Source organism: Peromyscus leucopus, chromosome 2 (assembly GCF_004664715.2).
Source record: "Peromyscus leucopus breed LL Stock chromosome 2, UCI_PerLeu_2.1, whole genome shotgun sequence".
Lineage (NCBI taxonomy): Eukaryota > Metazoa > Chordata > Mammalia > Rodentia > Cricetidae > Peromyscus > Peromyscus leucopus.
This window is the reverse complement of record NC_051064.1, coordinates 127734371-127806459: the sequence shown is the minus strand read 5'-3', so window position 1 is coordinate 127806459 and position 72089 is coordinate 127734371. Positions and strand designations below refer to the sequence as shown.

General features: G+C 43.1%; 2 protein-coding genes across 9 annotated transcripts; both read right to left on the bottom strand.

Annotated features, from left to right (window-relative positions):
- Positions 1-19111: 19111 nt before the first annotated feature.
- On the bottom strand, positions 19112-22338 carry Tmem35b (transmembrane protein 35B). The gene is made up of 3 exons (XM_028861628.2): positions 22184-22338; positions 20618-20798; positions 19112-19595 (listed from the first exon to the last, which is right to left on the bottom strand). Exons 1-3 carry the CDS (start codon positions 22286-22288, stop codon positions 19417-19419), a joined length of 465 nt encoding a protein of 154 aa, XP_028717461.1. The 5' UTR covers positions 22289-22338; the 3' UTR covers positions 19112-19416.
- Positions 22339-24305: 1967 nt separating this feature from the next.
- Positions 24306-71572, bottom strand: Zmym6 (zinc finger MYM-type containing 6). 8 transcript variants are annotated; one of them, XM_028861619.2, is made up of 15 exons: positions 71486-71572; positions 70118-70274; positions 53472-53538; positions 52410-52611; positions 49021-49198; positions 45245-45395; positions 43778-43893; positions 42114-42392; positions 41410-41560; positions 40131-40303; positions 38918-39062; positions 36870-37037; positions 35662-35699; positions 29256-29400; positions 24306-26310 (listed from the first exon to the last, which is right to left on the bottom strand). In XM_028861619.2, exons 2-15 carry the CDS (start codon positions 70205-70207, stop codon positions 24482-24484), a joined length of 3732 nt encoding a protein of 1243 aa, XP_028717452.1. In that variant the 5' UTR covers positions 70208-70274; positions 71486-71572; the 3' UTR covers positions 24306-24481. The 8 variants fall into 8 exon arrangements, with proteins under 8 accessions (XP_028717452.1, XP_028717450.1, XP_037058833.1 ...); XM_028861617.2 differs by lacking the exon at positions 71486-71572 and adding an exon at positions 71102-71297; XM_037202938.1 differs by lacking the exon at positions 71486-71572 and adding an exon at positions 71102-71297 and having other exon boundaries at positions 41479-41560.
- Positions 71573-72089: the final 517 nt, after the last annotated feature.

The window sequence follows — 72089 nt, the reverse complement described above, 5'->3', positions numbered from 1 at the left end:
ATAACTGTCTGTAACCCCAGTTCCAGGGGATCCGATACCCCCACACAGACATACAGGCAGGGAAAATGCCAGTGCACATAAAATAAATAAATCATTTAAAAAAAAAAAAGAAAGAAAGAAAGAAATAGAATTTGCAGCATAACCCAGGCTGGCTTCAAACTTTGGATCCTGCTGCCTCAGCCTCTCAATTGCTGAGATGACAGCCTTGTACAGCAGTGCTCTGCTGCTGCTACTTGCTTCTTTCTCTTCTCCTCGTCTACTCTTCTCTCTCTCTCTCTCTCTCTCTCTCTCTCTCTCTCTCTCTCTCTCTCTCTCTCTCTCTGAACTTAGAGGAAGTTTTGTTACACCTTTGTCCATCCCACACAGCTTGGTCCTGGAAACCTGACTAGGTGCTATGGGCAAATGATGAAAAGACAGACAAACAGACACATGCGCAGAAAAGCTGGACTCAGGCTGTGTACGCTCTGATGGAGCCCCACCTACTCCCACAACAACCCAATCAGCACCTCAGCATCTTTATTATGTACAACAGAGCAGGAGGAGTTGGCTAGTGTGGATAGGAGGGCTCTGGAAGGAGCAGTCTCAGTCTGTAAACATTCTGGGGTGAGGGGCAGCCATGGTTGCTAGTTCTCGAAGACATTTCCCATATTCCCACTTGGACAAAAGGAAGGATATGCCACCAAGAGCCTTGATCCTTGACATGGCCATGACCATGTCAGACAAGGCACGTTCACTCAGGACTTCATTTGCTTTTTATACCTTCACTCGAGGTCTGTTTCCCCTTTCTGTCCCTACAGGTGGCTTCTGGGTCTGTCTGTCTGTCTGTGGGATAGATGATGAGAGCCAATCTCTTTCTCTCTCTCTCTCTCTCTCTCTCTCTCTCTCTCTCTCTCTCTCTCTCTCTCTCTCTCGGGTTCAAGACAGGGTTTCTCTGTGTAGTTTTGGGGCCTGGAACTCACTCTGTAGACCAGGCTGGCCTTGAACTCAGAGATCCACTTGCCTCTGCCTCCTGAGTGCTGGGATTAAAGGCGTGCGCCACCACTGCCTGGTCAAACCTGTCTTTTTAACATGGGTTCTGGTGATCTAACAACTCAGGGCCCTGTACTTGTCAGGTACGATGTAGCAGGAATCTTAAAAGTTCTTATTAATAAAATCAAACCAAGGCCAGTTATTGGGGTCAATGCTGGTAGATTAGAGAGACAGAACAAGCCACAGCTATCTCACCTTGCCAGTTCCTCAGCTGGTCCTGTTTCCTCAGACTGGAAGCTTCTGTGTCCTCATCCCAATGGCTCTCAGCTGAACTGCTGCTTAAAAGCCTGAATGCTTAACCAGCCAAATCCTTAACCAGCCAAATGCTTCTAGTTTCTGGTCCTCACACCTTAGATACCTTTCTCTTTTCTACCATCACTCTCTGGGATTAAAGGCTCGCTTTCTGAGATTAAAGGTATGTGTCACCATGCCTGGCTGTTTCCAGTGTGGCCTTGAACTCAGAGATCCCAGATGGATTTCTGCCTCTGGAATGCTAGGATTAAAGGCGTGTGCTACCACTGCCTAACTAGTGGCTTTTCTGTTCTCTGACCCCAGATAAGCTTATTAAGGTACACAATATTTTGGGGAACACAATACCACCACATTTCCTCTCTTTTTGTCTAAAATTAAAGAAAGCTTATAACTAATACAAGAAAAACTATCCAATAAGTATATACAGCCACAAATTACATTAATGATGTCTAGTCCATTAACATTTGACAGATTCAGATAAAAACTCCATTATATATATTAACAATGTCCAGTCCAGTAACATCTGATAAACTCAGACCAAAAATTTTTCATTACTTATCTTATTTAAAACAAGTAGTTCCTTTTTAAAAGTAGGTCATCTTTCCAGCATCACCCCACTTTTTTTTCATGTTGGGAATCAAATTCAGGGTCTCACACACACTCAGAGAGTACTCTACCACTGAACAACATATCCAGCCCTGGACCCTCCTTTTAAAAATATTCTGTTCTTCCCATGGAAATCCAGACACTCCTGTTAGGGAAGAATATCATCTGGTAGTCCTGTTTGTTTGGACCTGTCTCATTGTATGTTGACAACAGGCTTTTCAGAACAGCCATTCCCCTGAAGCGGCTTGAGGAAGATTTTTTTTTTCTTTAGCACAGCCTTTTGTTTTAGTTAAAATTCATAATGCACAAGATAAATCACAGTGCAGAATCTCAAATGTCTCCACTTCTGACATTTGTGCTGATAATTAGTTTCTCCTTTTTGTTACATTCCATTGTCTCTGTTTCGCTTGGGGGAAAATATATATATATAAATGTAAATACATCTTCCCTACCCAGATTCCCATGTCAGTATCCTGATATATAATCTCATGCCTGTCTTGAGCCTGTAACCAGGGCTTAGCTGTCATATTCTATACCTTGTCATCACACATTTTATTCTTACATCACTGTAGTAACAAATCTTCCAGAAGATTAAAAATTAAAAAGCAGATCTTCAGGATAATGAGCATTTGACCTTCAAACATCAGTCCATCACAGCTGTCAGGTTTCCCCAGTAGATGCCCTGATACACCCAAGCACCATTTGAGAGGCCTGATGGATGCTATCTCTCCTGCAGCTAAGAAAACTGGACTTGTGATGAGGCAAGCTTTGTAAAGGGCTCCATGGGGACACAATGGAGCTGTGAGTTTCACCCCAGGTCTCTTACTTCTCAATGCTGTACTTTTTCCCATATGTGTTCCAGGCTTTTACCATAATTTAATTTTCCAGAAGAACTTGGCACTCTAAACCAAAAAAAAAAAAAAACTAAATAGAATATTAGACTTCATATTTTTTCTAATCGTATTGCTATATATATTTTTTTCCTTCGCTGAAGTTTTACAGTTAGTTTTCTGCTATGGCTTGCTCCTGACCTATGAAACAGCAACTGTTCTTTGAACTGAATTTTAAGGGAGCCTATTCTAGCTCTGATTTTTCTCTAACACTCCAGGACAGAACACTGGCAGTCTACCGTACCGCTGAGGAAGGCATTGAACCACTCAGACTGCTGGTCACTGAGCTAGTACAATATCTGAGACTTAAAAAAATGTTTTGTTTCTATCAGTGTTGAATGCTAATGATTCCTTCTTCCCAGATACCTTAGATAAACATTTATAATAAAACCAAGCATGGTAGTGCACACATTTAATCCCAGCACTTGGCAGAAGCAGGAGGATCTCTGTGAGTTTGAGGCCAGCCTGGTCTACAGAGCGAGCTCCAGGGCAGCCAGGACAACATAGAGAGACCCTATCTCAAAAAAAAATTTTTTTAATTTTTATAATGAGGGCTGGAGAGATGGCTCAGTGGTTAAGAGCACTGACTGCTCTTCCAGAGGACCTGGGTTCAATTCCCAGCACCCACATGGCAGCTCACAACTGTCTGTAACTCCAGAATCCAACACCCTCACACAGATACACGTGCAGGCAAAACACCAATGCACACAAAATTAAAAAAATAAAAATAAAAATAAATTTTTGTAATAAAACACAAAGTATCCATGTTTGCTGATTAATAGATTTGCCTCTAGCAAGAGGTTAGTTAATTTGTTATAAATTATTATTAATATTATTATTATTTTGGTTTTTAAACTTTATTTTTACATTATTTGTGTGTGTGTCTGAGAGAGAATGTGTGTGTGTGTGTGTGTGTGTGTGTGTGTGTGTGTGTGTATGCGCGCATGCGTGCTAACGCCCATACATGCACAAGGGCAGAGGACACCTTAGTGGAATTGGTTCTTTCCTTTTACTATGTGGATCACAGAGATCAAACTCAAGTCATCAGGCTTGATAGCATGTGCTTTTACCCGCTGAGCCATCTTGTCAACCCTCTTTTGTCTTTTGAGACAGGCTCTCTTGTAGCCCAGGCTGAAGCAGCAGGTGGTTCTGCAGTGGCAGGGACCTGAGAAGGAGGACCGGGGTTGAGAAGTAAAGACAGGAAAGTTTAGGACCAGGAGGGCTTGCACAAGCTGATGGGTCGTGCAAGCAAGTTTACCAAGAAGTACAGCATCTTATATACAGTTTTCAGGGGAAATGGGACAGGATCAGGAGAAAGCTACCATACAAAGGGACAAGGTCAGCAGGAAGCTAGTCAAGCAGTGTTGAACAAGGGAACAGAGATATCTCAAATGTGTCACAGACTGAGAACCACAGACAGCCCTTTGGGGAGAAGAGTTGGGTTCACAGATGTGAAGTCACAGCTTCCCCAAGGCCCTGGCCCCAGGCCATTACTGGCCCTGTCAAGTATGCTCCTGGCTTTGGACAAGGAGCTTTGTTCCTTCTCCATACATCAGGGGAAGCCTTGGGTCGCCTGGCTCCCCCTAGTCTTCAAACCCTTTAAGTAACCAATGATGACATTGAACTTCCGATGCTCCTGCTTCCACCTCCTAAGTGCCAGGGTATAGACATGCGTCTCTATCCCAGAAAAGTTAATTGATTCATTTGCTCATTCTTTCTTTCTCTTTCCCTCCCTCCCTCCTTCCTCCACTCATCACAGTGAGGACTGACTGCAGGCTTTGTACAGACTAGGCAAGTGCTCTGTCACTGAGCTGTATCCTCACACTTGCTAATTTCAATACATAGGGTTTGGACTAGGAGAAATTATGTAAGAGTTAATTCTATTTATTGCCTATTACCCTGCTGTAAAAGAATCCTGCCAAACTTACATTCTCTGTAGCTCTCAGGTAATTTGAATCCCTTTCATGAATTTTGATTCTCTGTTAAAGGTATTTATTTTCATTCATTTGTCCATATTTTTTTTATCATTTTAATTAATTATAGTTATTTAGAGCCTGTGTCTTATTACTCCAGTAACAGCATCATTGCTGGGTCTGTTTATGTTGTCAATTATACCTTTGATCAGCAGCACCATTTTCCTACTTGTTTGTACACCTAGAGACTCTGATCTCTGTTCTATAGCATAAACACTTGTAGAATAAATTTTAAAATCCATACACATCTCTATATAAAAGACATTCAGGGACTGAAGAGATCACTTGATGCAGGGCTGGTTCTGCAAGCAAGAAGCCCTGAGTTCAGATCCCCAGCACCTATAAAGAAAGCCTTATGTGGGGCTGGAGAGATGACTCAGAGGTTAAAAACACTGACTGCTCTTCCAGAGGTCCTGAGTTCAATTCCCAGCAACCACATGGTGGCTTACAACCATTTGTAATGAGATCTGGTGCCCTCTTCTAGCCTGCAGTCATACATGCTGTATACATAATAAATAAATAAATAAATAAATAAATAAATAAATAAATAAATCTTTTTTTTTTTTTTTTAAAGAAAGCCATGTGTGTCCAGCAGTGGTGGCGCACGCCTTTAATCCCAGCACTTCGGAGGCAGAGGCAGATGGGTCTCTGTGAGTTTGAGACCAGCATGGACTACAGAGCGAGTTCCAGGACAGTCAGGGCTACACAGAGAAACCCTGTCTCCAAACAAACAAAAATACTTGAGCTTTCTCCCATCTCTCTTTGACTGCAGCTTCAAACTGGCGATTGAGGTGATTCCTGTGGCTCAAGTTTTCCTGGTTCTGTTCAGCTCCTGCAGCCATGCAGCCAGCCTCTTGGACCCAAGTAAACACACAGACGCTTATATTATTTAAACTGTTTGGCCTAATGGCTCAGGCATCTTGCTAGCTAGCTCTTATATCTTAAATTAACCCATTTCTATTAATCTATAAGTTGTCACATGGCTTGTGGCTTCCCGGTACCTCACATCTTGCTTCTCATGGTGGTAGCTGGCAGCGTTTCCTGACTCAGCCTTCCACCTCCCAGAATTCTCCACTCTCCTTATTCTGCCTACACTATTCTTCCTGCCTGGCCACTGGCCAACCTGTGTTTTATTTATCAATCAATCAGAGCAACACATTCACAACAGCATCCCCAGAAGATTCCGTCTTTCCATCAGGCCTCACTTCATCCCACTCTGTGTCTAAGCATCTTACGGCTTCAGAAGATCTCCACCTGCTTTTTGTGGTTGTTGCTGTTTTGTATTACCTTTTGCTTTCTTTTTTCATTTGAAATGGGGTCTCATGTAGCCTAGGATGGCCTTGAACTATGCGCTCAAGGATAATCACAAACTTCGGATCTTTCTGGCTCTGCCTCAAAAGTGCAAGGCTCACAACCACATAGCTGGAGGTCAAGCCCGGGCCTTTATCCTTGCTAGACAAGTATTCTACCAAGTCTTCTCCCAACGTTTGGACGCCCAAAGCTTGAGAGCCAGTGAGCCCGGCATACAGACACAGCTACAAACAGACCCTGTCTCAAATGAAGAGGTAGGTAAGAACCAACGCTGGATGCTGCCCTCCGACCTGTACATGTGCTTCATGGCACATGTGTGTGCTTGAACTCCACCAAGACGTAATTCATGGATGAACATTTGAAAACGTACACACCAAAATTTTTAAAAGAAAAGAATATCCAACCAAATTGTTACTTCAATAAACTATAAGGCAATTAGAACAAAGGGAAAATATTTATATGATAATGAGTAAAACTCACAAGTAGGCCAGGCTTGGCAGCACAGGCCATTAATTCTTGCACTTGGGAAGCTGGGTGTGTGTGTGTGTGTGTGTGTGTGTGTGTGTGTGTGTGTGTGATGATATCTCTGTGAGTTCAAGGCCAGCCAGGATTTCATAGTGAGACCCGGTCTCAAAAGACAAAAGTGGAAACAGCAAACTCACAGCAGATGATCTCATGTTAATTTTTTCTTTTTTCATTTTAAAGACAAGGTATCCTATCTATTGACCCCAAACTCACAATCCAGCCGATAATGACTTCAAATCCCTGGTCCTCCTGCTTCCAGCACTCCAGCATTGAGATCACAGGAAAATGCTGCCACACCAAGCTTATTTGGTGTGTACCCAGGATAGAAGCCGTGGCTTCACACACTCTACCAACTGAACATTCCCAACCCTCAAACTGGTTTCTATAGAGACTATAGATTGAGGTGTAATCTTGATTAAAGAGAGATCTGAACAATTTAGTAGTTAACTGTCATTTGCTGATATATATAAAAGAGTTCATTGTTAAAATTTAAAAGAATGATCTGGAGACATTCTTTGTATGAATATAAATGTGGCTTGAAAGAATGGCTTAAAAACTCACATTATGAATGATGGTGAATTACATAATGAAATTAAAATATGTTATACTTTCTGTGATAATAATTTACCATGTGACCCACATACAACACTTAAACACAACATGCAAAATTGAATTCAGTCATCCTTGATAATTTGCTGTCTTTCAGCCTGAAAACCACAGCTTTACCCATATTGTTCTATTTTGTTATTACTAAGGTGTATTTGTCAAGGCAGGAATATGGCATACATTTTAATTAACAATGTGTCAGCTTAGTTCATAGCTTTTAAGTGCCTTGTGAGCCTCCATTTGTACTCTTGCCAAGGGCCCATGAGCACTAAGGACTAACCCGAGTGCAGCACCCAGCCACAAGTACATTCCAGAACCAGGCATCTGGTAAGAACTGTCCACAAGGAAGAAAGGCTCAACGACAGTAACCTGTTAGAACTAGGTGATGGACACAGATGCTACAGGACAGCCAGCTAGGGTGAGTGCTAGGAACGAGGGTTCTGGATAGGAGGTCATAACCCCCAGACCTGGGATGTAGTCCCAGGAGGTGGCCTCAGGGTCAGGACAGGACAGTTGTAGTTACAGGTTTGCAGGATTCAGGCCGGAAAAGAGGGAGACAGGTGTCAATGAATCAGCTGCAGCACACGCGAGTGCCCACCTTTAATGCCAGCATTCAGGATGCAGAGGCAAGCAGATCTCCGGGAGTTCAAGGCCACTACATGGTAAAGTTCCAGGACAGCTAGGGCTACATAATAGAGAGACCCTGTCTCAATAAAATAAAATAGAACAAGCTGCAAGGGGAGAGCCGTGGGGCCTAAATGACAAAGGGAGAAGACCAAACAGGTCTCTACAGAGGCCAAAGAAGTAGGTGGAACCTGAGCTGGAGAGGAGAGACTCTAGAAGGGGCGGGCAGGGTCACGGAGGATGCCTCACTGGCACACACAGGCCCAGGGAATCATATGTAAGCAGGTGCTGGCAAAGGGCAAGAGTAGTGTTGGGGACTGGTAGGATGGCTCAGTGGATAAAGTGCTTGATTTACTCCGCCTGTGTGCCCTGATGTGTGCACCTGCACGCACACATCACACCCAGACATAATTCTTTTAATTTAAAGAAGGAATAGTGTTGGGCTGGGTTTCAGACACTTGGGCTGTGATTGAGCTGAAGGAGAGCAGGTCAGTAGACAGGAGGATCCTCATTCTCTCTGAATGAAACGAGGACGTGGCCGCTCCTAGGGATGGTTGAGGAGAAGGTCTTTATTGTAGATATGAGAGAGACAACAGCCAGAGGCATCCAGAAGAGTCCAGACTGAACATGGCCAGCAGAACAGACCAGGTCACGGGGGTTGTGGGGCAGCGGGGAGAAGAAGAGGAAAGGGACAAAAGAGGGGACCCGGAGAGGGAGAAGAACCGAGAGGACAAAGAGAGGAACAAACGAATGGACGGCCAAAATGGCTGGGTTATATAGGAATCAGAAGCTGGGGGGAAAGAAGCAAAGCTCGGGGTCTGGAGAGGTTTAGGAAGCAGGGGGGGGTGTGGTATGTGTGAGAAGTGCTAAGAAGAGCCAGAACTCTGTGATGGGTACTTGCAATGCTGAGAGACCCGGACAGCCAATGTCTGCTTTGATGTGTTTGTTTTGGCTTTGTTTTTTTGTTGTTGTTGCTTATTTGTTTGTTTTTTGTTTTCCGAGACAGGGTTTCTCTGTGCAGCCCTGGCTGTCCTGGAACTCACTCTTGGTAAACCAGGATGGCCTCGAACTCACAGAGCTCTGCCTGCCTCTGCCTCCTGAGTGCTGGGATTAAAGACGTGCGCACCACACCCAGCTCCACTTTGGTATGGTTAATAGGCACCTCAGTCAGCCACTTGTTCCAGGTGTCTTTGGTACCTAACACTCTCTATGCCAGGAGCAGCTTATCCACACCATGTCCACTCCTACAGTGGACAGCAGCCTGGGTAGGCAAAGGGAGGGACTGAACATTCCTGACTCTTCAAAGGAGCAGGAGATCTAACTGGCAGCTACTAAAGACATGGGCAGGTGAGTTTTCCCCTGAATTCTGGGAGAAGGAGTGTCCAGCCTCAAATCAAACAGCAACTTTGACTCCATTCTTCTCCTTTAACTGAAGGAGGGTCTTGGGTCAAATTTTTGAAAGTTTGGGAAAAGTCTGGGGACTAAGTCCCAAAGGACTGATAGTGCACCGTGGTGCAGTCTGTCATCTTCTCTCGGGTGCTTGCCTCTGGGTATTCACCCCATTCCCTCTTTCCTGGGCTGACCTGGAGGGAGGAGGGGATCCACACACACGGTAATTCTAGCCAGAGGATTTCTTTCCATTGCGTCTGACCTCCCAGAGGCAACTGACTCTCAAGTTCTCTTTCCTCCCCAGGCCAGACACAGCAGCGTAAGTTGGACATTTCCCAGTGGAAACTGACTACATTGCTGGGGGAAATGTTACATCAAAAGCATGAGAGTACAAGACCACAGGGACGGACGAGGCCAACGGGAATCATCTTTTATTCGGACAGAATTGAATTCAGCCTCAGGAGATTCAGCTGGCCCTGGCGTGGATGCCAGGTCATTTCTCAGAGACCCAGCCTTGCGTGGCCTGTGGGGCTGAGCAATTCATCGGGGCGTGAGCAAATGAATTCAGGATGTTGGGGGAATCAGCTGTCTCTTGGCCTTGGGCTGAGATGCTGGCATGAGCCAGCTTGATTCCCAAGGAAGGGTTGAGAACTGACGATACTAATTTTGTCTAATGGTATACTTCTGGACTCTCATTTAATTCTCCCAACAAGCAGGAGAGGCTAAGTGTTGGCTGATGTGAGGGGCACCGATGAGATCTTTCCTCTTCCCACTCACCAGGTTCCAAATACATATCAAAGAGTCTGAGACATCCTCAAGGAAAGAGAAGTAAAAACAGTTAACTCACCGGGTGGTGTGGGCACACGCCTTTAATGCCAGCACTTGGGAGGCAGAGGCAGGCAGATCTCTGTGGTTCGATGCCAGCCTGGTCTACAGAATGAGTTCCAGGACAGCCAAGGATACACAGAGAAATCCTGTCTTGAAAATCAAAAAAAAAGAAAAAAAAGAAAAAAAAAAAAAAGAAGCCAGTTAACTCTGTTCATAGCTGGGGGGCAGATGTACTCAGATCTGTGTAGAAGAATGAGGCAGTGCTACAGTTTGGACCTGAAATGTCCCTCCAAGACCCTAGCAATGGCTAATCTTGGTGGTTAACTTGACACACCTAGGAAGAAGGAACCTCAGTTGAGGAATTACCAACATCAGATTGGCCTGTAGGCACAAGTCTATGAGCATTTTGTCCATTGGTCACTAGTGTGGGGAGCCTTGCCCACTGTAGGCAGCACTATCCCTAGGCAGGGCCCGGTGCTACTGTATAAGACAGCCAGCAGAGGGCGGCCGAGTTAGCTCAGTAGCTAAATGTGCTCATTGCTCTCTCAACACCCACAACAGCCACTCCACAGGATCTGATCCCTTCTGATGTCTTCAAGCTCCTACACACATGGTGCACATACACGCACGCACGCATGCACGCACATAAGTAATTCTTTTAAAGGGATGGAGAGTTGACTAAGCAGTTAAGAGCATGTATGACACAATCATCTCTAACTCTAGGTCCTGGCAATCCAAGGGCTTTGTGGGCACCAGGCATGCATGTGTTGTACATGCAGGCAAAATACTCATATGTATCAAATAAATCTTAAAAATATAAAAGAAAGCTAGCAGAAAGAGCCTAGGACGTCAAGCCATTGAGCAGCCTTGCTCCATGTCCCTGCTTTGGAATCCATCCCTTGATGATGGATTCTAACCTGTAAGCTGAAATAAACTCTTTGTTCCTTAAGTTCCTTTTGGTCATGGCATTTGTCCCAGCAATGGAAAGTAAACTAGAACAGCCCTGTGTTGAAGGTTTGCTGCCCCGTGTGGCAACACTGGGAGAGACTGTGGTTTGTATCTAAGATATCTCCCAAGGGCTCATGTTTTAAAGATGAGGGCTCCAGCATAGTGCCCTCGGAGAATGATGGAAACCTTAGGAGGTGGGGCCGAGTCAGAGGTTTATGATGTCGGGGATCCCTTCAAAGAGGATCGTGGCGTTCCACCCCATCCTCCCTCATGAACTGTGCATGGGGGAAGGGTTTTTCCTAGCTCTGCTTTTCCTGCCCTAGACCTGCCCATCATCACATGCTGTCTTGCCACAGACCCAAAAGCAAGAGGCCCACCAAGCCGTGGACCAAAATCTCCAAACTGTGAGCCAAAAGAAACCTTTCCGTTTGGAAGTGAAGTCACTCAAGGATTTTGATCCAGGAAAGGGAAGCTGACTCACACACAAGATGGGGTCTGTGTGAGTTTTAAGAGATGGGGCCTGATTCAAGGTCTTGACGTTGTTGGCAACATGCCCTTGAAGGGGACTTGAGACCCTGATGTCTGTCTTCCTGTTTCTGTTTGGCTTCCTGGCCATGAAGTGAGTGGTTTTACTCCATGACATACTACCTGACCCCAGCACCAAGTGCAAGGGAGCCTAATCAGTCACGGGACGAAGTTAAGTGTTTTCTCTTTGTAAGTCAATTATCTCGAATACTTGAGATTTTCGTTTATTTCTTTTTGTTTCGTTTGCTGTCCCAGGGGCGGAACCTAGACCCTTGGGCATCCTAGGCAAGTGTGCTCTACCACTCAGTTCTATCTCCAGCCCCGGGTGTCTGATGTAGTAACAGGAAGCACAGCAGGACGAAAGCACAGATTGGAGAAGGCGGGTGACGTCACCTAGTGCTCGTGAGGGCATGGCAAGGCAGGGAGTGTTACGTACTGTTGGTGAGGGTGTGATTGTGAGTGCATTTTTTTTGGAGGACAGTGTATTAGATATTAATAATATTTAGATGTTATTAAACAACTAAATTGCACACACATACTCTGTGACACAGCAATTTCACTGCCAGGAATTCGTTCTATAAATTTGCAAACACGCAGAGGTTTGTGAGCAAGGGCATTCATGCAGCATTGTTTGTAACATAAAATTGTGGAAACAAATGTCCACCTACCAGGGCCAACTGAGCGGTAAAATACAGATAACGTGATAAAAAGAACGAGTTCTGCGCGTGCAGGTATGGGGAGCTGCACAAGATAAACTGAAAGCAAATTACGGAAGAGTCTTGTGGTACGATCCTGTTTGTGGCTTTCTGATAAAAACTGCTCCTGTGCCTTTGATCGAAACATCTGGAATGATGCATGCACACACATAAACTACCAACCCTGGCTACCGCTGAGGGACCTTCACTCTGTAATTTTTACATTTTTCTCTGTTGCTCTGAATGTACTTTCATGAACATGTGTTACTTTTAAAACATAAAGAAACAAGTTAAAGAAGGAATAAGGGGCCAACGCGGGGGCAATTTATCAAAAGGGAAGAAGGAATTACTGAATTTATCACTAGGAGGCAAACTCAGCGAGAGGGCCAGGAGGCTGCAGGGAGTCGGGGAGGAGCTGATAGACTTTGGCAACATGGGCTTGCTGCTCTCGCCTGCTAAGCTGGAACTCCCTGGGACTTAAACAGTTCTGCTGTAGGACTTCCAGCAACATGGCGAAGAGCAGAGGGTGGTTTCCTTCCCCACTAAGAGCAGATGGCTCAGCTGTCCAAGCACAGACGGAGGAAATGCATTATAGCCAGAGCCACTGGCAGGGATGTGCACCCTGAGAAAGTCTCGGATCAGCTGAAACGGAGTGCAGTTAGCTTCGCCAACCTCCGTCCAGCTAATGGCAGGACGGAGCTCTAGCTTGATTTCCACCAAGTCCTGGCACAAGAGTCCTGGAACAGTGGAGATGATGGCAGCGCTACAGGCATCCTGCTGGAGTGGGAGGAAGGAATCATAACTCTGAGTCAGGAATGCACCAGGCAAGGACAAGCTTGTAGAATCCCAGAATATTCGAGGAGAAGTTACTAGACACCAGGACATCTGAGTCCTTAAGTTTTAAATTAATGATATCCAGATTTCATTCACTCACCTGAAAATGAGTTCTTCCTGTGTGCAAGACACAGGAAACGATAATACACCAAGCAAGATAAACACGGAATTTATTAGGTTGAATTAAATGAAGATACAATAGTTAATATCCAATATTTGGGAGCCCACAAAAAAAAATGGCAATTTCTTCTGGATTGGTGTAAATACATTCTGACAGAGAAAAAGAAAAAAAAATCGGTTGCCCAGGTAATAGCTTAATTACAGTTGTGAGAAAGAAGAGCAACAGAGCGATCAAATTGGATCCAGTGTGTGTGGTGTGTGTGTGTGTGTGTGTGTGTGTGTGTGTGTGTGTGTACACGTGCACCTGCATGTTGGCAGTCAAGAAAGATTTTCCTTTAAGAGTCAATTCTCAGGGAATAAGGATGGGGAGATTTAGTGAAGGAGACAGATTATTTCAGACCAATTCAGGTGCAAAAGTACTGGAAGGGTAGGAATCTGGAATGTTCCAGAGACTAAGACAAGAAAGGAAACGCAGCCAGCAGAGGAGGTAAAGAGGTCCCAGGGGAACAGGAGCCAGATCAAGCAGGGCCTTGTAGGCCACATTAAGGATTTGGGGTTTTATCCCGAGAGGTATCCAAGACAACTGGCACACAACTTACATCTCAAAGCTGGTAAACTCCAGGGACCATGCAGGACTCAAACAATGTTCCATCCCCGTGAGGGCCTGCTTTTTGGTCCTGTTGGGGTTTTGTTGCTTTACATATATCGTGTGTGTGTGTGTGTGCGTGGTGTGTGTGTGTGTGTGTGTGTGTGTGTGCGCGTGTGCGTGTGTTCAGAGGACCACCTGAGGAAGTCCGTTCTTTCCTCCCCCAAGGAAGGTTTGTGCTGAGGTGCCCGCCATGCTCGGCAGTAAGTACTCTCACTTACTAGCTATCTCCACGGCCCTGGCGTTGATGTTGTTAATGGAGCCAGGCTCTAACACTGTAGCCCAGGCTGGCCTTGAACTCTCAGCAATTCTCCTGTCTCTGCCTCCCGAGTGCTTTCACCACCACAACCAGACTCTCACCCCACTGTTTGTGCCCCACATTCATGGCCACACAACTACACCGACAGTCAGGGTCACTTAAGAATTGACATTTAAGCAGGGAATGGTGGTGCACACTTTAACCCCAGCATTTGGGAGGCAGAGGCAGGTGGATCTCTGTGAGTTCGAAACCAGCCTGGCCTACATAGTGAGTTTCAGGACAACCGGGGATATGTAGAAAAACCCTGTCTTCCAAAAACAAAAATAAAACCACAACAAAATAAGACAAACAAAAACCAAGAGTTGGAATCTATGCCCTTCCACCCTGAATCCTAGCAGGATAATGGCAGTAGGGCCGTGGCAGGCAGTAGGCCAGGGCTTTCCTAGATAGGAGACTGAGGAGGTGGAGGTGGCCCAGGTCTCCAACCAGTAGCACCACGAAGCCGTAGACTGACCACGTGCGGGCTGAGCATCTGCAGGACATCCACCGTGGAGCCAAAGCAGCACAGCTACTGAGCTATGGAGGAATACCGGCCAATGTGAGCCAGTTCATTCGAGGGGAAGCTGCCAACACCAACATCCCTTAAACCGAGGAAGAGGTCACAGGAGGCCTAGCCACCAAAAGTCCTCCCTCACATTCCTTCCCACGTCAGTCCCCTCTCCCTCTGTCCTTTCTAGGAAGGAACTCTGGAGGCAAGGCCGTCTGTAAGAGAAGGCACCTGCTGCTGAGGACATGAAGGACAGGGTGGGTTCCAGAGTTCTTGCTGACAAGCTGTGGGAAATGAGAAAGAGGCAGAAGTCCCAGAGAACATAGCTATTTCTGATCTTGGTGACTGGGAGGAGGGAGGACCCTCACAGGGAGACTACAGGTCAGACATGTCGAGGCACAGCTATGTGATGGAAGACCACTCTGACAAAAGCCTTTCAGCCCTTCCCAGAAGATCAGTGGCAAGAAGGCAAGGCAGAGGTGGGAGAATGGTGCTGTGCTGTAGGGACTCTAGACAGGCCTATGCACGGTGACCTTGCGTCTGCTCTGGTGACATCTTCTCTGGGTGTACTCCAAAACTACCTGAAGCACCTTTGGGAGGACTGAAAAAGCTTCCCAGCCTTCAGACCTCCGAGGAAGTTCTGTGTCAGACTCAGAACTTCGGATAAGAAGCAAGAAGGACACAGGTCTGGGAATCACACACATTTATTTGCCATGAGGTCCTGGGCTAATTTCTCAGCCTGGCCGTGATTGTCTTTGCTGCTGTAAAATGGAGGTTTAACTACCCCATGGGGATATTTGAGGAGAGAACAAGTAAAACTCTGAGTCTTGTGGCTGACACTGGGAAGAGACTTCATACCTTACCCTCTGTCCCTTCGAGGCAACACACGGATAAATGCACAACACCCACACAAGCACTCCACACACAGCACAAAAATATCTAGGTGGCGCCTCACCCTCTTCCTAAGGGGTGTGTGCACCTAAGCCAAGGTCCTCTTGCCGTTTCCGACACATACACATCCTCTCAGCTCCTGAACTCAATCTCTTTTAGTGTCAAAATCTGCATGTCTGCCCTTGAGCCTGCCTGCCTTGGCTCTGGTCACTAGAAGTCCCCCGCCCCAAACCTCTCGCTGTCATGCCGCGTTATTCCTTTTCCTCACGGCTCTCGTTGCTCCAGCTTGCTCTGGGATCCTGGCTTTAGGAACCTGAAGCTGAGCCAGATCCCCTGCCTCACATACACCAGCCTCTCCTATGTCAGTCCCACAATGTGACGTGAAGAACGGGCCCGACAGCTAGCCAGGGAAGGACTCGCATGTGGTAGCTGCATGCTGGGTTTGTAGGGGCACTGCGAGGACCCCAGGATCTGGGAGTGCCTTCCGGGGACAAGAGGAGGCCAACCGACTGGAAGTTGTCCTGAGCTCTTAGACTTCTGCTATGGCCTCCTGAAGCTTGGCTCCTTGGGCTCCTCAAGGCACTGCTGGGGCTCAAGATGCTTCAGCTGCTGTCAATCAAACTGCTTCTCGACACCAGGTGGCTTATCCATTCTTCCAGTACCCTGCCTCTCCCACAGGTGCTGGGCCAGCCCCACAGCCATGCTTTGGAGTCCATAATTACTAATCTGCCTGGGAAAACAGGATCCCTCAATGCCAGCTGCAAGAGGGGAGGTAAAGCATGCGGCTGGAGCTCCTGGCGTATGTATCCGCTTTCAAAGGCTCTAAAATGTTCACACACACTGCCAGTTCTGGAAAGTAAGGAAGAGTTGATCACGCTGGATAGGTCATCCCAGGTCTTGTGCCTGTAAATTTTCATCTTGGCAGCTGAAGCACTGAAAAAAAAAAAAAAAAAAAAAACCCTGAGTTCTGCACTCAATCAGGCCTGAGTTCTAGTCTCCACATAGGCACAGTCTTTCCAGACCCATATTCTCATTAGAACAAACAGAGATTGAATAATAGCATTTGATGAGCACTTAGTATGCACCAGGCTGTGTTTTCTGCCATTTTCCATATTCTGTAAGTAAACCAAGAAAAAACACACATCATTAACACCCCCTGCCCTTCTTGGTGATGAGTATGGGTAAATTTTTGTCAGTCTCAGTCCATTTTGGGAATTCCATTGTTCTTATCAGCTGATTGGTTTAAGGATGGATATGTAACTTCATCGTGGCCAATTAGACACAAGGGATGATCTGGGGTTTTCCAAGAGAGCATCCCATTCTCTATTTACTCTTGGATAGCATGTGCAAATACACCGCCTGAAGCAACTGCAGCTATTTCTCAACTCTAAAGACAGTAGTCAGTACACTGAAAGCTGAAACTATGTTGTTTTCTTTAAGCAGCCCAATTAACCAACACGGAAACTAAGTCATCTCTGGACCCCTTGAGAGAGGGTGGGAGGGAGGGAGCCTAAGAGAATGTGTATAGCACAGAGCATGTGGGGGTCAGAGGACAATCTCCCAAAGTTGGTTCTCTCCTTCCACTATGTACTTCCTGGGTGAAACTCGGGTCACCCTTATCCAGAATCATCTCACCAGACCCCTGTTAATATTGTGACACCGTCACATAATTTATGAACTATCTATCCATTGATCTATTTCTCTACCCTTGCTGTAGATGGAATGTATCACTGTGCTTTCAGACACAAGAAGATCCAACAAAGAATTATAAGCTGGCCTGGGATTCATGCAAGTGAGGGCACAGCAGGAACTACCATTCAGCGCTGAGCATGAAATAATACAACTTCCACCTGTGCGTTCCCTAAAGCTAATATTCCTATACCCAAAGCATCTTATAGGCGGGCAGCTAAAACATGTGCAGAAACACCAGCCTGCCCTACTACAGGCCTGCTGTGGGATGTCTTTCTGTATGCTGTGAATGTGTGTTGCTGATTGGTTGCTAAGTAAAGCTGCATTGGCCTATGGCAAGGCAGCTTAGAGGCAGGTGGAAATCTAAGCAGATAGAGGAGAGGCAGAGAGATGCCAGCAGACCGGTAAGCCACAGAACATGTGGCAAAATATAGATTAATAGAAATGGGTTAATTTAAGTTATAAGAGATAGCTAGCAAGAAGCCTGCCATATGCCATGCAATTGATAATATAAGCCTCTGTATTTTTATTTGGGTCTGAGTGGCTGAAGGACCAGGCAGGACACAGGAAAACTTCCAACTACACAGGCCTATAATCTCAGCTACTAAAGAGGCTGAGGCAGGAAGATTTAAGTGCAAATCTTATTTAAGCTACAAAGTTCCAGGCCAACCTAGGCAACTCAGTGAGATCTTGTTTTGGAACAGAAACAAATAGGGGTCAAGCTCAGGAGTACTGTGTTTGCCTATCATAAGTGAGATTGTGAGTTCACACTCCAGAACCGCAAAATATAAATTCTTTTCCCTATCTTCCCTCGTGGAAGAAACATCACACCCCAAAAGGACTCCAGTGGACTCAGGCAAGGATGGTCTGGGGACATGACACTAGGTGTCCTAACATTTTTCCCATGAGTGATCACCCCCTCCCTTCCCTCCCTCTCACCCCCACTCTCTCTCTCTCTCTCTCTCTCTCTCTCTCTCTCACACACACACACATACACACACACACACACACTAGCTGTCCCCCCACATACACTCAGGTGTTCAGGGATGCTGGACTAAGAGCCACACCTCACCATTTCAGCAGGTGCCTGTCAGCTCTGCAATTGTAAAATAGAGAAATGGCAAGAAATCTCTCGAGGGACTCAGGTGAGCACAGGCAGAAATCAGACACTTAGACTCTGCAGTTTCAACATGTAAATTTTAAAGCATGCTTTAGATGTGAATGCTTTTTGAGACAGCACCCTTATTTCTTGGGAAAGGAAATAAATATGCAGAAGCTATTTACTGTGAGTTTTACTTTAAAAAAAAAAAGAACCCAGATATTCTTCATGGGCAGGATTGGAAGTAGAATAAGTAGAACACATCCTTAAAAAATATTTTTATTCTATATGTATAAGTGTTTTGCTTTCATATGTATATATATATACATACATATATATACATATATATATACACACATGTATATGCACACGGTACGCATATATACAGATATATGTGTATACATCTGTGTGTCTGTGTGTACCATGTGTATGTCTGGTGCTCCAGGATGCCAGAAGATGATGTCATGTGGGTGCTGGAAACTGAACCCTGGTCCCTTTGCAAAAGCAGCAAGTGCTCTTACCACCTTGGCCACCTTTTCATCCCCAGTTACAGGCACTCCTAGAATAGAGTACTTAAAGCCACTAACATCGATAAAAGTAAAAGGGAATGTTAAAGAACATTGGATCTTTTTTTCTTCTGTTCAGATAAGATTACTCTGTATAGCCTTGGCTGTCCTGGAACTCACTATGGAGACCAGGCGGGCCTCAAACTCACAGAGATCCACCTGCCTCTGGCCCCTGAGTACTGGGATTAGCATGTGCTACCACTGCCTGGCAGAACACTGGATCTTAACAGCAGACAATAAAACAGGCTATACTGTCTCATTTTCATTAAAAAAATTAATCTGTATACAATCATAAAAAAGTCAACAGGTAGAGTTACACCAAATGAAATGATTATTTATGTATGGGGAATTAGAATTTGGGTTGGTTTTGGTTTCTTTTCTGCTTATTTCCTGTTTTCACGTGACATGAACAATGCTAATACCCCACTCAAAACAGGGCAACATGGTTATGAGGGGAGACTGGGACCTAGACAAGGTACCTCTTTTACACTGAATGACTGTGGGCCTAACAAAGTGGTAGACACTGTTGTGCGACTGTTCCTGCTGTGGTAAATGCATGAAGACTCAGTCCCCAGACTTCCAGACTGCACCAGGAATCTTCTTGCTACGGCGGCGTCTGACCACCCTCTTAGTTCGAGCTAAGAACTGGCAGGTATCCAGCAGCAGCAGCAGCCCCAAACAGACAACAGCTGGGATGTAGGTCCTCAGCGACTCTTTCAGAACCACCAAATTGAAGATGGCCCCTAGAACAGAAAGAACGAACATCCAGAAGATCCAACAACTCAGGAGTTCCAGTCTAGGCCGACCCATTCCAGCTCGGCCCTCCCACTAAACACCCCTCACACCTCTTCCAGGAAGCAAAGAATTAGAAGCCCCAAGAAATACATAGGCCCCAGAAGAGGGGAGAGTCAAGGTGGGAAGATAGGGATATGGAAACTAGCTTTCCCCCAACTCTTTCTTAATAATAATAATCCTACTGGCTCGGGGGCTTGAGGTGGAAGTGTGGTAGTGATCTGAAAGTGTGGATAACTTTAGAAATGGCAAGAATGTTTTAGTGGCAGCACAAGAGTGTCTAGCCTCTGACACAGCAGCAGTCGTCCTGCCGGGACAGTTACTTCTACTGGCAAACTTCTGCGAGAGTGCGTCCTAGAGAAACTGTCTGCCTCCTTGGTCAGGGGACTCCAGCTTTCCTGCCGGCTGCTCCCACATCTGTAAGGGCAGAGGTTCTCAACCTGTGGGTCATGACTCTATTTGGGGGTTGAATGACACTTTTACAGGGGTCACCTAAGACCATGGGAAAACACGGATGTTTACATTACGATTCATAACGGTAGCCAAATTAGAGTTATGAAGTAGCAATGAAAATAACTTTATGGTTGGGGGGTCACCACAGCATGAGGAACTGAATTAAAGGGTCACAGCGTCAGGAAGGTTGAGAACCCATGCTCCAGACACATATACTTAGGTGGTAGTTGCTGCTCCACTCCCTCCAGGAAGTGAGCATGTAGAAGGAGGAGTAGGAGCTCTTGAGGTTACACTACGGACTCACACTATGCGGCCACAGAAATGATGGGGAAAGCATGCTACTGTGTTACAATGGCCAGGATATGGTCCATGACATTTCAAAAACACCTGGTCTCAATATTATGGAAGCTATGCTCAGGCAGGAAGTGTTCCTGGTCCCAGAGGAAAAAAAAGAAAGCAGCAGTAAGGAAGGATGGCTAACTCTTTCTGTCATCCCCAGGAGACCCAGGTACCCCCTTACCCATCATGAGCAGGATCAAGAACTGGTTACTGATCACTTGGAGCGAAGGCGGACCCACGACCAGCAGCGACCCGGCCAGCACTTCCAGCCAGCCCACAGCTGTTTGGTAGTTTCTAGGATCTGGCTGGTAGCCGACCAACTTCAATGGAAACACCTCAGCAAACTGCTCGAACAAGGCTCTCTACGAGTGGCAGGGAATGCCTGTCAGCTGTGTTCCTCCGAGTGCAGTGCCTGGAGGCACCACAGAGACCACCTCTGCCTGTCCTCAGCTCCCCTAACAAAGCCACAGGCCAGATCCAGGTTAAGGTAAGCCTGGTGAGGAGGAGGCCGCCCTATGACCTTTGGAATCAGGAGCAGATACTCCACAAGCGAAAAGGGTCACAGGGGTAGAGATGGCTTTCTCTCCTCACCAGACCTCTCCATAGATGACAGCCCAGCCTCAAATCCCTGGAAAGGGAACAGGGGTAGGGCCTGGGAAAGGCCACAGATCCTTTGTGCCAGGCCTAGTTCCTCTTCACGCGGAACATTTAGAGATGGGATGGAAAGGCTCCTTAAAGAATGGTTTCCACTTTCTCCTGTGCAGGTCCTGATCCCACTGTGGCACACACAAGCAACAGCTGAGGGGGTCTAAAGCAATCCACGGTACCCAGACCTTCCCCTGGGCCAGCTCCACCCTCGGGACTGCTTCCTATGGTCCACCAGCAGCTCTTTCTCCTACTCTGCACTCCAGTGGGCCTTCTGACACAATGTTCTCATCCACAAAGCTGCTCCAGAACCCAACTGGTTTTTAAACAAATCACGTTTTAAATTTACAGTTTTGTGTCGGGCTACATTTGACAGCCATCTTGGAGTACATGTGGCCCAAGGGCCACCGATGGGACACACTTGCAGAGTTTAAGCTGTCTGGCTCTTACCGTATCTGCCCCCAAAAACCCACCACCTCAGGTTGGGGCGGGGAGGAGTATGCAAGCTTGGGAGGAGGTAACAGGAGTCTTCCGCAGAGCCTGGCAGTACTGGTGGACTTTCTCATGAAAAGGAACCACAGTCAGGTGACTTCCAGGACTCCATCCCCGATTTCCCGGGTCACCGTGGAGTCTTGGTTCGGTTAGTCTACTCACCTTTCGGCAAATTACATTTCACCTTCACAGCTAGCTTCCAAGCTTACGAAAGATTTCTAAAGTGGTGCAAGCCGTTAATCCTAGCACTTGGGAGGCAGAGGCATGTGGACCTCTGCAAGTTCGAGGCCAGCCTGGTCTATATTGTGGGTTCCCTGCCTCATTAGCCTCCCCTAAACTGGAACACTGAGTGATGAGTGTAGGATGGGGAGGGGTGCTCAGTCACCTTCCCACTTCATCCTCCTGGACCCCCGGGTCCCATCATTTCTCCAGCTCTAACTCGGCCTGAGGACAGCATGCTGGGCCAAAAGTCTAAGTCCCGCCTCCTCCCACCTGGAGAAGGTGCGGAGAACTCGAGGGAAGGCCTAGGCGCCCTCGCGCCCGGAGGCAAGCAGCCCGCGGGAACCGAGCACTCCCGTCCTTCCCCGCGCGCCCCTGCCGCACCGCTCACCATCTGTTGTGACACGGGGGCCGAGACCTGCAAGAGCTTAGCGGCCCCGGTGAGCGCGAAGAAGACGCCGAGCAGGAGACGCAGGGCGCCGAGTACGAGCGCCATGGCAGCGTATGTCTCCTTCCCCGCCCTCCGGCCCGGAAGACCGCAGTCGCCCTGCCCCGCCCACCCTGTAGGCGTCCAACTTCCAGACCCGCCCACTGCCCCGCCCCGCCCACTGCCCCCACCTCGACTAGTCGACTTGAGGCCTCCCCTCTGTAAGGCCGAGCTGGCGGGCCGGTCGTGGCCACGTGACCCGGCCTTAGGGCCCACCCGTGCGGAAGGACTCTGACACCACCCAACCTCTGGGTTTGCTTCTGTTGAAGGCAGTTGCACACTGACCTTCAGAAAGTGACTTGTACATCTGTGAACCATACAATTAATGCGCAATAACGCAGTGAACAGTAACTACAAGTTTTTCTTGTCCACCTATGCCTAAAATATCTGCCCTTCTCATCGCTAAACTGAAATAAAAATGTGAAAGATGTTTAAAGATTCACTTACTTGCCTGGATCAGCAAACAAAGGGCCAAATTTGGCCAATTGTTGAGTATTTTAACAACACCAAAAAGGAAAATATTAATAATAATCTAAATAATAATAATAATCTAAAAATGATTCAACAATGTTCAAGGAATTTTCACAATAGCTGGAAATTATATAAAAATAACATATTGATCAACAGTACGTTTGTATACCATCTGTGACTGAGCCACAGAATACTTACTGACCTTTTATGAAAGTCGGCTACAGCCAAGAGTGATGGAACACACCTGTAATCCCAACGCTGGTGAGAATGAGGCCTGGAGCTCAATGGCAAGAACTAGGAGTCTGGCGTTGGTGACGGCCAGCCTTTAATCCCAGCACCCAGGAGGCAGCGGCAGGTGGATCTTTTGTGGGTTCAAGGCCAGCCTGGTCTACAGGCTCCAAAGCTACATAGTGAAACGTTGTCTCAAAAAAATAAAACAAAACAAACAAAAAAGGAACCAGGCCAGAGACTACATTGCAAAGCCCAGTCTCCAATAATAATTAAAAAAAAAAAAATTAAAAAAAATCCCAAGCCCTGGCCTAGAAGAAGCCCCCAAATTATGGCTTCAGACACCCCTGCTGCTTCTCCTTCCGGCTGGGAACCTGCTTGGCTCTGCTTTCCATCTATACATAGCTTTCTGAGGGCTGCTGACCTGGCTAAAACTTCTCACACGTTTGTCTAAACGCAAACTCCACAGTGAAGCTGTGCCATGATGCTGGGATGTGGCCTTCGGCACCTGCACACTTAGTCGTAAAGGAGAGCACTGGTGGCTGCCCTAACTTAACTCTGTTTTGTCCCTCTTTAGCTCTGTTTGACCATTTTTTAACTGAGTCACTTTCTCCTGGAATTACCTTGAATTCTGGGAAAGGCAGAACTGACCCATAAAACACAATGTACAGTGAAGGACCAAAACTAGCCCCAAGCAACAGGGAGCCCGGCAGGGCAGGTCACACTTCAAATGAGGGCAACTGCCATTATGGGGAGGCTGTACCCTGGAGCAGTCATCTCACAGAGACCAGACTGCTCCCCCAAAGTGAGGGCAGTGGGAACTTCTCCAGTAAGATTACTAGCCTCACCAAGAAGACCCTGTCAGGCACACCCCAACCCTCCACTGTTTCCTTTTTCTATGATAGCTCACAAGTCCACATTAGCCCCTTCAAGACTAAGGTGGGAGCCGGGAATTGTGTTGAACACATTTAATCTCAGCACTGGGGGGTGGGGGTGGGTGGACAGAGGCAGTGGGATCTCTGAGTTCGAGGCTAGCCTGGTCTACATAATGAGTTCCAGGACAACCAGGGCTATGTAGAGAGACGCTGTCTCAAAGCACGTAACAAAACCAAGTGCTGAGGTAGGATCCCTGAATCATAACCCGTTCTTCTCAACCTAGTTCCGCCGACCCAATCTTTCTCTGCCCTTCACCATTGCTTACCTCTAACTTATGTACCGGGACAAGTGGGTTGGCCTGGTCTCTTGGGGAACTCCCTAAACAAGACGTTTCCTCTGAAACTCCAACAGCAATCTCCAATATAAAGGCTAAATTTTCTCCCTTGTGTTATTAAAATTACACATAATTATATTTAAGTTCCATAATTCTTAAATCCCTCTACAACAAAGGAAAAATATTAAAACATTTAATCACTGAAAATACAAATACATTAGCAAATGTATTTTAGGATACTTATACAAAATTTAACACAAAATTAAAGACTCTGACAATAAGCAATATGGATACTACTCTTTCTCCTTTACTAACTTTTCTATCCTTGGAATTAATGATGTGACTGCAAGTCTCAGGGCAGGACCAAAACCCAGCAGGTTCCTTTGTTTCGATGCAGACAAGGCGGAAAAGGTGGCATCACACAAACAGACGGAGGAAAAGGGCAACAGGAGTTTCACTGCCTTTTCATGGAGTTCCGGGTGACTCGTCTTTGCGCTCACCCAAAACTGAGTTACAGACATTGATCTGTAGGCTGACTGTAAGCTCGTATCTGAAGACAATGCTGCTAGTTGTTCTTCTTCAGAGTCGGTGAGGTTGTTATTCTGGTGACTGGCAAAGGGATCAATGAGCCACAGATTTCCCGAACGCAAGTCCTCTTCTGGTGGGTAACAGTCATGGAAAATCTGACAAAGTCCTTCTAGGTGCTCAACAATAACGCTAGTGATGCTTCTCACACTTACATCTGATGAGTCTAAGAACTCAGAAAATAAAGGGAACATATCATAATCATTCTCTTGTGTGCGCTTCAACCATGTTTTTAGCTTCTTCTTAAATATATCGACTTTATTATACAAATTGAAAAGAGTAGCCATGGTCCCTTGGAGACCAGAATTTAATTTATTTATAAGTGAAAACATATCTGCTAAATAGGCTAGCTTTGCAACCCATTCCTTGTCATGGAAATACCTGGCTAAATCTGAGTGCTTTTGATTTAAAAGTATTTCAATTTCATGTCTCAGTTCAAATAATCTTGTTAAAATTCTCCCTCTCGACAGCCAATGAACTTCAGCATTAAGTGGTAAATTCACATGCTCCGATCCTGTCTCTTCACACAAAACTGTCAACATTTGTGAATCTGAGGCACTGTTCTTTACAAAGCTTAAAATCTGTGCTGACTGCAAAAGAATTTCATGTAAGCATGGAGATAGTTTTTCAGCTGCTAAGTGCTCACGGTGAATAAAACAATGTGTGAATGCCACTGTACTCTTGGCAATTTCTTGAATTTTTGACTTTAAACGAGACCATCTACCAGTCATGCTTGTGGCCCCATCAGTACAGAGACCAACACAATGGTTCCAATTCAGAGATCTACTATCAATATATTTATTTATTAGTTCAAACACTTCAAGGTCTGTGCCCGGAGAGGACATCTCCGTACAAAACAGTAACTCTTCCTTCACATCACCACAGTCGTAGTCGATGAAGCGGATACAGCACAGGAGAAGGGTGACATCTGAGGCCTCTGGTGACTCGTCTATCTGAAGGGCAAACCACTTGGAGTCTCTGACCTTCTGAACCAGCTGGTCTTCAATGTCTTCAGACAGTCTGTTGATCCTGCACCCAATTGTATTAGCAGAGAGAGGGATGCTTTTCATTTTCTCCCCAGCACTTGAACCCAAAACTTCTGAACACATTTCTACTAAATACGGTTTAATTAATTCTTCAGCAATTGAGAACGGCTTCTTCCTGGCAGCAATTTGGAAAGCAATTAAATAAGAAGCTTTCACAAGTGACTCTTCAACTAGTAAACACTTTTTCAAAGAACTGTTTGGACATCCCATTTCAAGTGATTTTTCCTCAAAAAAGTCTATTGGCTTGTTCTCTAACTCAGAATGCTTTGCCTTCAAATGGTTAGAGAGACTTACTGGCATCACACTTTCTCTAGGTAAGATCTCTCCACAAATGACACACTGTGCTCTTGGTGAACTTTCCTTTGATCCAGAACAGATAATAAAACCAAATTTTATATATTCTGCATCATAAGTCTGGAAAAGGCCCATTCGTTTTTTCTTTGCAGGTGGAGAATCAGGTTCTTCATTGTTTCCATTTGGCAGAGGTAAATCTGAAGGAAATATTTGAATCATTGATGATATAAACGTGTACAATGATATGAACAACTGTATTATGAAAAACTGGACAAAGATCCATTAACATGATTCATTAACATTAACTTGACTCAATGCTGCCTATAAATTTTGAAAAGAACATTTAGGGGCTAGAGAACAGCTCAGTGGTGTGTATGGCACATACATATTACCTGGGATGTATGACACCCTGGATCCAATCCTTAGCACCAATACAAACCAATATGCCGCATATAAAATCTAAAGGCCAGCCAGGCGGTGGTGGGACACGCCTTTAATCCCAGCACTCGGAAGGCAGAGCCAGGCAGATCTCTGTGAGTTCAAGGCCAGCCTGGACTACCAAGTGAGTCCCAGGAAAGGTGCAAAGCTACACAGAGAAACCCTGTCTCTAAAAACAAAAAACAAACAAACAAACAAATCTAAAGGCTAATTGATTGTGCTATGTACACTAGCATCTATGTCCTTTGTTGGGGGTGGGGGTGTTGAGACAGTTTCTCTGTGCAGGCTTGGCTGTCCTGGAATTTGCTCTGTAGACCAGGTAGGCCTTGAACTCACAGAGATCCGCCTGCCTCTGCCTCCTGAGTGCTAGGATTAAAGGCATGTGCTACCACCACCTGGCTCTTTTAAGAATCTTAATGTAGGGGTCAGTGAGAAGGCTCAGCAAGCAAAGATACTTGCCACCAAACTTGACAAGGTGGACGGATGTAACAGATTCCACCAAATTGTTCTCTGACACCACATAATCACTGTGACATGTTCCCATGTGTGTGTACACAAGCACACAAAAAATAAAATAAAAAAGAATCCCAATGTATGGCTAGGAATGGTAGCACACTCCTATAATGCAGCACTTAGGAGCTGGAGGCAGGAGAATCAGGAGCTTAAGGTCATCCTCAGCTACATGTCCGGTCTGAGGTCTGTCTGTGATACCACATGAGACACCCATCTCAACAACAAACGAACAAACACAGTAAGGGAGGGGAGAGACGGACAAAGAAGAAAGAATCTCAGTGTATATTTACATTTTTATCAATGTAAAATGTTTTCAATACAATGTCAAGTGATAAAGCAATTTACAACGGTATATAGAAAGTGGTCCAATACTTAATTGAGAAATTTAAAAAAATTTAAATACTCATATACCAGATGTCCACAGATCACAGGTCCTTTACTACTTTTTATATGTGAAGGTGTACAGAAGTTCATGTCCACAAGTAAGAGTATCATTTTAAACAGAATATAAAATAATCAAATTCCCTAAAGAATTCCCTTTGACTCCTACCAAAGGAAAGGCACCCAATGTAAAATATCCATGATTACTTTTACCAGAGTAAGCTTTATCTATTTACTTAGAGACAGGCTTTTGGTATGCAGCCCAAGCTGGTCTTGAATTCAAGATTTCCTGCCTCAGTCTCCCAAATGGCTGGGACTACAGCTCACCACGACACCCAGCTCGACTAGGCATTTTACATAGAGGTTAGTGAAGGGACGCTGGCCAGCTTGAGTGTGGCGAGCATGGCTCTGGCAGGCTTTCTTCTTCTCCCCCATTCCCTCTGCCTTGCTAAAATCCTTTAGATTACATTTCTAAAGCTGGCCACCATGGTCCATTCCCTTATTTGGCCACTTCCTCCGGAGTCTAACTACCAAGGTCCAGCTATCAAAGTATTGAGTCCAGCAATCAAAAGCCCCCTTTGGCTCACCTAATTAACATGCCCAATCAAAATTAAACAGCTCATCCTAACACAGACTTTCCTATTTTCCCTCTATAAACTGCCATTTACCTATGGGCCACGTCAAGTCTCCTCTCTATTCAGAGGCGGCACTTTGTCCTCTCTGGGGACAAATACTCCTTCCCCCTCTCCCTTGTTCATTTTCCCTTCTCCCTCATTTCTATCTCCTTTACCACATCCTATCCCATTCTAATACAGGCCTCCCCTTCTTCTCTTAAAAATTATGCATGTAAGGTCATTTGCTGCTGGTTTTCTACCAGAGTCAGAAAGCAGACACTTAAAACTTTTCTTCCCTGCTTGATAAAAGATCTCTCTGTGAAAACAGGTATCTGGGTGTGGTTTGTGCCTATTCCGGGGTCTGTGATGAAGCCCTGATGTTCAGAAGTCCCCTTCAGTTAGTCTATAAAATAGTTATTATTAAAAATGAAAGAGCTGGGCAGTGGTGGCACACGCCTTTAATCTTAGCACTTGGGAGGCAGAGGCAGTCGGATCTCTGTGAGTTCGAGGCCAGCCTGGTCTACAGAGTGAGTTCCAGGAAAGGCAAAAAGCTACAGTACAGAGAAACTCTGTCTCAAAAAACAAAAAAAAAGAAAGGAAGGAAGGAAGGAGGGAGGGAGGGAGGGAGGGAGGGAGGGAGGGAGAGAGAGAGAGAGAGACTGGAATTATAGCTGTGATAAAAAGCAAATCTCTGAATTCAACACATCAGCAACACACACACACACACACACACACACACACCCCTTTGGGCGGAGCTGGCTACTAAAATCATTGAAAACATAAGGAGTATGGGAGTAAAGCACTACTATTGACTGGAGCAATGTTCTTACACTTTTCCATGTAGGAGTTCCCACAATTTTCTATCACCGACACCTCAGAACTATTATCTGTTCTCTCAATAACTGACAATTAAATAATTAAATGCAGAGTTTAAAAAAGAAAGAAAAAAGAACTAAGGCTTATTCAGAATTCTTTTAAGCAAATATGTATGTCAGTAATTATAATGGCTTATCTGTACATTTGAAAGAGCAATGCACACATGTGAAATGTTTAACTCTACACACAATACTTTGTGTGCATATGGATGTGAAGTATGTACCATTTCACACTCAAGAATTACTTACTGTCTTTACCTTTTTATAAAAAAAAAAAACAAATCAGAAAACAAACCTTATACAAGGTGCCAGGACACTTACCCGTCTGGCATGCAACATGGTGGGTATGAGGTCTGCAAGAGGTGGCCTTGGTCTGGGTTGCTGGCCTGCACAATATGCCTTTGTTCTTCTGAAGCGTGGGAGGCTGCAAAGACTGGAGTCTCTCAGCAGCTGCCAGTGTACTTCCCTAGTTAGAAACAAATCCACAGGCCAGAGTGTTTTTAGCAACTTTCCAACAACCATACTGCTACCAGATAAAAAGCAGGGTTATCCTATGGAAGAACAGTTACAAACAGCAGTCTGAGGGAGAAAATAACAAAACCACTGTGATGGTTTGAAAGAAAATGGCCCCCATAGGGAGTGGCACTATTAGGTGTGGCTTTGTTGGAGTAGGTGTGGCCTTGTTAGAGGAAGTGTGTCACTGTAGAGGCAGGCTTATATATGCTCAAGCCAGGCCCAGTGAGACAGACCACTTCCTGTTGCCTGCAAGTAAAGATGCAGGAATCTCAGATTCATCTCCAGCACCATATCTGCCTGCACACCACGTCTGCCTGCACACCACCATGTCAATGCATGAAGATAATGGACTAAACCTCTGAAACCATCAAGATGTGGATTCTCAGCTGTTCCTAATGTCACACTTTTGCTCTATCATCATGAATTCTTGCCCTCTGAAACTGTAACCCCAAATTAGATACTTTCTTTTATAAGTTGTCTTGGCCATGGTGTGTTGTAGAATATTATTTTAAGGTGTGTTACTTTTGTTTATGCTGCATTTGTTTAACTCTGTGAAGCTGTGTTACTGTGCCTGTCTAAAACACCTGATGGTCTAATAAAGAACTGAACAGCCAATAGCAAGTCAGGAGAAAGGATAGGCAGGGCTGGCAGGCAGAGAAAATATATAGGAGAAATCTGAGAGGAGAGATTGAGGAGTGAGAGAACGAGGAGGACGTCAGGGGCCAGCCACCCAACTACACAGCCAGCCACAGAGTAAGATTTACAGAAGTTAGAGAATGGGAAAAGCCCAGAGGCAAAAGATAGACGGGACAATTTAAGATAAGGAAAGCTGGCAAGAAACAAGCCAAGCTAAGGCCAGGCATTTATAAGTAAGAATAAGCTTCTGTATGTGATCTATTTGGGAGCTGGGTAGTGGGCCCTAAAAGAGCCAAGAAACAACAACAACAACGGTGTTTTGTCACAGCAATTGAAAAGTAACTAAGATAACCACTAACTCCTAATTCTCCTAATCAGCATTGATTCCATTTATTGTTTTTTTTTAAATAATATTCTGGAAGATGGATATGTCTAGCATGGGTAAGGCCCTTGGTTCCATTGCTAGTCACACATATGCGTACACACACACACACACACACACACACACACACACACACACACAAATTATTCTGCCTAAAATATGAGCAAAATAGCCAAATAAAGAACAAACAGTTGCTGATATGGTTAATTATTAAAAAAAAAAAAATGGATCCAATTGTAGACTCCACAAAATATATAATCTCTATTGATTAAAGATCTCAACTGGGCCAGGTGGTGGCAGAAGCCTTTAATCCCAAGCACTCAGAAGGCAGAGGTAGACAGATCTCTTGAGTCTGAGACCAGCCTGATCTACAGAGTGAGATCCAAGACAGCCAAATCTACACAGTGAAACCCTGTCTCCAAAAAAAAAAAAAAAAAAGAGCCTGGAGAATTTCAAATGACCAGAGCAGAAAGGAAATTTTCGTAAACATTTACTAAATGTTTACCATAAGCCAAGCACTGTCTTAAGTCCTGGGGATACAACAGAAAAAAACAAACAAAAATCCTGATCAGAGAAGGAGACATAAAAACCAAACAAGAAGCCAGGTAGTGGCACAGCCTTTAATCCCAGCACTTGAGAGGCAGAGCCCAGGTGGATCTCTGAGTTAGAGGCCAGCCTGGTCTACAGAGTGAATGAATTCCAGGACAGCCAGGGATATACAGAGAAACCCTGTCTTGAAAACAAAAACAAACAACAACAACAAAAACCAAGTAAAATAATCATATAACAAACTTAGAAATCTAAATAGTGAAAAGAGCTGTTGAGGAAAAGGCATGGTTAGGAATTGGAGAGTGACTGCTTGGAGAAAGGGTAATGTGGGAGGAGCAACATCTGATTTTCTGAATTATTCAAAAGAGCAAGCCTGGTTGGATGAAATGGCTCAGCTATTAAGGCTCTTCCATCCAGCCTGACTACTTGAGTTCAATCCCCAGTTTGACCCCTGGGATCTCTATGGTACAAGGAAAGAACAGACTCCACACCACACCACACCACACCACACCACACCACACCACACCACACCACACCCCAGAGTTGTCCTCTGACTCACACATACTGCATTTAAGTGAAAAATTAAAGGGAAATAAGTGTGCACATGGCTGACTGCCCTCTACCCAGACTCAACTCTGAAAATAACCACTGCTCCCAGCTTCTGATAGATCAGTAGCATCTGACTACAAATGGCAGCATATGGCAAGCTTCAGGACCCTACTCTTAGCAAGCTACCTTGGAGGCATATTTACATGACTTTGCATGGAGCTGCCCAGCCCCTCAGGTAGTATTCTATTACTAAATGAGCCAGCAGTAACTACAAGAGTTGTTCTTATAAACAATATAAACCTTGTACCACTACAAACAATGCCATGACTCCTGTCCTTACGCATAAATTCATCCTACACATGCTAGTGTATCTATGGAATAAAAGTCTGAGTGCTACTGTCAATTCACAAGCATTTGATTTAAATTCTGATGGCATTGGCAGAATGCTCTTCAAAAAGTTCTAATTGTGTGACCATAAGCAATATACATGAGCTCATTTTCTAATACCTAGTCAACAGATCATTTTACTTGAGGCTATTTCTCAAGTCACTAGATACTTAGCCTACTGTAGAGGGTTATTTTTCACATGTAACATTACTTATATTCCATTGCCTATGAATAAGTCCATCATAACTTCTACCATTTTCTTATTAAAAAAAAATCAGTCATCAGTCATAGTGCACTTATCTTTAATTCTAGCACTAAGGAGGTTAATGTTGAACTCTGAGTTCAAGGCCAACCTGGTCTCCAAAGTGCCTTCCAGGACAGCCAAGGCTACACAGTGAGGTGCCTGTCTCAAATACCACCACCATTACCTCCACATTTTTGTCTAGACAAAGTGATACACATCCCTAATCACAGCACTCAGGAGGCTGAGACAGAAGTATAATCCCAAATTCAAGTGCAGCCTGAACTACATAGTGAAGGCTACCCTATCTCAAAAACTCCACATTTTCAAATGAATGTGCCAGGAAACTCAAAGGCTCAAATAGTGGACAACTGGAAATAATTGCCTGTTACAATTCTTCCCTAATCAGTTTTTCTCAGAGGGAATCACTGACTTACTGGTGGCCTTTCCAGGATATTCTCTATGTGTGGACAAACAGATACAGATGTGTATTACCACACAAATGGGAGTGTCCACGCCACCTTCTTCCCAGAAGCCTGTACATACAGGCCCTGTTCTTTTTAACACAGGCATAGTACTCCATTACATGAATATACCATACTTACCCGTAACCAAGGCCTCTGTATGCTTGTGCAGGGCACTCTACTACCAGTGAGGCTATGTAAACAGATGTGGGAATGGGAAGGGGCACATTTCAGACTCTGCTTGTGTAGGAGTATGTTTGGGCAACTCATATAACGCAAGAGTGATCTATGGCCCCAGCCACTGATGAAAAAATTGAGTTTCAAGCTTCTGCTATTACAAACAATGCAAACCAATTACAAATCACATCGGGCTCTACATTTTAAAGCTTCAGTTCCTACTGAAATCCTCTGAAATAATTTTACCCATTCATACTCCTATCAGCAACATGTGAGAATGCCTTCATTGTCCTTCATTTTTATCTTGGCCAATCTAATTAAACAGTGATTCTAAGTTCATTTCTGTTAATTGTCTTTTCCAAACAACATTCAGTATTGTATATTATTATTATTTATTATTATTTGTGTATGAGCATTTTACCGGAATGTATGTCTGTGCACCATATGCATGCGTGGTATCCATGGAGACAAGAAGAGGGAACGGGATGCCCTGGGACTGGAGTGGCCCAAGTGCTCTTAACTGCTGAGCCATCTCTCCAGTACACACACACCCCGCCCCCGCCCCCCACCCTCCCACCCCGTAACACAGTTTAAATGACAGGTGAATAACAGAAATATTCCACATGGGGAAAACATATATAGGACAACTGTATTAAATGAGGCCTATATTCCTAAAAACCTGAATAATTCAAAACTAGCATAATTCAAGACTAACTGTCCCACATACATAAAGTAGAAGGATGAATTCTCAGAGTACACAAATTTGTAACCAGTACTACAAATTGTTAGAAATTATATAGGACATTTTTATAAATACATGTTAGCAATACTTATTAATTTTATACAGTAACATCTTACTTGTACAAGTACATTTAGTGACATAATTATTATTAATGGTACAAGTGATTAATCACATAATTTAAAATGATTTAGTATATAACATGTAATATATAAATGTATACAAGTTAATTTAGTAACTTTCATTAATGAGTATATTGTCTGAAAATAATCAGACAGTATCATCTTCCAACATGATAAATACTGGGAGAGTTAGGAGGACTAAACTGGACAAGCTACCTTTCTACAATAGTGACTCCAGGCAAGACTTCTGCTAAAGACTGACCTGAACGTGCTCTGAATCCCTGACTAAGGATCTCTGATATACAGATATATTTCCCATCTTTTGCTTTTTCACTATGGAATAGCAACCCATATTTGGATCATTAACTTCAAAAATAATAATTGCTGCTGGGCATGGTGGCGCATACCTTTAATCCCAGAGGCAGGCAGATCTGAATTTAAGGCCAGTCTGGTCTAGAGAGCAAGTTCCAAGACAGCCAGAGCTGTCACAGAGAAACCCTGTCTCAAAAAACAAAAACCAACAAAAAGTAATTGCTGATATATGGTCAAATGTGACGCAAGTACAGCCTGCCTACTCATTTATATATTGAAACCTCAATGGGTTTTAAATCCAGGAAGATCACTAAGACGGTAAAACTTCTGCCTCACTGTCACTCCATTCTTCTAAAGTGTACTTTATTTATTATTATCTTTGCTTGTGTATATGATGTGGAGACATTGAGTACCACCATGCACATGTGAAGACCAGAAGACAACTTTGTGAGCTGGTTCTCTCCTTACACCTTTGCATGGGCTCTGAGGATCAAACTCAGACGGCCAAGTGTGTATGGCAAGTGCCTTTACCTGCTGACCCACTCTGACATTCTATTTCCTTTCATTTCATCAAAAATAATTCAGGCTGGAATTGCCATGGGATTTCCACTTACTCTGTTATACTGCCTGGCTATCATTTTTCTAAGCTAGGCAAGTAGTTTGCCTAGTTTACTATGCTGCCTTGGGATTTTGAGTATTATTTCTCCTACTGTGCAGGATACATTCTCCTAGCTTAACAGCACCTAGATACCAGAGCAGTGGTTTGGTCATCTTGTAGATTTTCATCATCTCTGACTTCTGTTCCAAAGACACTGAATGTGGGACACATTTTCAGCCCTAGCAACACCATTTATAACACTTGAATGACATAGGGAAGACTTTTAAGCTGGGTGGTAATGGCACACACCTTTAATCCCAACACTTGGGAGGTAGAGGCCAGCCTACCTACAGAATAAGTTCCAGAACAGCCAGCACTACACAGAGAAACCTTGTCTCGAAACATCCCCCAACCCCCCACAAAAAAGACTTCTAATTATATCAAGAGCAAATGGTCACCAAAATCATTAATTCATTAACACAGTATATGCTAGATCAAACATGTGATACTGACAAAGGATGATGGAAATTTTCTTCTCCTGCTGAAGTGATGATTGACACTGGACTACAACAGCACAGCCTGTGATCCTTATAGCCTGCCAAATCTGAAATTATTCATTCTTTGAAATTATTTAAATTTGGGGAAATTTTCACATTTTTCAAATTCGAGACATAAAGTGAGAGATTAAGTTCACATGCACTTTGTACTATTTTCAGTCTCACACAGTTCAAAACTACAATACCACTGAACGTCCCAAAGAGGAAAGATAAGCAGCCAACAGTTAGCAAGGACTTAAACAAATACAGGAATCTTGATACAAACAGTAAGATAAATCAAGAGTATACTCTTATTAATGAGCTATGATCCAACAATATGATTCAAAACATAAAATGTGTTACCACTCAACCTTTTGAAAAGAATAAGCTACAAAGAGAAAAGCAATTGTGTAATATATGTGTCTATCTATATGCATATGTATTTATGTATTAGATTATAAACAAAATAAAACCCAACTAAGTGGGGGATTATCAGGTAACATGAACAATAAAACTCACATTTCCAATGATCTCTCCTGCTTCTTTAGGACCTGCATCTGTTAGGAATCAAAACACACATTGTCATTCCCACAATATACATAAGTAAACACTGAAACTCGCATCATTTCCTCTCACAAAGGTGGATTAGAATCTGGACCAGAATTTCTCAAAAAATGGTCCAAGGAGACACCTGTGGTGCCTAATAAAGGCAAGGACTCCCTATTTCAGGCCCTCTGCTACTTTATTAGAATGCCTGCCAACGAAAAAGCAAAGAGTGGAGGTTGGCCAGATGGCTCAGTGGGTAAAGTGCTTGGTGTACAAACATAAGGCCATGAGTTCAGATCCCCAGAACCCATGTTTAAAAACAAAAATACCAGGCATGTCTCTGCATCTGTAAGCCCAGCTGATCCAGAGGATCATAGAGTTCACTGACCCTTCTAGCCTAGCCAATCAGTGAACTCCAGGTTCAGAGAGACCCTGTCTTAAAAACCAAGATAGATTCGGTAGGTTAAGATGCTTGCCACTCAAACCTGAAAACCTGAGCTTGATCCTTAGATCCCAAGGGGAAGAAGAGAACTGATGCCCAAAAGCTGTCCTCTGACCTCCACAAACACTTGTGCACATATATCACACACATACATACAATAATAAAAAACAAAATTTAAATTTTCAAAAACTAGATGGAGAGTGAAGAGACCTAACACCAACCTCTGGCTTCCATGCCCACCCACTTATACAGAAATAAGTATACACCCACCACACACCCACCCCGGAGGCGAGGGGGGGGGGGGAGGCAAGTATATTAAAATTTTCAAATTCTTTTTGTTTATTTATTTTATTTTAGGTGTATGAGTGTTTTGCCTGCAGGTAATGTATGTACACCACATGCATGCCTTGTGCCTATAGAACCCAAAGGGGGACATCAGATCTCCTGGAACTGAGTTACTGACAATTAGAGGCTCCAAGTAACTGCTGAGAGCTGTACCCAGATCCTCTGCAAGAGCAGCAGGTGCTCTTAACTGCTGAACCATCTCTCCAGCCCATTAGAATCCTTAAAAAAAAAAAATAACTATACACACCCTCCCTTTCCAACTTATCCCTCTTCGTTTACTAGCCAGTCACCCCACATAGTGGGGACAAATTTCCTCATATAATATAAAGAAAGGCATTACCAATAAGAACTCTTAGACTAGGCAATACTTGTCTCTTAGCCAAATGTCTCATACCTGTTAAAACACTGTTAGTGTTCCTGGTAGGCTGGAGAGCAGGTATTTTTGCCAACGATATCACACTGGTTATAACTGGTGTTGTAACAACTCTTGGAGGAGGGAGTGTCGTCAAAGCACTTTGCGTCTTAGGAATAATTACTGATACTGACTTTGGGAGCACAATTACTAAAAAAGTGTAATGATACAGATTAGCATTGCCCCTGCATACAAATTCGTGAATTGTTCCATAAAAATAAGCAATAAAATAAATGCTGATTAAAATAAACAATAAAGGCATAGAATAAATAAAAGGGTTACACACAGGAATAAAGCTGTTGAACAAGCAGTGTTTCAGGAAGCAATACAAAGTTCTAACTCTGTGTTAACGTTAGCTCAGGTGACTGTCATGAAGTCAGTGTTCACCGGACTTAAAAAGAGTCTGGCTTTGTAAAACTCTAGATTCAAAGGACAATCTAAATCCCATATAAGATGTCCCAAAATCTAATAATTTTAATAGCTAACAGGTAAAATGCCAGGTTTGGGATCAACTGGGAGTTTCTGTTAGTGGGTATAAGACCCTACACTTAAGCTTGTTTCAAATAAAACTTTAACATGACAATTTTTATAAGTCAATGAGGAGCTGTCCCCCCATGTAACACTGGTCTTTCTCTTGCATAAAAACAATAGGTTTCATTTTCATATTGTTTATCATTCTGTTTTGCTAATACTCACACTAATTCTTCTCGCTCCTCCTTGTCCCCTTCTCCCTGCAATCATTCCCCTTCTGCTTTACACAGGAAACAAACCAACAGAATCTGTCTTTCTTTTCCCTCCCATTCCTTCACCCCCTTCCTCTCCCGACAGTCTCCAACTGGTTTAGCTCAACTGTATTATAAAATGAATATTCTACTACCATCCTGACTAGTCCTAGGGAAGGGTTAGCTAACACGGAGCTTAGGAGAGAAACATATAAAGGGAGTACTGGGTAGGGAAGAGCCAGGAAGCAGAAGCTTGGGAACCCTGACAATTATGTGGGGCTTGGGGCTCTGATCAGAAGGTCTCTCCAGGGTCTCTGCCTCAGGAAGTAGGACTGGGAGAAGACTTTAAAAGCATTCCTCCTATCCAGTCTTCTGAATCTTCTGAACACATTAGCTGTCCTACTTGTAAAGTTATTTTTCAGGAAAAACTTTGATACCCATGAAGAACTGCTCTACTTTATTTTTTCTGAAATAATTAATGTGCTTCTCTTTTTTCTTTAGCTACAAGCAAGTTCTGCATCAAATTCTACACCCGCCACGGCAGCCATATTAACACACTTACATCCTATCCCTTCGTTTGCCCTCTTTTTAATTTTTATTTCTAATTATACCTGAGTAGTACACATCCCTTAGTATAAGTTACATATAGTCACATAAGTTTAATCAAATTAAATTTTCCTATAAAATAAATATATATTTATTTATTAACTTCTTGGTTTATGGCAGCAAAAAAGCATCAGAATTAATTTTCTCTCAAGGACTGTGTGATGGCCTTTTGTCAACTTGACACAAGCTAGAGTTATCTAGGAAGAGGAAACCTCAATTCAGAAAAATACCTACATCAGAGTACCCTGTAGGCAAGTCTGTGGGACATTTTCTTGATTACTGATTCATGCGGGCACTGTCCCTCCTGAGCAGGTGGTCCTGGGTTGTATAAAAAAGCAAGCTGAGGGAGCAATGGAGAACAAGCCAGTAAGCAGTACTGCTCTGTAGTCTCGGTTCAGTTCCTGTCTCCAGGTTCCTGCCTTGAGCTCCTTCCCTGACTTCCCTCAGGGATGGAGTGTGACCTCAGATTTGGAAGATGAACTAAATCCGTTCCTCTCTGAGTTGTTTTTGGTCATACTGTTTACCACAGCAACAGAAAACAAACCAGAACAGACCATCATTAGACCCTAAAGAAAATTTTAAGGAAGTCCAGGCTATATGAATACAGTGAAATTTTGCTTTTACTGTAGGATTTCCACTGAGTATGCTGACAGTACATCCTAGCACTGACTTAAAGAGCCCATCAGCCAAGCTTAAGTTTACCTTTTTTGTGAACTGGGTCATTCGTACTGTACTGATGGCAAAACTTCAAGACACAAAACAGGTTACAGAAGTATTTGACGTTGCCTCGCCATTTCAAGGATTCACTTAGTTTACCCTGACGTTTACAAGCATCACACCTGGCTATCTGAGGAGCAAAAGACAAGGAAGGATTATAATTATAAAAAGGTACTATTAACTGTAAACCAGAGACACTATGAAAACGATTTATGAGTTTAGTGAGATTATAAAAATGGAAGGTTCCCCACTTAAAATACTGCAGTTAAATACAAAGTTTATTATTTGTTCCATATAAGACATCCTAGAAATTGACTTTTTAAAAGTTGCTCTTTTTGTTTCCAAAATTACTAATGAAGGAATATAAAGATAGGTTGTATTATGTAAGAGTAAGAAGGAACATACAGAGAAAGAGTATGAACTTTGGAGTCATAAAGACAGAGTCACTCAACAAATATTTAATTAAGTACCTTTTCTTAAGCACTGTGATTGGTCCTTCACCATATAATGGTTAAAACATATTATATTCCTCCGAAAGAAAATTCCACTCAGTGTTAAGTGGTTACTGATTTCACTAGACGGCTGTGGGTGTAGCTGGCATTTACTAGCTTCCTCAGGGGCATGCTATTAACCTCTCGAGACTACTCTCTTTCTATTTATGAACTGGCAGTAATACACCCAGCTCTCAGGACTGACACTGGGAATAAACAAAACAGCAAAGAAGGAGCACCAGATTTGTATTATTGCTCATTTAATTATACTCATCACTATAAGCCTTTCAAAAATAGGAAAGTAGGCAAGACTATCAGTTTGTCACTTGACCTATGAAGGGAGGACAAGGTATGACTTTAAATTCCTCAGAGTAACCTGAATTAGAGAGCCACTTAAGACAACATTATGTAAATTTCTAACCTAAAAGTCACAAACAAGGTCTTCACACTTTACAAGAAAGAATAAAAAAGCACACATATCCTTACTCAACAACAAAATGTCAGGCTAGAGATACAGCTCAGTGGTAGAACATTTGTCTAACAGGCATGAGATCCTAAATTCAAATCCCAGTATCCGGATGAGGTGGGGGAAGGGACCTCCAGAAATCCTAAACTCTAAACACATTTTTTTTACACGTAATTGGAACATATTTAAATTGAAATGATTCGCACATATTTCAGAAAGACAAAGAACATGCTCTATTTACCTGATAAAACAGAGCTGTAAACTTGGACATGCATTCTTCACAACAGAAAACCTGGAGCTTGCCTTCCAGTCGATTTTCCACAAAATTTGCAGATGTCTGGAAACAGTATGTGCACATCTTACAGTAGTTTGTCCATCTTTCTCCAAAGTTTTGAACAGAAAGGGACTTGCAAACTAACCACCAAAAAGGATGAAAGGAAAAGACAGACACACATTAGCTCCAAGGCATGAAACAAGAGTCCATGGTGTTGCAGCTGACTTCTAGCCAGGTGTTGACAGTACAGACTTATAAGCCCGGCTCTTGGGAGATGGAGACAGGAGGATCAGAAATTCCAGGGCAGCCTCAGTTACGTGTCAAGTTCAAGGCGGGACTGAGCTACTTAAGATTCTTTAAAAAAAAAAAAAAAAAAAAAAAAGAGGTGGGGTGGAAGAGATTGCTCAGCAGTTGAAGGCTTTTTCAAAAGACCTAAGTTTGGTTTCCTGACATAATTATTTGCCTCTATATGACAGGATAATCTCCATAGTCACAAAACAAAAATTAACATTTAAATATTCTCTAAATATTAAATCATCCATATTAAAAATATCATAAGTATAAGTTTCTTTCTTTCTTTTCCTTTTTTTTTTCAAGACAGGGTTTCTCCGTGTAGTTTTGGTGCCTGTCCTGGATCTCGCTCTGTAGAAGGGGTTGGCCCTGAACTCACAGAGATCCCCCTGGCTCTGCCTCCCAAATGCTGGGATTAAAGGCATGCGCCACCACCGCCCAGTCAAAGGTATAAGTTTCCTAAACCAAATAGCAACAATGGTTTAAATTCACACTTTACAAACAAGTAGAACAAAAAATAAAAATCTGATGTCTTAGCTAACAAGATTTTCTCTACTAATGCTATTAATTCAATTATAGTTTCTGTTTGCTGAGATTACTGCAATGCTTAAAAGGACAAATCTTAAGGTGTAGTAAGTATAAACAGCATAAATTCAACTTTTTAAGAATGTCCAAGTAATGCTTCATAAGAGAAAAGGGTTTCTTTTGGTTTGGTTTGGTTTTGGTTTTTCAAGACAGGGTTTCTCTGTGTAACAGTCCTGGCTGCCTGGAACTCACTCTGTAGACCAGACTGACCAATGAACTCACAGAGATCCATCGGCTTCTGCCTCCCAAGTGCTGGGATTAAAGGAGCACACTACTACTGCCTGACAAAAGAAAAGTTTTTGAAAAGTAAAAAATCATGAATATGAACTCTACTACATACTGTGTGAGTAATACTGAACCTCTTTTTTACCTTCACTACAGAATGGTTTGTCAACCCCTGAGAACCGCACAGTGTCCTTTATGATTTTATATATCTTACAGTAGTCACACAACGCCATAACTTTATTTTTCCTTTTGTATTCATCAGAGCAAGCCTCGCCACAAAACAGATACATTCTGCCCTGCAAAAACAAACAACAAATGTCATTAAGCTCTAACTACACAGGGGCTGGAAACATGGCTCAGTGGTTAAGAGTACTGCTCTTGCAAACGACCTGAGTTCAATTCTCAGCACCCAGGTTAGGCTGCTCACAACTGCCTATGACTCCAGCTACTAGCAGATCCAATGCCTGTGGTCTCCAGTCACTTGTGCTCACATGTACATGTCCCTGTGGCCCACCCACCACACACACACACACACACACACACACACACACACACACACACAATTAAAAAGTCTTTTTCCAGACCAGTGAGATGGCTCAGCAGGTAAAGGCACCTGCTGCCAAGCCTCACAACCTAAGTTCGATCCCAGGACCCACATGAGAGAAGGAGAGAACAAACTCTTGCAAACTGTGCTCCACATGCATATCATAACATGCCCACATCTATGAATACACAAATATACACAAAATAAATATATATTTTTAAGTCAACACAAACTAAGGAACTGTTAAACTAGAAATGCTCTCATTGGATGGTTTACCCCCTATTTCTTTCTTGCCGTCTCTTTACCTTATAGAAAAGCAGCTCTGGTTTTGTGGCAAAAAGATGGCTACAATGCTCACACCTGAGTTTCATGAGCGTATTGGTCAAAGCGATCTGCTGGGACTGTTTAGCAAGAGTCTCGAGAGCAGCTGCAGCAGGCTTGCTGATGGGGCTACTGAACGAGGGGGAGACGGGGGCCCCTTTTCCTGCTGACACTGCAGACTGCAAGGCTGTGCTCGTCACCTCTTGGCCCGGAGATATGACTGCCAATGAAGAGTTCGTTCCCTCTGGCTTGTTAAATACATTCTGAACCAATACAAAGCAAAGAGTTTACCAAATAAGACAGAATGTAACTTAATTGTTTTCATTTTCTCTTTTTAATAAATTCATGCCACAAACTTTTTTGTTATTGTTTTTCATTTTTTGAGACAGGGTCTCTGTGTAGCCCTGGCTACCCTGGAACTCCATCTGTAGACCAGGCTGGCCTTGAACGCACAGAGATCCACCTACCTCTACCTCTGGAGTGCTAGGATTAAAGGCGTGCACCACCACCGCCTGGTTCAAATATATTTTTTTTAATTTTACTTCTAACAGAATTTCAGTGGCATACCTTCCAGAACAGAAGGGTTTAAAAAATTAAACACTCAAAGGTGACTAGAACAAAAGAATCCTGCATATTTCCCTAAGATGCCTTTCCCAAGCCTTAAACATATCACCAACCAACTCCTGTTGGCTAGTGATAGTGGATACACGAGGCATCCATCCATCCTCCTACCCAGGAATAAGAGGGAGTTATAATTCCACACCAAGAATCATTAAGTTTCTGGCCAAAGACACAAGGGGCACTTGAGCCCCAATAAGCTCTTGTTCTTTACCATACCACCTCTCAAAACACATTCTAGCTTCTATTCTTTTAAAAAAGAGAGAACAAAAATGAATGTGGTGAAGATGGGCAGTAGTGAGGCAGGTGGATCTGAGTTCGAAGCCAGGCTGGTCTACAGAGAAAGTTCCAGGATAGCCAAGGTTACACACAGAAACCCTGTCTCAAAAAACCAAAAAAAAAAAAAAAAAAAAGGAAAAAGAAAAAAAAAAGTGTGGTGGTATATACCAACAACACTTGGATAAGGAGTTCAAGACCACCCTTGGCTACATATCAAATTCCAAGGCCAGCCTAGACTATAATAGGAGACCCTAATTAAAAAGAAAGAAAAAAAGGGGGGGAGGGAGAAGAGCCAAGGACAGAAAGTGGGAGGAGAGGGTATTTGAATCAAGGACCCTGAATAAGAAAGCCCAACAGCGAGGCTCAAACATTTGTATAAATGACCTTTGAAACATTGCTTGAATAGACTGTGGGTTTGTTTGTTTGTTTAAGACCCTGCATTCAAAATTTTATGACTAAACAAGTGTCGCATGCTTGTAATCCCATAATTTGGGACAGAGATAGGATGACTGCCTCATGTTTGGGGCCAGCCTGAGCTTCTACATAGTGAGTCCTTGGCCTCTTTGGGCTATGCAGCAAGATTATCTCAAAAAAGGAAAAAAAATGGCTGGCAAGACGGCTCAGTAATGCCATGATGACGTGTAAACGCATAATAAATAAACCTAACAGAAAACAATATAATTTTTTACAACATTTTGCCATAGACCAATGCCTCAGAGAACTAGAGATGAAATAGCACCTGGCATCATACCTGGAAAGCCAACACACAGCTGGAGCTACAGAAACTGCAAATAGTTCCATCTGACATGGCTACGTGATACTGAGGGACTGCTGCCGTTTTACAACTATGACACAAAATCTGGAGACCTTAATGACAAAAAACAAAAACAATGAATGTTGCACACATACACAAATGATCTGAAAGTCTAGTAGTAGAAAAACCACCAAATACTTAGCACAGACTCTCCTTATGACTTTGGGGGACTGGTTCCCAAACTTCCCCCAAGGATGTCCAACGCCTGCAGAACAGATGCTCATATCCATCTTATAGAATGGCACCACAGCATTTGCATATCATCTATGTGTATTCTAAACATCCACACACAGATCATCTTTAGATTACTTATAATACCTAACAAAATGCAAATGTCATATAAATAGCTGATAAACTTTGAGAAAAATAATTTTAAAACTCTCTATAATATTTAACTATATTTGCTGAAGGTTTTTGTTTTTTGTTGTTGTTTTGAGATAGAGTTCTTAGCAGTAGCTCTGGCTGTCCTGGAACTAGCTCTGTAGACCAGGCTGGCCTTGAACTCATATCAATCTGCCTGACTCTGCTTCACCAGTGCTGGGATTAAAGGTGTGCAAAACCATGCCTGGCATTTGCTGAGTAATTCTGAGGTGTGGTTGGTTGAATGCAGAACCCATGAATATGTAAGGTCAACTAACTATAACACAAAAAAAGATCATGGAACTAATTTAGAGATTACAGTAATCTCTAAATCTAACTGACCTTGATTAACTCCTGATCATCAAAACCTAACTTGAAGGACTGGAGAGATGGCTCAGTGGTTAAGAGCGCTGGATGCTCGTCTAGAGGACCTGGGTTTGATTCCTAACTCTCTAATGGTGGTTCACAAGCATCTGTAACTCCAGTTCCAGGGACTCCAGTGATTCTGGCCTCAGCAGGCACCAGGCATGCACATGGTGCACAGACATACATGCAGACAAAACAGGCACATAAAATACAATAGTAAAAAAAATTATTTTATTTATTTATTTGGTTTTTTTTTTTTTTTTTTTGAGACAGAGTTTCTCTGTGTAATAGTTCTGGCTGTCCTGGAACTCAATCTGTAGACCAGGCTGGCCTCAAACTCACAAAGAACTGCCTGCCTCTGCCTCCCCAAGTGCTGGGATTAAATAAGTACGTCACCACTGCCCAGCCACAATAAAATACTTTTAAAAAGGAAAAAAAAAAAAACTAGCTTAAAAATTAGTAATTATTTTCTTATTTTTCCTACACCTAAAACCATAAAGTATATTCTACAAAAAAAGAGTATCAGTGAAACTTTTTTCCTTTATTATCAATTTTTCAAAAGTAAGTCAATCTTGGGTTTTTGGCCATATTAAATTCTGTATATAAAAAATTAAGAACACCAATCATGGTCATCTTTAATGTTACTAAATCTATAAATTTATCAAATTTAATCATTACCTGAAGAAATAATATTCTTAATTCTGTAAGCAGATAAGCAATTAATAGAGCAGAAAAGCTCTGTTCTTCCTGGGTCATTTGTAATCTCGTTCATTTCAGCGGACGGCCTCAGTGAATTCCCCAAAGAATAGAGTGGCTTCTGGGCCAAATTCTATTAGGACAGCAATGACATAAGATGTGTTTAAGCGTAAGTTCAAACATAATTACATCATTGTTTCAGATAAGGAGCCAGAGAGAAGGCTCAGTGGTTTGGTAAAGTGCTTGTTATGCAAAATCATGAGGACATAGTAAGACAAAGTGCTAAACGATCTTAATAAAAACCCGGAGCTAGATATTGGGGTGAAAACTGAGAAGATCAGAGGAATAGGACAAGCCACAGCCAACCTCACCTTACCAACCCTCAGCCGTCAGAGAGAGACATTTCCTGTATATTCACACCTATATCCTTTCTGTCCCTGCCATCTCACTTCCTCTCTCCACCCAGCTACATGACTTCCTCTTTCTGCCCAGCTCTATCATTTCCTGTCTGTCTGTACAGACCTCCAGACCTCTATGGTTAACCAGTGCTGGGAATTAAATAAAGGCATGTGCCACCACAGCTGGCTCTGTTCCCAGTGTGGCCTTCAACTCGGAGATACAGATGAATCTCTACCTCCCGAATGCTAGGATTAAAGGTGTGTGCTACCATTGTCTGACTTCTATGTTTAATATAGTGGCTATCTTTTTCCTCTGATCCTCAAATAAGCTTTATTGGGGTGCACAAATAAAATATCACCACAGGATGTGAGTTCAGATTTCTAGATCCCACAGAAAGCCGGAGACAACGGTGTATATATGTGATCCTGGTGCTCCTATGACAAGATGGGAGGCAGAGACAGGAGAATCTCCAGAACTTTACAAGTCAGCCTAACATACCAAGCTTTAAATAAAAAGAGACCCTGCCTCAAACAAGGTAGAAGGAGTGAGCCAACAATGGTTGTTGTTCTCTGACACCCACACATATGCCATAGCATGCACACTCATTCACTAATCACACACACACACACACACACACACACACACACACACACACACACACACACACAATCATACACAGATTTTAAAAAGAAACAAAACCCAACAATGAAAAAAAAGCCCAATCAGGTGTGACATCCAAAGCAGAAGGATCAGGAGCCTAAGGCCAGCCGTAGCTACAAAACTGAAGAAAAAAGTAACTACTCAATTAACAACAAAGCACACTATAAGTAATGAAATGTAGATAATCCATGAAGCATAGAGCCATCCTCAGGACTGATCTGGACTTCAGTATAGGAAAGCTGAGCACTTTTAAAGCTACCTAAATTTGGGTGACTCTTCAGTAGGAGATAGAAACAATACTTAATTCATATTAAGAGATCCTACAAAATCATCTCCTTATCAAACTGGGCGTCACATTAAGCAGGGATAATTATATAATGAACTATACAGTCTACTCATGCTTTAACAAATAATTACTACCACTTATACAGTATTGATTTCTGAATGATTACCATAGGCCAAACTCCATGGTAAGCAACTGTTAACTCTAAAACTGTCATTAACACAATAGCCGATCTTTTAGTAAGGAAGGAAATGGGAAGGAAATGGACATTATGAAGTTTCACATAATCCACTTAGTTTGGAAGAATACAATATCAATCCCAAATTAGGAATGGAATGGATACTTAGGTCATAGATTAAAAAAAAGCATTAGTTATTGTCCTGTCATAATAGTAACAGGACCGCCAAAAGCGGCAGTTCCTGAAAAGTAAAATATTTCTTAATAATAAAAGGGTATTTTCAACTGCTCAAGGAATTAACAAATCAAAAATTTGCTAAGTAAAGGAACTGTATGTTTGTGTGCATGTAGGTGCATGAGTGTCATGCACATGTGTGCACATGTGTGTGGGAGTCAGGACTTAACCTTGGGTATCATTCAGGTGTCATTTACCCTTTTTTTGGAACACACTCTCTCACTGGCCTGGAATCTGCAAGTAATTGATGCTTGCTAGCCAGTGAGTCCCCTAAATACACCTTTCTCTACTGGGAGTGTAAGTGTACACCACCACAACCAGCTACATGGGTTACAGGGATGGAATTCAAATCCTCATGGCTGCAAGGACTCTGCCAATTGAACTATCACCTTAGTCCCTAAAAAAAAATCATTATCATTGACATCCTTTGTAAGAACTGTAAAAAAAAAAAAAAAAAGAGGATCGGACGATGGCTCAATGGTTAAAACATGCCACACAGGAAAAGGGACTAGAGTTCAAATCCCTACAACCCACATAAATGCCAAGTAGGTTTGCTAGCCCTACCTGTAATTCTAGCACTTGGAAGGTGGAGATGGGATATCTGGGACAAGATGGCTAATTAGACTAGATGAATGGATGAGTTCTGAGTTCAACTGAGAGACCTTGCCTCAATGAAGAAAGTACAAAGCAAATGATGAAGACTTCTAACATCAACCTGACCCATACACACATACCCATATACACATAAACACATACACAAAGAATAAAAAGAAATCTTAACCAGTAGTAATTGAAACATGTAATATTTAACCAGACTACTATTTATTACAGTAAATAATAAGTACCTAAAGTATCACCATAGAATGATGGCACCAACCAACCAAGAATTCATTCCAAAACACATCTTAGAAGGAAAAAAAAGTTTCCTTTAGTTTCAATCAATTTTTGGCTTTTAACTCTACTCATGGGTTCATCTATAAGGAGTTTTCACTATCAACATTTCACACAACAAATCATCTGTAAGTTCTGAGCTGTGAATAAAATGTAAAATGTGTTTAAAGTGGCCTATTTCATCTGAATCATGTCACTCTACAACCATCCCTATGTGGAGTCAGCCCCACTTCCCTGGACAGAAGATCACATCGGGATGAACAGGGGACTCCCACCTTCACTCTGCAGCTCACCCTTTCACAGCCAGCTTGGGGGGGGGGGCGACTACATGCTCCACAGCGGGCATCCACACCTGCTTGTACACCATCAGGGACAAGAAGGTCAGAGCTACCCTAACAATAGCTCCCAGAGTCATACTTCTCACAACAATTCAAAGTGAGGTTGTTGTGTGAATTCTGAAAAAAAGGCATCACAACAAAGACCTTGTACCACATTTTGATTGATCTTTCTTTCTTTCTTCTTCCTTTACTTCGTCCTTTTTTTTTTTTTTTCTCTTTCCCAAGACAGGATCTCACTATGTAGCCCTGGCTATCCTGAAACTTACTATGGAGACCAGGCTGGCCTCAAACTCAGAGATCCACCTGCTTCTGCCTTCCAAGTGCTGGGATTAAAGGCATGCGCCACTACACCTGGCTTTGATATTTAATTTCAAATCTAATCTGTATATCAGCTACACAAATACAAAATAAGAGCCACGCAAAAGAAATCTCTGACCTTTAACAGGCATGGTGGCATTATAACCACTTGGGAGGCAGAAACAGGAAGATGGCTTCAAGGTTGAAGGCAGTCTGAATTACATAGCAAGATACTGTCTTTAAAAAAAGCAAGAGGGCTGGGCGATGGTGGCAAACACCTTTAATCCCAGCACTCAGGAGGCAGAGCCAGGCGGATCTCTGTGAGTTTGAGGCCAGCCTGGGCTAGAGGGAGTTCCAGGAAAGGTGCAAAGCTACACAGAGAAACCCTGTCTTAAAAAACCAAAAAAAAAAAGAGAGAGAGAGAGAGAGAGAGAACACCATCTGAGTAGAATTCCAATGAAAGTGAAGCGTAACTCACACTTACGTCAGTGACCTTCTGACACATCCTGCACTTGGTTGAAGCGCCACTGCTGTATACAGTAACAATGGGCTTCTTTAGCTCATAAGAAGACAGGCATAACTGGCTGCAGAAATCTTTGCAGGAAGAGGAATTTTCAAATCTGATTGTGATCACATCCATTGGATTTAAAATGTCTCTAAAAACAAATAACAAAGACAAATGTGCAATGATTCTACCTGGGAGCTAAAATGTTATTTTAGCTAGGAATAACTATTGCATAGTAAAAAAAAAAAAACTCTGCATAAATCATCTGAAACACAGTGCTGATGATGAGTTCTGTTACTTCTCAGTTAAATGATTATGAGTGAAGCAATTATTGTCTCCACTATCTCATGTGTAAAGTGGGGCTTATACTATCTAATGTGAGCATTTGTACCAGAATTATATTTAACAAAAATAGACTTCCAGCTCTCTGCTGGAGTCAGGGAGACTCGACTCCGTGGCCATCCCACAGCATGTGTCTTCTACGCAACAGCTGTCAACAGTGTAATCCTGACCGAGATCATAAGTGAATATTATAAATTAAAATTTCAAGATGAACTACGAGAGATTAATATACAAATTAGCATGCTATATAAATCTTAGCTATGAGTGTGGAGAAGAACACAACACAAATAACTTCGAAGTTCTGAGATCTCTAGAGCCGGTTTACAAGAGACAATTATTGCAGTGAGCATTGAAAGCCACAGCTGATTAGATAGAGGCTAAATGCTGTTCTTCTTCTCAAAAGTATAAAACTTGAAGGAAACATTCAAAACAGAAACACTAGTGGAGGGAGGTAACAAAGTAACTATCGATAACTGTAATATTACACATGTAAGTGTAGTGAATTATGACTCTACCAGTCATTAAGGACCACAGAAAACACTGCGAGGGAAGTGGTACTATCATTTCTACTTTTCAGATCAGGAGACTAAATGCGAGGTTAAAGTGAGTTGCCTCTCAAATCCAGAGAGTATGGAGTGAACCATTCTACGAGCCTACAACTTGTACACCTCCATTTGTATTTTGTGTATGTAGGTGCACATGTGTGCAGAGGCCAGAGCCGTTCCTCTTCAAGCACCACCCACCTTGTTGTTCATGACAGGGTCTTTCACCGGGACCTGAGACTCTCTGACTACTGTATGCTGCCCCAGGGATCTAGCCCCAGGATCCTCATGTGTCCACTTCCCCAGTGCTGGGATTGCAAACACTCGCCACTATGCCCATCGGTTTTAAATTTTTAGATAGGATCTCACTATGAAGCCTTGGCTGGCCTGGAACTCACTAAGCAAACTAGGCAGGCCCCCCAAGTCAGAGACCCATTGACCTCTGTCTCTGTCCCTCATGTGCTGGGATTAAAGGCATGAGATTCTGTACCCAGCATTTTATGTGGATGCTTGGATCAAATCAAGTCCCCATGTTTGCAGAGCAAGCTCTTTACCAACTGAGCCATTTCCCCATCCCTCATATCTTTATTATTCATAACTATTATATGGTAAGCTAGGAAAAGATAATAAAAATTGTCTATATTTTCTAAAATTCACCTAAGCTTAAAAATACATGTGCTTCTACAGGGTGTGGTGGTACAATAGCACTTGAGAGGGGAAAGGCAGGAGGATTCAGAGTTCAAGGTCAGGGACTGGAGAGAGATGGCTCAGTGGTTAAGAACAATGACTGCTCTTTCAGAGGACCTGGGTTCAGTTCTTATCACCCACATGGCAGCTCACAATGGTCTGTAACTCCAGTTCCAGGGGATCCAACACTCTCATACAAACATGCAGTCAAAACACTAAAAAAAGATCATTAAAAAAAATAGTTCAAGGTCATCCAGCTACATACGAAGTTCATAACCAGTATGGGCTATGTCAGACCATGTTTCACAAAGCAATCATAAAAAGCTGATGAGATAGCTTAGCTGGCAGAGATACTTGCCACCAAGCTTGGTAACCTGAGTTGAAGGAATGGGACCCTCCTAGTAGAGCCAACTTCCACAAGTTGTTTTCTGACCTTGTGTGTGTGCCCATACACAAGTACACACACACAGATAACATACAAGATAAATAAATATAAAAACATTTTTGAACCAATCAATCAAAGCACATCAAAAATATGTGCTTGCAGATAAAGTAGTGATTCTGAATGTGGTTTCTCACTAAAAACCGTAATACATTATATTTAGCCAGATGTAATGGCACATTATCTGTAATTTCAGTACTTGAGAGATGGGGGCAATGAGGTTCACAATTTCAAAGTCTTATGTAAATCAGTTCAAGGCCAGTCTGGGCTACATGAAAACTTGTCTCAAAAATAATCCCAGCACTTAGGAGGCAGAGCCAGGTGGATCTCTGTGAGTTCAAGGCTAGCCTGGTCTATAGAGCAAGATCCAGGACAGGCACCAAAACTACTCAGAGAAACCCTGTTTTGAAAAACAAATACATAAATACTTAATAAAAACCAAACAAACAAACAAAAACAAAACAAATCTGGGGCTGGAGAAATGGCTCATGGGTTAAGAGCACTGGATGCTCTTCCAGAGGACCTAGGTTTGATTCCTAGTGTCTACATGGCAACTTATAGCCATCTGTAACTCCAGCTCCATGAGATATGAAGCCTTCTTTGGCCTCCTCTGGCATCAGGCATGCATGTGGTGCACAGACATAAAGGCAGGCAAAACACTCATATACATAAAAATTAAGAAAATATCATGCACATATTATTATTATTATGTAATCATACACAATTAAATTCTTTATTAATAAGATCTCATTTATTAAGCATTTATAATGTGCTAAGTTATGTGCTAATGCTGCCTCATTAAAATCCTAAGACGTGTCAAAATATCAATTTGACACTGCCTCAATAAATAAATAGATGGATGGATAGATATAGATAAATAAATAAACAAACAAACAAATAGATAAATAGATAGATAGATAGATAGATAGATAGATAGATAGATAGATAGATAGATAAAAATAGGTGAGGCAGTGGTGGCACACGTCTTTAATCCCAGCACTCAGGAGGCAGAGCAGGTGGATCTCTGTGAGTTTGAGGCCAGCCTGGGCTACAAATTGAGTTCTAGAACAACTGCCAGGGCTGCTACACAGAAAAACTCTGTCTCAAAAAACAAAACAAACAAACAACAACAACAAAAAAGAAGTAAAGCCAGGAAGCCAGGAATGATAGTGCACACCTTTAATCCCAGCACTTGAAGCAGAAACAGGTAGATCTCTGTGAGTTTGAGACCAACCTGGTCTACATAACAAATTCCAGGACAGCCAGAGCTACACAGAGAAACCCTGTCTCAAAAAAAAAAAAAAAGAAAGAAACAAAGGAAAGAAAGTAAAAGTTTAGGAACCCTGTACTTGGAGCAATGTGTGCAGGTTTTCTTGGGCTGAGGTAACTTGAAGACAGTTGAGTATCTCGTGATGCATTCCGTGGAACAGAAAAGCTGAGCACATCCTGTCTTATGAAGTAGTTTTTTACAACCAGAACAGAGCACATGAGTAGTTGGAATTGAAGAAACTAATGAGTTTGAGCTGGACGACGATGGACCAAGCTGAAAGCCTAGCAACACGGTAAGAAAAAAAAGAAAGCAATGTCAGTTTCACCAATGCATATATTTTCAAGGAAAAAACTTGTTAGTTTTTGAAAGCCATTACACTAAGAAAATAACCACGTTCCAAAACAAAGAGTTTCAACTTTTTATTACCACAACCCTTAATAAGTATTATATTTTAGTTAAAAACCAGTTCTCATATACACATATGCCTCAAACTTATGATCCTCCTGTCTCACATTCACAGGTCCCGATTACAGTTGTGTACCACTTTCAGCCACTTGCACACACATGTACACATATAACTTAACCGAAAGGTGTTTGTTTGTTTGTTTTTCCAAGACAAGGTTTCTCTGTGTAGCCCTGGCTGTCCTGGAACTCACTCTGTAGACCAGGCTGGCCTGGAACTCACAGAGATCCACTTGCCTCTGCCTCCTAAGTACTGGGATTAAAAACATGTTCTACCACTCCCAGCTAGAAGCAGAAGTTATATAAAAACACATTTCCGGGCTGGAGAGATGGCTCAGAGGTTAAGAGCACTGACTACCCTTCCAGAGGTCCTGAGTTCAATTCCCAGCAACCACATGGTGGCTCACAACCATCTGTAACGAGATCTGGTACCCTCTTCTGGCCTGCAGTCATACATGCTGTATATATAATAAATAAATCTTAAAAAAAAAAAAATACATTTCCTTAATACATGTATCACCTTCTGATATAACCTTAATGTCTTTCATTTTTTAAAAGGCCAATGGTGACCAGTTTCCATACTGAAAAATAATCTCTAAAAGAGGAGAAAGACTTCCAGGTAGAGGTGCATCCCTCAGTTCTACCAACTGTAACAAACTTAGCTAGTTTCATTTCTTACCAAGAGAAGTGTCATTAGCTGAAAATACAGCACTAATTTTCAGTTCACTTTCTTGAAGTCCATATTCCTTAAAAACAAGAGAAAGGAGAGGGAGAGAAATAAATACAATAGACATGAATAAACTAGAAAGCCAATTAAAAAACTGATTCTGAGCTGGGCAATGGAGGTACACCCCATTAGCCCCTGCACTCAGGAGGCAGAGGTAGGTGGCTCTCGTGTGAGTTTGGGGCCAGTCTAGTTTACAGAGCAATTTCCAGGACAGCCAGAGCTACACAGAGATGCTATCTCAAAGAAAAAAAAAAAATTCTGATCCTGTCAGATCCATCTTTTATACATCCTAATCATAGTCTTCTTCATAAAAACCTCAAAAATCAGAATTATAAGACTAGACACAATCTTTACAAAGACTGTCTTTCAAAATTAGAAAACATTTGCAGTTATACCTGTTTTTCAAAAGTAATCTTGATAGATGAGAATATAGTATGTAGCCATTCCAAGCTTTCACACTACTTATTTGTGTATGTTTGTGTATATACGTGTGTGGGAAAGTATGTGCACGTGCACAGAGATACTAGATAAAGTTCCATGTCAGGTGTTTTCCTCAATCACTCTATACCTCACTTATTAAGATAGGGTCTCTCACTCAACAAAGTCGGAGTTCACCAATTGCCTAGACTAATCCAGCAGGCTCCAGCACTGGGATCACAGTCCATGCTCAACTTTTTAAATTTGCCAACATTTTTACTGTAAGAAATACAAAAGGTACAACAAAAGGACAGTTTTCAGTTTGGCTTCAATCAATTTATCTGGCAAATAAGTGAATCCAAGGAATGGTGACATCTGAACACTGATTTTGAAAAATCAATGACTTCAAGTTACCCAACAATAAATATCTGTATTTGCATTCTAGCACCCAGTAAGACATCCAGTTTCCAAAGGAGTGATGATCTGCAACCCTCAGAATTCCTCTTGCCACTGCCACAGAATGACCACTGTAGATCTCCCTCTCCAAGGAAGTCTCAGAGTTAAGATACCTGTGGGAAGTCCAATTACCCACTACCTGAGCGGTTTGGTTGTGTTTTTGTTTGTTTTAGTTTTGTTTGTTTGTTTTTGTTTTTTAAATAATTTTTTTTTTTTTTTTTGAGACACAGTTTCTCTGTTCAGCTTTGGCTGTCCTGGAACTTGCTCTGTAGACCAGGCTGGCCTCAAACTCACAGCGATCTGTTTGCCTCTGCCTGCCTCTTTGCTGGGATTTAAAGGCATATGTCACCACCACTACCTGGCACCTGAGCTGTTTTTAAAAGTGACTTCTAGTGATCAGGTATTTCATATATGGTGTGGTCCTTCAGTGATATTTTAGCTTTTTAGCTGAATATTGGAAATCTGATCCCACATCAACAGACTTCAACAGTGAGTACTTGCATACTACTTATTTCTTATGTTATATTCAAGAGTGGTCAATTAAATGAGTGACATTTATAACTAATATTTAATTGAATATTTAATATGAAATAAAATGAGTGACATAAAGTTTAGATCTCAATTAGTAATTTGTTTGTTTTGCTTTTTTTGGTTTTTTGAGACAGGGTTTCTCTGTGTAGCTTTGGAGCCTTTCCTAGAACTCACTCTGTAGCCCAGGCTGGCCTCGAATTCTTAGAGATCTGCCTGCCTCTGCCTCCCAGTGCTGGGATTAAAGGCATGTGCCACCACCACCCGGTGTTCAATTAGTAATTTGTTTTCCCCTTTGAGATAACTCTCATGTGACTAGGCTAACCCTGCCTGAACTTCTGATCCTTCAGACTCTAGCTAGGATTATAGGCAAGAGGCACCACACCTGGTTTATACAATGCTGAATTGAACCCAAAACTTTGTTCATTTTAGGCAAACATACTCTACCAACTAAGCTAAGGCTTTAGCCCCTAAATTAATAATTTTAGCCAATATATTTACAAGCTGTCCTATCTATTAATGATCAGTGAGATACAAAAATTTCAATGCAAGCCAGGTGGTGGTAACTCATACCTTTTATCCCAGCACCTGGGAGGCAGAGGCAAGAAGATCTCTGAGTTCAAGGCCAGCCTGGTCTACAGACTGGGCTACAGAGCAAGTTCCAGGACAGCCAGTTTGGGGGTGGGGGCTGGGGGCAGACACTCAATGCAGTCTGCTTATTATATAAAAGTCATCACAATGGGGGCTGGAGAAATGGCTCATCAGTTAAGATTGCATCCAACTTTTCCAGAAGGCCAGAATTTGGTTCCCAGTACCACTACTGGGCAGCTTACAACTGCCTGGAACTCCAGAATGTGCATGCACATCCTGCACACACACACAAATTATAAGTTAAATCATCACAAGGAAATCTTTTTTTTTGTTTGTTTTGTTTTTTTGAGACAAGGTTTATCTGGGTAGTTTTGGTGCTTGTCCTGGATCTCGCTCTGTAGACCAGGCTGGCCTCGAACTCACAGAGATCCACCTGCCTCTGCCTCCCAATTGCTGGCATAAAAGGCATGCACCACCACCGCCCAGCTAGGAAATCATTTTTATCCTTAATATAATTATTTTAAATGTTAGAAAATGAAGCTGGCTGTGGTGGTTTGGCCTATTAATCCCAATACTTGGGGAGACTAAAAAGAGAGATACCACAGGTTGTTGGCCAGTCTGGGATATATAGTGAGGGATATATCCAGGCCAAGGTATGTTGTACAGGGTGAGACTGTCTCAAGAAAAGAAAGTTTGAAAATGTAAGCCTTAAACAACAACAACAAAAAATTGTTAATATAAAGCTGCTTTTATGCTAAAGTCAATCACCTTATTTTTTTTCTTGTCTAAATGACCTGATATATTTCAAAACAAAAGTTGGGGGGAAGGGTGTCAGACTTGGTTTGCAGCTTAATAAGAGTGCCACTGGGTCCCGTTCCTATCATCACATAATGTAGGTATGGTCACCCTTGCCTGTAATCTCAGCTCTCAAAGAGGAAGAGATAGGAAAATGAGGTCATTCTTAGCTATAAAGTTTCAGGCTAATATTTATTAAACTATTTATTGATACATGCAAAGAAGTGGAGGCACTATATCACTTTCTCCTGTTGTGGGAATTCATTCCTTTCAGCCAATGGCTTTGAGGTACAAGCCCTAGGGTGTGGCTTTGTCTATGTATGTGACCCTTGGAGCTGAGAGAGAGGACTTAAGCACTCTCTTGGGTGGTGAGGACTGGGTCAGGTGGCATGGAGCAGTTTGCAGTTGGTCCCCAGCTCCCCTGGGCAGAACGGCAGGACTCAGCAACTGGATCAGCGATGGCATCTTCCTTAGTCTCTATCAGTGAGAGTATTATCCCCATTTTATACTTTAATAAATTCTTGAGATCCTTTAACAGACTCTCATGGTTTCACATAACAAGTGGCGCCCAATGTGGGGCATGAACCTGTGACCCTGAGATTTAGATTTGCATGCTCAGCAGGGCGGTGGTGGTGTGCACCTTTAGGAGGCAGAGCCAGGTGGATCTCCGTGAGTTTGAGGCCAGCCTGGGCTACAGAGCAAGTTCCAGTAAAGGTGCAAAGCCACACAGATAAACCCTGTGGGGGGGGGGGATGCTCTACCAATTTATCAGAAAGAATGCTTAAGATTTTAAAATTAGTTTTATCAACCTGTAATATTATCTATCTAATGCTCCTGATATAGCTCCCTAGAGTTTTTGTTTTGGGTTTTTTTTTTTTGGGGGGGGGGGCGGGGGTCTTGTTTGGTTGATTAGTTTTTTTGTTTTGTTGAGACAGGGTCTCACTATTTAGCCTTGGCTGGCCTGAAGCTCCCTATATAGACCAGGCTGGCATCAACTCCTAGAGATCCACCTTCCTCTGTCTGAGATTAAAGGCATACCATCACGCTTTATTTCCTGAGTTTTAAACTTTCATTACTTGCAGTTCCTACCACCACATTTCTGTGGTGATATTTTGTTTGTGATCTAACAAATAAAACTTGCCTAAAGATCAGAGTGCGGAGCTAAGACACTAGTTAGCCACAGAGCCAGGAACTGGTGGCACACACCTTTAATTCCAGCACTAGGGAGGTTGAGACAGGCAGTGATATGGCTTGGCAGAGAAAGGAGGGAGGAGACAGGAACTAGGTTTCTTTCAGGCTGAGGAGTTGGAGAGGTAATAAGTGGTGGCTGGCTGCTCTGATTCTCTGATCTTTCAGCATTTACTCTGATATCTGGCTCCGGGTTTTTATTAAGACCAATTAGGATTTAAGACCAATTAGGTTTCATGTTATACATTTCCTGTTCACTGGTTTCAATTTTACCAAGTGAAAACAAGCAACCAAGATGCCTTTCAATCTATCTCCAAACCACTTAGCAAACTCTTACTTAGGAAAGGCAACCTTTCTAACTAAGTGTCAGGACTCCTTTCCCTCTTATCACTCTATCCAACCCCCCTTACTTTCCTCTCTCTCCATCTTGGTTTCTTCTTCCTCTCTATTTATATATTAATATGCTGTTCCTTTAGAAGCTATTACTATTCACCCATTCCCCTCCCTTTACAGTCAAACTTTAAAAGTATTTCATTCTTGGGCTAGTGAAACAGTTCAGATGATAAAGGCACTTGCTGTGTGTACTGATACCAGCATAGTGAGGTATTGCTGAGACCTGACCATGTTTTGGGAAACTGTGGAAGGGTTTGGGGCTCGAAAAGCCATTGAGTGTTAAGAGCTCTGTGGGATGCTCTGTGGGAACTTGGAAGATAGTGTTGAGAGCAGTGCAGAGGATGGAGGCCTGACTTGTAAAACTTCAGAGGGAAGTTTAAAGACCCTATTGGGGCCACATGTTATTTTGAATTAAGAGTTTGTGGTTCTCCTTAGCTGGGGCTGAAGAATCAGCTATGATTAACAAAATACCAGAACTACTAAAGTGAAACTTTGCTTTACTGGAAACTTGATGCTGGTCAACAGGAGCTAAGAAACCATTGGTGATTAAGAAGAGACCAGCATCACTGAGACGAAATCTTCTGGGAAGTGTTCCCTAAGCACAGAGAAGCTATGTTCCAGAGGTAGCCAAGGTTGTACCTCATGCTGGCAGCTGGACTTGGTAATGTGTAAGTGTCACCCTGGTGGTACTGGTTTTGAAGGCATGAAGGGGTCATGGAGAGCAACTGAGGCTTGGCACTTCGAGAGGCCAGAAGAGGTCATTAGTGAAGGTGCAGCCTCAGTGGCAGGCAGAGGCCCAGGACTGAGGGGTCAGGCAGAAAAGTTGAGGCTTGGCACCATGAAGAGAGCCTATGAGAGGCTATTGGTGAAAGTGCAGGCCAGCTGCAGCAGAAGACCCCAGCATTTTTAAGATGCCAGAACCATAGACAACCAAGACACAGCAGCAGCAGTGGAGTGGAGCCAGCCAGAGCCTAGAAGACGAGCTGTGTGTGCTGCAGTGGGCAGAGATGGACAAGTGACCGAAACCCTTTGGAGGAGCCCAAAAGATTGAGTGGATCCCAGACTTCAGAAGACTGAAATGTGATTTGACTCTGTGCCCTGGTTTTCCCCTCTTGAAGTAAAGTACTTAACTGGAGCCCATAGTTAAGAGACTGTGAATTTTAAAAGACTTTGAATTTTAAAATACATTGACTATTTTAAAGGGACTGAAATTTTAATGTGTTTGAATTTGTAAAGACTGTGGGACTTTTAAAAGCTATTTATGTTTTTAATGTGAAATCTTGGGAATGAGTAGGAACAGAAGGGTTGTGGCTTAATAGTGATGTGTTTGCGGGCCAAGATGACAAGGGATCAATTATACTGTTTTGTTTTGGGTTTGTTTTTGTCTAGTCTGTGTGTCAACTTGACATACCTAGAGTCATCAGAGAGGAAGGAGCCTCAGGTGAGGAAATGCCTCCATGCGAGATCCAGCTGTAAGGCATTTTCTCAATTAGTGATAAATGGGAGAGGGCCCAGTCCATAGTGGTTGGTGCCACCCCTGGCCTGGTGGTCCTGGGTCCTATAAGAAAGCAGGCTGAGCAAACCATGGAGAGCAAGCCAGTCTGCAGCACCTTTCCATGGCCTCTGCATCAGCTCCTGCCTCCAGGATCTGGCTCTGTTTGAGTTCCTGTCCTGACTTCCTTCAGTGATGAACAGCAATGTGGAAGTGTAAGCCGAATAAACCCTTTCCTCCCCAACTTGCTGTTCGTCACAGTGTTTTGTCCCCACAATAGAAACCCTAGCCGGGCAGTGGTGGCACACACCTTTAATCCCAGCACTCAGGAGGCAGAGGCAGGCAGATCTCTGTGAGTTTGAGGCCAGCCTGGTCTACAGAACAAGTTCCAGGACAGATTACAAAGCTTTCTCTCAAAAAACTCACCCCCCCAAAAAAAGAAAAAAGAAAAAAAGAAAAGAAAGAGAACCCTAAGATACTGTACAAACCTGACCTGAGCCATTTCTGATCCCATGATGGGAAGAATAAACTCAGGAAAGCTACATCTGACCTCCACATACACATCATGGCACATACATACCCACACTCACACACATCAATACACATGCACAACTTTAAAAACAAATACTTCATTTTTTCTCTGTGGTCTCATTTTGATTCCCTCTTGAATTCAATGTAATGAGACTAGTCGTTAAGACTATTTTAACACAGCCAACCATTTCACAATTGTTAACCAAGTAGCTGCCCTTAAGTTCCATTACTACTTGGTCTCTTGTCAACATCTAACACAGTCAATGATTCCAACATCTTTGATTTCCTCATTTCATCACTTTTTGTTTTTTATATTTACTCATTTATTAGAGTGTTCTGCCTGCAAGTATGTCTGTATACCACATATGTTCCTGACAACCACAGAGGTCAGGGAAGGATGTCAGGCCTTCTGGAACTGATGTTACAGACAGTTTTGAACACCCATGTGGCTGCAGGGAATCAAACCTGGATCCTCTGCAAGAACAAATGTTCTTAACTGCTCTGTCATCTTTCTAGCCCTCATCACTACTTTTTCAAAAATTTATTCTCAGGCTGAGAGGTAGCTCAGCAACTGTAGACAACCTAAGTTCAGTTCACAACTGCCTGTAACTCCAGCTCCTGGAGAATCTGCACTTATGGTTTCCACAGACACCTGCACTCATATGCTCATTAAAAATACAAATAAGAGCTGGAGAGATGGCTCAGAGGTTAAGAGCACTGACTGCTCTTCCAGAGGTCCTGAGTTCAATTCCCAGCAACCACATGGCGGCTCACAACCATCTGTAATGGGATCTGGTGCCCTCTTCTGGCCTGCAGGAACACATGCTGTATACATAATAAACAAACATGTAAATAAACAAACATGTAAATAAACAAACATGTAAAAATACAAATAAATCTTTTTATAAAGAAAGCAGCCTTTAAAAGATTTAAAAGAAATATACTGGGTCTAGATATATGGCTCAGCGGTTAAGAACACTCAATGACCTTCCAGAAAACCTGAAGTTCAATTCCTAGCATCGACATAGGCAGCTCACAACCATTTCTAACTCCAGATCTATGGGGCCTAGGCCCTCTTCTGGCCTCTGTAGGCATCAGGCATGTGTGTGGTGCACTTACATACACACAGGCAAAACACCCACACACGTAAAATTTCTTAAAATTTATTGTGACTCTTCCACTCTGCCAATTCCCCTTGAACTCAAAGAGATCTGCCTGCCTCTGTCTTGGGTACTGGGATGAAAAGAATAACCACACACCTGGGCTATCTTTTTGTTTGTGTTTTATGACCCAGTGAGTTTCATTAGTAAATATGCAGTAGACAATGTCTGTACCCTTGTGAGGTCTTTGGCAAAGTTAAGAAAGTAAAGCCTTCATAAATTACCTTAGTCCCTACAATATCCACTTTTCTCCTTATTGTGGCAAAATAGCTGACAGAGTTAAGAGAAAAGGTGTTTACACTGGCTACCAAGGATACAGAGTTCATCATGGTAGGAAGGAATGCCAACTGGGACTTCAAAAGCATCTATTATATTCAAGATTAGGAAGCACAGCAAACTATATGATCCCCAGGACCTGCCCAGAGCAACCTACTTCTTCATCTAGGCCCCACCTCCTAAAGGATCCACACCCACCCCAAAAAGCACCACTATCTGGGAATCAATTGCTTTGAAGGAAACATGCCCCACAGAAGTTCATGTATTTAAACAGTTGGTCCCCAGCTAGTGGTCCTGTTTAAGGAGTTTATGAAACCTTTAGGAGGTAGAATCTTGCTGGAAAAATCTAGCACCAAGGGCTTCAGATTTTATGGCCTAGCCCCACTACCTGTTTTCTGTATGAACGACAATGTGACCAGTTAGCTTCCTGCACTTGTCACCATGATTTCCTAACCACTGCCATGTCTTCCCTCATCATAATGGACTTCATAGCTCTGGAACCGCAAGCCAAAATAAACTCACTCCTTCCTAGTCTTGGTCATAATAATGCTGCATCACAGCAAGAGAAAGGAAACTAATTAGGGGACATTTCATATTTAAACCGTGACTGTGCCCCTTAAAAGTAAAGGCCAAAAGACAGCTCTCTTTCCATGAACTAAAGCTCCATGAGGTCCATATCCTGAGAGTTCTTACTGAACCCACTATGCTGGGGGACTGCTCTGACTTCCAGCTTCCAAAGCCATGAGAACAAGTTTCTACTGTTTGCTGGCGATGGAGCTCAGATCATTTATTTAAGATATGCAAAGCCCTGGATTCAATCTGAGATATTAACAAAGCAATGTCTCTCATAACAGTACAAAAGAGACAGAGGCAGATAATCTGCCAGGAGTCCAAAGTCAGCCCCAGCTACCTATTGAAGTCCAGGCCAGCCTGGGCTACAAAATGAGACCACAACTCAAAACAGCAACAACAAAAGAAAGGTTTGTGTAGTTTACTTTTTATTTGTTTTTCTATGTGTGTAAGCTGTTGGCACACATGTTCCATGATGAGTATGTGGAGGGAAGAGAACAACTCTGTAAAATCAGTTCTCTCCTTCCAACTTCACATGGGTTCTCGGACAAACTCAGGTTACGACGCTTGCTCAGCCAGCCCCTTGGCCCACCGAGCTACCTCAGGGGCCTGGTTTATAATAACGCTACCAGTCTACAGTAATGTTGCCACAGGAGGATGAAATGACTTAGACGGTACTGTGGTCTGTCTCCTCTGAAACTCATGCTGAAATTTGATTCCTAATTGGTATGTTTACATAGAAAAGTTGAAAATTTCATGGAGTCCCATCACAACACAAAGAACTACAGACAATTAATGACTATTGGGAGACAGAATGAGCCTCTCCCAGGTATAAGCCCTCTTTTTTTTTTTAAGGCTTTTTTTTTTTAAATTTTTCATTGGTGTTTTACCATGGGTGTTGTGTCCCCTAGAACTAGAGTTAGAGACAGTTGTGAGCTGCCATGTGGGTACTAGGAATTAAACCAGGGTCCTCTGGAACAGCAGTCAGTGCTCTTAACCTCTGAGCCATCTCTCCAGGCAGGCATAAGCCCTCTTACTGGCTGTCCAAAGCAAAGTGGTCAGCCCAAGAACTATATATACACACACAAACAACAAAAAAGAACTCAGGAGGTTGTATTTATATATTTGTGCATATTCTCTTCTCTCTCTCTCCTCTCTCTCTCTCTCTCTCTCTCTCTCTCTCTCCAATAAAGAAAAAGAGGCTTTCAACTTGGAGGGGGATACAGGAGGGGTTTGAGGGAAGCTGCCTGGGGAGGGCTAAAAGGAGGAAAGGGAGAAGGAAAAGTGATATAATTGTATTTCAATGAAAAATGCTTTTATCCTTTTAACTGAAAATAGTTTTTCATATAATATATTCTGATCACAGTTCCCCTCCCCCAACTCCTCAGATCCTCCCCCAGCTCCCCATCCACCCAAAACAATACCCTTTCTTTCTCATTAGAAAACAAGCAACTAAAAAAAAGAAACAAAAAAGGACAAAACAAACAAACAAAAAAAGCCAAAGAAAAAGTACAAAGAGCACAAACAACACACATTTCCACACACACAGGAATCCCATAAGAACACAAAATCAGCCAGGCAGGATGGCACACACTGTAATCCCAGCACTCAGGAGGCAGAGAGGCAGGCAGATGAGCTCAAGACAAGCCTGGTCTACAGAGCTGAGTTCCAGGACAGCCAGAGCTACACAGAGAAACCTTGTCTCCAAAATAAAACAAAACAAAAACAAACAGTCCAGAGAAGGATTATGAGCTGAAAGACCTCCAAGTATTTTGTGTTGGCCATCTACTGCTAGGCATGGGGCCTGCCCTTAAGTCTGGTTTGTTGTAGAATATTACTTTATTTTTGTAAAGATGTGTTACATTTGTTTCACCTTGCCTGCCTAAGGCGCCTGACTGAAAGCCAATAGCTAGACAGGAGAGCGATAGGCAGGGCTGGCGGGCAGAAAGTAAGTAGGAGGAGGAATCTAGGCTCCAGAGAGGAGAGAGGAGGGAGAAACAAAGAGAGGGAGGGAGGGAGGGAGGGGGGGGGGGGGGGGGAGGGAGGGAGGGAGACAGACGCCCAGGGCCGGCTGGCCAGCCAGGCAGCTGCCAACCAGCGGCCAGACATGGAGGAAGCAGTGAAAGTAGGACATACAGAATGAAAGGTAAAAGGCCTCGAGGCAAGACACAGATGAAGAGAAACAGGTTAAGTTCTAAGAGCTAGTAGGACAAGCATGAGATAAGGCTGAGCATTCATAACTAATATGAAGTCTCCATGTCATGATTTGGGGGTTGGTGGGTGGTCCAGAGAAAGCCTGCTACAGTGGTTCATGGACCCAGTCAAACTCTGCTGGAGAAAACCAATTCTTCCTTTGTGAGTAGTGGTCATTTAGGTTAGGGGCCTTGTATCCACCTCCCCTGTCAGCACTGGGAACCCATCTGGCTCAGACCTGTGCAGCTCTGTGCATGCTGCAACAGACCTGTGAGTTCCTATGTGCATCAACCCTGTTGCGTCTAAAAGGCCTTGTTTCCTTGGCTTCCATCCCCTCTGGCTTTTACAATCTTCCTGCCTCCTCTTCTGCAAAGTTCCCTGAGCCCTGAAGGGAGGGATTTAGTGGAAACATCTCATTTGGGACTGAGTGTTCCAAGGTCTCTCATTCTCTGCACATTGTTCAGTCTGGGAGTGTCTGTATTTGTTCCCATCTATGCAGGAGGAAGCGGAGAAGACACTAACCTATGAGTACAGCAGATTGTTTCAGGAGTCATTCCATTGCTACACTCCTTTAGCAGAGTACTGTAGGATTGTTTTCCTCCAGGTCCATCCAAGCAGTATCAGGTATGAGTTGCATCACATGGATTGGACCTTAACTACAACCAGCTGTGCCACTGCTGCACCAGTGTGTCATATAGGCAGGTCACTACCGTAGATGGCAGGGTTAGTAAAAAGAAAAGGAGAAAGACATGTGACTCCCATTAACAGTCTTGAGGAGCAGTGGGACTCCTTGGAGGTAATCAGGTTATGAAGACAGACTGGTTTCTTTCTTACAGTACTGGTCTATCCCTTCTGTTTGGTCTGTTCCATACACACTTACTTGCCCTTCCACCTTCCCATCAGGAAATAACACAACACCATATACACTTGCCAGGAAGCAAGCAGTAAGCAGTTCAGTACTGTTAAGAACTAGTTTGTGCCTTGCGGTGGTGGTGCACGCCTTTAATCCCAGCACTCGGGAGGCAGAGGCAGGCGGATCTCTGTGAGTTCGACACCAGCCTGGTCTCCAAAGTGAGTTCCAGGAAAGGCACAAGCTACACAGAGAAACCCTGTCTTGAAAAAACAAAAAGAACTAGTTTGTGGGAGGAATGTGGAAGAGTTTGGAACTTTGAGCTGGGAAAGCCCTTGAATACTCAAAGCAGAGATTTAATGTGTTATTATGAAGGGAGCTAGGGTGAGAAGAATGCTAAAATAAATGTGGATAGTGGAGACCTGACTCATGAAGTTTCAGAAGGAAACAAGGACTCTGTCAGAAACTGAGATGGGCACATTCATGTGATATTTTAGCCAATAATCTGTTTTTATTCTGCCTATGTCCTGAGAACTTAAATGAAGTTGATTGAGTTTAAAGGAAACAGACTAATTTGCTGCTCAGAAAACAGCTATAATTGTGGTGGTCTGAAGGAGACTGGCACCCACAGGCTCACAAATTTGCATGCTTAGTCCCCCGTTGATGAGCTACCAGAGGGTAATTAGGAGATGTGGCATTGTTGGAGGTGCGTCCGTGGGGTGGGCTTTGAGGTTTGAAAACCCTGCAACAGGCCCAGTATCTCTATCTACCTGCTGCCTGAGGATCAAGATATAAAGCTCTATGCTACTTTTCCAGCACCTTGCATACTCTTCCTGATGACCTAAGTAAAGCTCCAGGACCTATGTCAGTCAGTTCATAATCACCTGAAACTCCAGCCAGAGATCTGATGCCCTCTTATCTCCAAGGACACTCAAACTCATGTGGCACACACAAAGACACACAGACACACACACACAGAGACAGACAGACAGACACACACACACACACACACACACACAGTAATAAAATTCAAAATTAAAGCTGGGTGGTGGTGGTAAATGCCTTTAATCCCAGCACTCAGGAAGCAGAGGATCTCTGAGTTTGAGGCCAACCTGTCTACAGAGTGAGTTAAAAAAAAAATCTAAAATTAAATACATAAAAATATTAAAATTTAATAAATTAAAGAAAAATTTGAACTGAGTGTGGTAGTACACACCTTTAATCCTAGCACTCCAGAGGCAGAGGTAGGCAAATCTCTGAGTTTTCTAAGCCAGCCTGGTCTACACAGAGAGTTCCAGGCAATCAGAACCATACATAGTGAAACCCTGTTTAAAAAAAAAAAAAAAAAAAAGAGGCAAAAAACACTGAATAAAATACATCTATTACAGCTGGTTATGGTGGCATGTGCCTTGAATCCCAGCACTTGAGAAGTAGAAGGAAGAGGATCAAAGATGTCCTCAACTCCTAGTGAGTTCAAAGCCAATTTGGATTACCCAAAACAAACACATAGAATTTTCATTTTTATCTTTTAGTGAACTGCAAAAAGTTTCCAGGAGCACATATTAGAAATGGGAAAGCTGACCAATGACAGTGAGGAGGGAAACCAAGGCTAAACTTGAGTAGTTTGGACAGCACACTCCAATGTTTATGATTTACTGTATAGGAGGAAACTGGCCGAAATGGTAGAGTACCTGTCTAGCTTGTGCAAGACCCTGGGTTCAAGCCCCAGCACTGGGGATAGGGTGGAGGGTGGGTTACTATTACATCTGCAAAGAATAAAATGGCACCACTACAGTGTTTTGAAGGACTGCGTGAGTGAAGGCTGGGCAAGTTGCAAATGGTTCACATGAAAAATAATGAAATGGGGAAACATATTTTAAAAGCAGAACCCAAAAAACTTGGCAAACAAATGGTTACACTAGGTAAGGCAAGAGGAACCATTTGCCAACTAAAGGGCACGTAAATACACTGAAAGGAGAAGTATACTGGAGGCCTCCACCACTCACTCCAATTCTGCAAACACCACCTTCCAACCCTCTCGCTCACTGTGACTAGAGCGAAGAAGAAGAAGGCATGGAATTCATGAGCAACAGCAAACCTAGGGGGCATTCCTGTGCTGGAAAGATCCTGCTTGAGCTGGTGTGAGAAGTTAAATCTTACTTTTTTTGTTTGGTTGGTTTTTGGAGACAGGGTTTCTCTGTGTAAGAGTCCTAGCTGTCCTGGAACTCACTTTTTTTGTTTATTTTTTTGTTTTTTGTTTTTTCAAGACAGGGTTTCTCCGTGTAGTTTAGTGCTCTATAGACCAGGCTGGTCTCAAACTCACAAAGATCCACCTGACTCTGCGTCCCAAGTGCTGGGATTAAATGCATGTACCATCACACCCCGAATTTATTAATTTTTATTATGTTTAAATACTATTGCTTTGTTTCTACAATAAGGTCAGTAACTAAAGAGCGCAAAACAAAACAAAAACAAAAAACAGCTAAAGAAAGTAAAAAAATTTCTTGCCAAAAGAACTGACTCTCTACAAGTTAATTTTGTGTCTAATCTGTCTTTAAGGAACAGCCACAGTGCTTCCCAGATGCGAATCTGTTTCATGTTACTGTCTCTACAATGAGAACCTGGCATGGCAGCACACACTCACTGGAGAGACGGAGGCAAGAGGACTGGAAGGTAAAAGTCATCCTTGGCGACATAGCAAATCTGAGGACAGCCTGGGGATGAGACTGTCTTAAAAAATAAATAAACTAAAACTAACCCTATAATGTCTCCTGTTGCTCTTAAAATCAAAGTTCATAACAAGGCTCTATTCTGCATAATCTTCTCAATTCAAGCTACATATGGAGGAGCAGGCTCTCTGAAATGTTACTATCTGGGTTTGAATCCTATCTAATGTCTACTAACTGATCCATACACACTGCTTGACTTTTTTGAGCTCTGGCATTCTCATGTGTAAAATAAGAATATTATCATAGATGTGAGAGTGATAATGGGCACACTCTTTTTTTTTTTTTTTTTTTTTTTTTGGTTTTTCGAGACAGGGTTTCTCTGTGTAGCTTTGTGCCTTTCCTGGAACTCACTTGGTAGTCCAGGCTGGCCTTGAACTCACAGAGATCCGCCTGGTTCTGCCTCCCAAGTGCTGGGATTAAAGGCATGTGCCACCACCGCCCGGCAATGGGCACACTCTTAAGCATGCATTGATATTAATAATCATATTAATGCCACATACTATCATATGATACATATCATACATTACACCATCTATTAGTGTAGATAATCATTACCATTTATATATTTGTTTCTTTAACAAAAACAAGTACCAAGGGCTGGAGAGAAGGGCTCAATGGTTAAGAGCACTGACTGCTCTTCCAGAGGACCCAGGTTCAATTCCCAGAACCCACATGGCAGCTTGTAACTGTCTGTAACTCCAATTCCAGGAGACCCAACAACCATGACAAAATACCAATGTACATAAAATTTAAAAAAAAAAGTACCACATTTACCATGACCTTTTCTCTTTTCTCATTCAGAATACTGAAAACCTGATTAACCCATCGTCTTAGACATTTTTTTTTTATTTTTAAAGATTTATTTATTTATTTTGTATACAGCATATATGACTGCAGGCCAGAAGAGGGCACCAGATCTCATTACGGATGGTTGCTGGGAATTGAACTCAGGACCTCAGGAAGAGTAGTCAGTGCTCTTAACCTCTGAGCCATCTCTCCAGCCCGTCTTAAGACGTTTTTTGTATTGCTTTAAAAAAAAAAAAAAATCATGCTGGGCTAGAGAGATGGCTCAGCTGTTAAAGGCTAGGTTCACAACCAAAAATATAAGAAAAACCATGCAACAGATCATTTATAAGGAAAGGAGTTTTCTCATAGTTCTGAGGGCTGTAAATTCCAAGATACAGGGGATGCATTTAGTCAAGTCTTCTAGTCACATTATAATGTGACAACGGGTGGGAGAGTGCCCAAGAATGAACAAGACTGCAAGCCAAGAGCAGCTCAATTGACTTTTACAACAAACTCACTCCTGGTAATGACAGAATCTGCACTTAGGATCATCACCCCCAGCAACGCTGCATCATGAGTTAAGTTTCCAGTGAATGAAATTTGGAGGGTACATTCAAAACATGACACATGCTGGGCGGTGGTGGCGCACTCCTTTATCCCAGCACTCGGGAGGCAGAGCCAGGCGGATCTCTGTGAATTTGAGGCCAGCCTGGTCTACACAGCAAGTTCCAGAACAAACTCCAAAGCTACACAGAGAAACTCTATCTTCGAAAAACAAACTAACAAACAAACAAAAAAAAAACCCACATCTAGTCATTTTGGACCAGCACTGAGAATTGAACACAGATCCTCACAGTGCTAAGAATGCACTCTACTGCTTAACAACATATCCCTCAGCCTTCATAGCACTCATCTAATGGATGGAAAAAAAAAAAAAAAAAAAAAAAAAAAAAAAAAAAAAACAATTATATCAACTTGTAAACCAGAAGCTGTCGACTACCATTTTCTCCAGACAAAAAAATACTAACTTTCTTTTTTTTTTTTTTTTTAAGATTTATTTATTTATTAGGTATACAGAAGAGGGTGGCAGATCTCATTACAGATGGCTGTGAGCCACCATGTGGGTGCTGGAAATTGAACTCAGGACCTCTGAAAGAGCAGTTGGTGCTCTTAACCTTTGAGCCATCTCTCCAGCCCAAAAAATAGTAACTTTCAATATTTTAAAAGTCAAGAGAGTCGGGCAGTGGTGGTGCACGTCTTTATGCCCAGCACTCGGAAGGCAGAGGCAGGCGGATCTCTGTGAGTTCGAGGCCAGCCTGGGCTACAGAGTGAGTGCCAGGAAAGGCGCAAAGCTACACAGAGAAACCCTGTCTCGAAAAACCAAAAAAAAAAAAAAAAAAAAAAAAAAAAAAAAAAAAGTAAAGAAAAGAAAAAGACAAAACAAAACAAAAGTCCAGAGAGCCAGGCAGGCCTCACGTCTTTAATCTCAGCACTCTGGAGGCATCTGTGAGTTCAAGGCCAGCCTGGTCTACAGAGCAAGTTCCAGAACAGCCAGGGCTACACAAAGAAACCCTGTCTCAATAAATAAATAAATAAATAAATAAATAAATAAATAAATAAATAAAGTCACGAGAAGTGCTCACCTGTGCATCATCAGGCTCCTCTTTAATTCTGTCCAGAAGCCCTTGTTGTATCACTGGTTTGTCACATCCACCATCCAAAGGTTCTTTCATTCTAATTGTTATTCAGAGTTCTCCCTTTGAAAACGAAGATTTCTTCTTATGATGGACAGCTAGACTCCTAAACCATAAGATAAAGGATTGGTACTCGGATTTTGTTCTCCTTCACGCTAATGTTAATAGTTTCATGCTGGAGCATTTGAGCCACAACCATTCCAGGACTGACTATTCTTTCTGCTCCTGGGTTAGCTACCTTCCAATGAGAAAAGTCTCACTTCCCTAGTGTCTTAGACAAGCACTATGGTCTTTAAACTATGTTGAAGGTTGTTGAGATGTAGACTGGCCAAATGAGCCAAGGGATTAGGAAGCTACTAAGCTCTTGGAGAGTTGGACTCAGTACAATTCCTGATTGCATGGGCACTGACTTGAGACCCAAGTCAGCTTTGATTTCTCAAAGTGAGGCAATTGCCTCACCTTCCCCTCTAAATTGGCCTGCGCTGGAATCAAGAGCCCTTTTCTTGGCTTAAAGCCAGTTCAGAGCCTAAGATGTCATCATAAGTGCACACTAAGTTCCGGTTTGCAAGTGGACCAATTGGACGTTCTGGAGCCTCCATGGAGGTCAGGCCTGTCTTCCTATAAACCAGTGGCTCTCAACCTTCCTACTGCTGTGACATTTTAATACAGTTCCTCATGCTGTGGTGACCCCCCAACCATAAAATTATTTCGTTGCTACTTCATAACTGTAGTTTTGCTAGTTATGAATCGTAAATAGCTGAGAACCGCTGCTACAAACAACCTTCCGGTTGTTCTCCAGATTCCCAAACGTACAAATGAAAACTTAAAAGTGAAAAAGAAACCTTCGCTAAAGGCCTCTTTCATCAGCCCAAGCCAGCCAGAGAAACAACGGATTTTTAAAAGCCTGTCGCGAAGCCGGGGTCGAGAACTTACCACCACCTGCCACTGCTGTAACAATACACAGGTGTGTATGCCTCCTCCGATTGTCGCTAGCTCTCTGACGTTCCCGTTCGCAACCAGAATGCCCCAGCCTGTCCCCAACAGCCAGCGGAGGAACGCAGTGTCAACCGCGGCGTGCGAGCCAGCAGCGCCCGTCAGCCCCAGGGAGCCCGGACCCCACCGCAGCGCACGACGCCGCCGCCGCCGCCGCGTCACTCCGCCCACGCCTGAAGGTGCCCGGCCAGTCGCAGGAGATTACCCAGCTCCACTTGCGCCGTCGGGTCACGTGTGGCCACGCCCCATTGGGACACGTGGTGCAGCGTCCCGCCCACAAGCCCACAAGTCCGGGCGGCCTCCTGGACCCCGTCGTACACCCACCTCCCAGTCACCTAGCGGCTCCCGAAGGGACACGAGACTGAGGGGTCACAGGAGCATTCAAGGTCCCCAGTTCAAATTCCTCCCCTGGAATCGCCCGAGGCTTCGCGAGGCAACGCCTTGCTAACTGCGCCTGCGCACTCCTGCTTCTGTGCTAGCCCTAAGGTAATTGGCCGTTCCCAACCGTGGTTCCCGCCCTCTTTTTTCCCATCATGCCCTAGGCCTGGAGCCTAGTGGCCGTCCCAGCGTTCTCACTTCGTTTATGGCTGACTTCTTAAAGAGACGGAGATTGGGCCAGGAAAAGGTGGAAGGAGGAATTTGCAAAAGGAGATCAGGAGTGTTAGATGGCACTGTATATTCCCTGTTCTATTCTTTTTTTGTTGTTGTTCTTCTTTTTATTTTTCGAGACAATGTTCTGTGCAGCACTGGCTGCCCTAGAATTTTCTGTAAACCAGGTTGGCCTCGAACTCACAGAGATCCTCCTGCCTCTGTCACCCGAGTGCTAGGATTAAAGGTGTGCTCCACCACCGCTGGCCACTCTGTTCTGTTCTATAATGGCCTTCTCCTTAAAAAGAAAGATGCTAGAGAACATAATACTTGGGCATTT

What these genes read in the sequence shown, in the direction of transcription:
- Tmem35b (XM_028861628.2), bottom strand. Translation starts at nt 22,288, where the DNA reads ATGGCGCTCGTACTCGGCGCCCTGCGTCTCCTGCTCGGCGTCTTCTTC. An exon ending in CCCCCGTGTCACAACAGATG is followed by an intron (nt 20,799 to 22,183) that starts GTGAGCGGTGCG and finishes TGCCACTCGTAG; the next exon opens with AGAGCCTTGTTCGAGCAGTT. An exon ending in CTTGATCCTGCTCATGATGG is followed by an intron (nt 19,596 to 20,617) that starts GTAAGGGGGTAC and finishes TTTCTGTTCTAG; the next exon opens with GGGCCATCTTCAATTTGGTG.
- Zmym6 (XM_028861619.2), bottom strand. Translation starts at nt 70,207, where the DNA reads ATGAAAGAACCTTTGGATGGTGGATGTGACAAACCAGTGATACAACAA. An exon ending in AGAAGGTCACTGACGTAAGT is followed by an intron (nt 45,396 to 49,020) that starts GTGAGTTACGCT and finishes CTGTCCTAATAG; the next exon opens with AATTTGGCCCAGAAGCCACT. An exon ending in CCATGTTGCATGCCAGACGG is followed by an intron (nt 26,311 to 29,255) that starts GTAAGTGTCCTG and finishes TATTTCCTTCAG; the next exon opens with ATTTACCTCTGCCAAATGGA.